Genomic DNA, 68564 nt, shown 5'->3' on the forward strand with positions numbered 1-68564 from the left:
AAAACCTCTTGCATTTCACATCATTTAGGGGGTCGAAATATTAAATACAACATTTATAAAAAACAACAAAAAAAAGAGATAGCATGCACCTAGTCAAATGGATGTGTGGCGTGATGGTAAGAAAGCATCGCGTGAGACGACACACGCTTGAAAATCATATGAACTGTGAGTTAACTAGTGGGTTTCTTCTGAGATTATTAAGAAAATATTGTTTTATTAGATCCATTTTGAAAAAAATTAGAAAAATAATTTCTAGATGCAGACCACATTAGTGATCCCCTAAAAATCGATTTCTAGGTGGTGTTTCCCAGCACTCGTAGAAATCCATAAACAGAAATGGTTGCATAGTTGTCTGTATAATCCCTAATTTCCTAAAGGAATTAAATTTAACCATATGTATGGTGTTAGTCACAGGTTGATGTTGCAATAACCAACAAGACTTACGGGAGGCAACGAGGACGTTGCTCAGCATCAACAGAACAATCAATGGGAAAATTAGGATCTTCTGCATCTTCATCATTGTTATATTTGTCCTCGTCATTGGTATTGTACTAGCAACTGAGATGAATATAGATCTAACAAAGCAATGTGAGCTGGATATCTATCATATACATCCATCGTTTGCACCTATTTATACATATAATAAGTGTGTATAATAAGTGTGTTGGTCGCAAGTATAGTTAAAAATGTTGGAATATGGTTGTAAATAAGCTCTGTAATTGCTATAATTACTAGCTTAACATCTTATTTATTTTTGGCATATACTTCAATTTCATTGGCTTCATTTTTCAATTTGTAGTAAGTCATTCTAGTTTTTTAGATACATAGTTTTTGTTATGTATCTAGACATAGTATAAGTCTACAGTTGCATAACTAAAGCAATGTACCTAAAATCCACTATTACTTATAATTTGAAATAGAGAAGTATTTATTATCATCTTTTTGGAATGATGTAAAATTACAATAGCTTTAGCAAGTAATTATGCCGTGGCAAACTGATGTCTCTGCCAAATGGAATTCCTAATAAAGGTCATCTAAACTTATTACCTTGCTTTGCATGAGATATAGAGAAGGATGGAAATATTGGTATATGCTTGTAAATACTAGCTTAACATCTCCTTTATTTTTTTGGCATGTACTTCAATTTTATTTATCAACATCTAATTTAGAAAAAAAAATACAAAAGTACAATAGCACTTTAGCAGATAATTATGTCATGGCAAACGGATCACCAAATAAGATTCCTAATAAAGGTCATCTAAACTTACCTTGTTTTGTGCAGCATGCAAAGGATGGTAGTATAATGATGATGGTCTTCCAAAAAAGCTACAAACAACTTTAGCAAGTAATTATGTCATGACAAATAGATACCGCCAAATAGAATTTCTAATAAAGGTCGTCTAAACTAACCTCGTTTTCCATGAGATGCATAGGATGGAAATGTTGGTATCAGCTTGTAAAACTGCTATATTACTACTCCCTGAGTCCTAAAATGTGGAATCCAAATTTTTTCCAAAGTCAAACCATAGTAACTTTAACCAAGTTTATAAAAAAGAATATTAACATCAAAGAGGTATACTATAAAAATATAATCCATAATCTATCTAATTAACCTATTTCAAGTCCTGCATATTTTTCTTTATTTCTATAAACTTGGTCAAACTTATTATAGTTTGACTTAGGTCAAAACTGGATTCCTTATATTTCATGAGAGAGGAGTAGCTTAACATATCCTTCATTTTTTTCATGATAGAGGAGTAGCTTAACATATCCTTCATTTTTTTGGCATCTACTTCAATTTTATTTATTAACGTCTAGTTAAGAATGTTGCAAAAAATACAGTGGCACTTTAGTAGGTAATTATGCCATGCCAAACAAATTGCCGAATAGGATTCCTAATAAAGGTCATCTAAACTTGCCATGTTTTGCATGACATGCAGGGGATGGACAACAAAAAAAATGCAGTGATAATGAAATGAAATATATTGGTTGCTGCTATGTTTTCCTAACTGCTTGAACTGCTCGTAAAATAAGTCTAAGTCTGCAAGTTTCTTCAGATCTCTCAGTTTATTTCCATGTCTAGCTCTCTTCTATTCTTGCAACAAACAAACAAATACATGAGCGTATATAATTAAACAAGCATTGATGGTGCTATTATTCAATATGGAAGACTAAAAAACATGCACATACAGAAACATCATCCATATATATTTCATGTTTAGATGAAACTTTACATTGAGCTGTCCAGCCTGACAGGTCTGGAGCAACGAAACAAGATCCTACGTCAAATCACATGACGGCAACCCCTAACTCACATCCACTGCATTCAGGTAATAAAATAAACATGGTCTCCAATAAGTATGGAGTTAAACAGCTGCGTGATCATGGTGAGGTTTCAGGTCCATCTCCACCTGGTGAATTGTCCACTGCATGCCCTCCAGTTTCTGAAGCTCAACCAGGGTTAGCAATGATAACATGGAACATATGTTAAACTAATGGTAACGACACTGAGCCAGATTACCTTTACAATTTCATGGTACTGCCTTGCAATCACGTCGAAATGTGGATCAACACCCTGATACTCACGCAACCGCGAAACCTGACACAAGAACAAACATCAGAGCAAACAGTTAGCTGAAGGGACGAACACTGGGTTTCATGATTTCTTTTCAGATGGAATATTCACTGAGATGGCAGTATGACACCCATTCTTTCTTCAAACATGTAGTTAAGGCCTTGTTTAGTTCGCAAAATTTTTTGTTTTTGGGTACTGTAGCATTTCGTTTTTATTTGACAAACATTGTCCAATCACGGAGTAACTAGGCTCAGAAGATTCATCTCGCAAATTACAGGTAAACTGTGTAGTTAGTTTTTATTTTTGTCTATATTTAATGCTCCATGTATGCGACCAAAGATTCGATGTGACGGGGAATCTTGAAAATTTTTGCGAACTAAACAAGGCCTAAAAATGAAAAATACAGCATACCATATGCCCGGTTATTGTTATGTAACAGCATAAACTCTATCAGGTTAGATTAGCTACTGCAACAGGTTAATATTAAAATCATAGGTTGTCAGAACCCAAAACATATTTGCACATTTAACCTTCCTAAGATGGCCTTTGCTTAGTCATGAATGATTAATTATAACTTGGTGATGTCAACTACTTCATACAACCTCAAGGTATCAGTTAGTTTGTTTTTTCACTAAAATGTAGCTGCTAGGCATTGGCTCTTATGATTTGTACAGTTGAACTCTTTGTGAGCTGTAGCCACAATTTTTAGAGCTTTTCCTTGGCTGTTTATAGAACCAAACATTAGAAATATTACGAGAAGCAACATCATGTATCTTACTGCTTCATTGTAGGAATTGGATGCTTCTTTTGTGGCCTCTACAAGATATTTCCTGCAAAAGCAGTTAATATGTTACAAGGTCCTTCGCTGAAAACAAAAGGCACTCAACAAACCAAATCCATCTATGAATAACAAGTGCCACATAACTCAAAAAGTACATCCACTAAAAGATCAATTTCCTGAACTATACCTGATCCTGTGCAGTGCTGGTACTGTGTCCTTTGTGTAAGTGTCACGCAATAGATGATGTTCTAGATAGCTGGAATCAAAGTAAAAAAAGGCACAGTTAACCTAATCTTTGAATCCCTTAGCATTTGGAATCCAAAATATACATACAGAGAGAGAGAGAAGGGGAAATCGGCTATTTGAGTATAGAGTAACATCTGTTATACACTAATAATATGGTGACTGATGCGGGTGTCAACCTTAGTTTAGCATTCATCGTCCGACACCTTTTGATAAGCCAGGTCTTCTTCAGATCATCCTGTTAGACAATAAGAGACATGTTTACTTTAAAGAAGTTGAACCAGAGAACAGAATATGAGAATGCTTACAAATTGGTGCTGATGCTCCAATTTCTTGTCTTTAACAAACTGTATAAGCACGGCAAGAATTTGCTCCAGGACCTTTGGAATTCTCAGAACCATAACTAATTGGTTAGAAATACGAGAAATAATTTGTGCTAAGGTAAAGTGGGTGCACCTCGAAAAATTGAGCATTAGAAAAGACATACAAACATACATTATAATGTTCAGCAAATTTTCTATCCATTGAAGCAAGGTCCTCCAGTAGATGTGCCTCTTCCTTTTCTATCTCTTCGATGATTAACTTTACCCTGTCAAATGGGAAGTAAAAATCATGAGAAATACTTATCAGGGACGCCTGTCCAACTTCATCCTATCACAAGCGCCACGTTAGTTTCCAATTCCAAACAAGATGGAAAATTGGGCACTCATGCCAAGATAAGTTAGCTATGTAAATGGACAGGATTGCAGCAAAGAAGGGATGGTAAGATGGTATCAATACTAAATATGTGATTGGTACTGTAAGATAAGAAAGTCCACCTTTCTGGAAGCCTAGCACTTGAAATTTGGCTGATGGATGACGAATCTGCAGCAAAGATGTTAAGGTAAGACAGAATAATAACCAGAACCAGAATTTGGACTGTTCTCTCTCTCTCTCTCTCTGTCTCTTTTCAATTCTTCCACTAGTTTCAATAACTAACCCCTTTCATCCATAGCAAATAGATCAGCCAAAGCATCACACTTGGCTTCTAACCGGGCTTCAATCTCCCTAGCCAAAGTTCTCTGATAATCAACCATGTCCTGTAATCGACACAAAAGCAGATGCTTTCAAAGTTCAGGTGAAAGATTTTTTATATTCTTTCACTCATTGGCAAAAAGGGTAAAACTCATCATAGTCTAATAATTTGTTACAAAATAGTTTCGCACTTCTCAAGGTACATATCAGAATTACGTTCATCTACTCAAACAAGTAACAAGGTATGAATTGACCATTTAGGCCAAAAAAAAAGGTTCTTACCACAGACATGGCTGGCTGTTCTTGTTGCACTTGATAGAGATAATCAGACGTGATCCCAAGAAAACGGTCAGGAACACCACCAACTCCAGGTTCAACTGCATCTGAACTACCACTTCCATGTGCAGCAGCAACAGTCACCGCACTAGCAGTGCTGCTATAATTGTTGTAACTTGTCGAGATTGAACTTGAGCTGGGTGTCGCGCTTGTGAGGGTGCTATCGAATGAACTCCTTGAAAAGGTGCTCAGCTTTTCGATCTCCTGCTCATGGACCTCCCCATCCTGAGAGAGCAGTGGGAGCCTCAGCCTCTGCGCTGCCTCCGCCACGGCCAACCGGTGCTCCAAAGACTCGTACACCTGGATGAGAGGTTCAGAACCGACAGAGTGTAAGCTCGGTGACTGAATCAGAGTGTCATTTTTTTCTGGACAATTTCTTGATTACGGTGCTGAGTCAATTGAACCAACAATGAGGAATCTCTCCCGCTGTCTATCAATCGGTTATTACTGCCCACCCAGATCACTTCTGAAGATGTATTTGCACCAGTCAATGAAAAAAAATCCAAAGACTCTACACCTGGATCAGAGATTCAGAACTGGCATAGTAAGCTCAGTGACTGGGTGTCATTTTCGCTGATGTTCAATTTCTTGAATCTTGATTACGGTGCTAAGTCAATGGAACCAGCAATGAGGAATTCCACACTCTATTATTCAGCTAGTACTTCCCTCACCCAACTCGCATTTGAAGATGTACTTGCACCAGTGAATGAAAAACGAGGGAGTTGTCAGAGAGAAGCAGCAGAACCTGCGGGGAGCAGTTGAGCTTCTTGCCAGCACCGGGGCCGCCAGCCGCATGGTACTCCTCCACCATGGCCACCGCCTCCGCGTACACCGCCTACGGCATAGCATAGCATAGCAGAGCAGAGCAGAGCATAGCGCCACCAGATCTGATGAGAACCCGACAAGCAAAACCTAGAATGCAGATCCGACGAGACGGGGCGGGGGGTGAGGGTGACTCACCAGCGCCTCGAGATAGAGCGCGCGCTCCGCCGCGACCTCCTCGCGCGCCTGCGCCGGCACAGGGAAGTCAGGTGAGCAGCGGTTGGGGGAGGAGTGAGGAGCGTGCGTGCGTACCTGGAGGAGGTCGGAGTGCGCGGAGTTGGAGAGGAGGGACGCGTCCGGGGCGAGGTGGTGGCGCTGGAGCTGCTCCACCAGGTGCGCCACCTCCGGCGGCGGCGGCGGGAGGGACGCTGCCGCGGCCTTCGACATCGCGGGCGGCGGGCGGCCGGCGGAGGAATGGGGTTGGTTGCACGGTCGCGTTGGTTGGTTTGAATTGGGTGGGGCTCCCCTCGTGAGGTGGTGGTAGGTTGGTGGCCGTTGGATCGGCGAATGGACGGATCAAATCGCGGCCGGCTGATTACAAGAGAAGCTTGAAAGCCGGCTGTCGTGTGAGAAGCGGTCATAGGCGTTACTGTCACTGAAATGACCCATGGCCTTGCTGGTGACAAATTTTTTTGATTTTATTGATCGTTTAGGTTTATCAGCTGAATCTGTCAGCCGCCATTCAGCAGTATTTTCCTCTCACAATAAATCAGTGAAACGAACAATTATTTCACAAATTATAGATAAACTATACAATTAGTTATTTTTTATATTTATATTTTATATTTTATACATGTGCCTAAAGATTCGATGTGACAGCGAATCTTAAAAAAAAATTGAACTAAACAAGGCCTCGTGAAAATTACACAAAAGCACGTAGTTGACGAACATCAAAAGAAACTTAAAACAAAATGGGATGAGAAGAAAGTACGGGAAAAAAAAGTATATCCCATCTACCGTGGTTTTTTCTTGCCAGATTAGCACCTTAACGTCTTGTTTAGTTCCCAAAAATTTTAAGTTTTTGGCTACTGTAGCACTTTCGTTTTTATTTGACAAACATTGTCTAATTATAAAGTAACTAGACTTAAAAGATTCATCTCACAAATTACAGGTAAACTATGCAATTAGTTTTTATTTTTGTCTATATTTAAATGCTCCATGCATGCGACCAAAGATTCGATGTAACAGAAAATCTTGAAAATTTTTGCGAACTAAACAAGGCCACCAATCTGGCACCAAATAAGATAAGAACGTAATCGGCGCATCACATAATTGCTTTTAAAGTAAATAAATAAGCAACTCTAACAGTTTGCCAAAGAGGTTTGACATCCTTATTTTTTTTTTTGGCAAAAGAAAAAACTCCAATAATTTAGCAAAGGGGATTGGTATCTTTAACAAGTTAGCAAAAATTAGTCCTCCACGCGCACATATGCGCGCAACTTGTTCGCGCGGATCTACCACTCTTCACACCAAGTTCATATTCTGCTCGACGTGTTCATCGACGCCGGCGGCTGCTAGGTTCAGATATGGACTCTTCTGATTCTCTTCCACTTGGTTTGTGCAAGGCCTCTGCCGGTAGGGATTCGATAGAGTTAACCAAAGGCTTGGACGATGTCCTGATAGGGATTCGATAGGATTCACCAAGATCATCGACGGCGGCGGCCAGCACTAGCGAATAGCGATACACATATGGACACATCTAGTTTTTGGGATTTTTTTTTTTTATGACTCGTGCAAATGTGTAATCCTGGTACAACACATCTAGCTTCTGTCTATATAGTATATGATGTACCTGGCAGATGGAGGATGGACGCCCAGCAGTTGGCGACGTCAAGCTAGAACCACCTGCCAACGACGTGCTGGAGACCGGCCTGGTGACGGTCTGGCTCGGAGGTCCTCCTGCCCGGCTGGAGATCTGCCTGCCAGATCACCAAGCACGGTGATGTCTAGCTGGGAGGAGGATCTTGCCGCCGTGAGTAGGGAGAATACGAGAGGGCGGCGGCCTTTTGGCGCGGGTATGCCAAGGAACACGCGTGCAAAGAATGCTCCCGCGAGAAAATGCTTGTGGGCCCAATTTTGATTTTGCCAAGTAAATTATGGCAAACAATTGTAGATTGATCTTTTTTTCTTTGGCATAACGTTTGGGAAGTTGCCAAATTTTAAGGTTTGGGAGACCAAAAAAAAAATCTTAAACCACTGGAGTTGCTCTTACACTTAGGATAAAATTTGGGATATGATGGCGCCCCTGAAGAGGCGAGGTTTCTTTGTAGTTGAGTTACGATAACTTTATCAATATCAGTTAGGTCTGATACCACCGCTGGCTCACTCTGAGTTTCTATTTAGCATGGCTCCTCGTCGAGCTGCTCCTCTAGAGTCGAAGCCTAATTCATATATTCTCCTTAGTAAATAAAAATGACTCTGATTTTTAGAAAAGGGGTTTCCGTTTTAGAACATTTATTAGGCCTTGTTTAGTTCGCAAAATTTTTCAAGATTCCCCGTCACATCAAATCTTGCGGCACATGCATGGAGCATTAAATATAGATGAAAACAAAAACTATTTGCACAGTTCATCTGTAAACCGCGAGATGAATCTTTTGAGTCTAGTTACTCTATAATTGGACAATGTTTGTCAAATAAAAACGAAAGTGCTACAGTGCCGTTTTTCACCATTTTTTGCGAACTGAACAAGGCCTTAGTTCTCCAACTCTTCTGTTGCAATTGCGGCTGGAGCCGCATCAAACAACAGTAGGTGTTGAACCGTTTTCAACAACTTTGCACAAATCCAAAGATCCTAATCCTACCACAGTGGACAAAAAGGCAATGGAAAAGGAACTCAATTTTGTGCGAGCAACATCACTGTCTAGATAACGATACCATCACCATCATCATCAAAGGCGAGACGTGTGTGCATGATAAACGCACTACTAATTTCCAAATCCTTAGTGGCTTCCGTTGGTTCCACGTCACCAAAGACGAATGCATCAATAATCATGGCTGTTCTATGGCCTACACTAATCCACACACACAGTGCGTGTGCGTGTGGGCGGCCGTGTGCTATCACGACATCCAATGCTGCCGGAGCTGGACGACGACGACACGGTTAAAGACACGGCAGCTTTGCTTGTTCTCATTCCATTCCTCCACTGGAGCGCGAGCGAGTGATTAGGACTTGAGTCATCGCCATCAAGCATCAAGCATCAAGCCAAGCGCGTGAGCTCGTCGATTACGCGTGAGCTCGTCTCCCTCTGATCTGCTCTGCTCTGCTCCACTCGATTTCGTTATATTCCCCCATTCCCCTCGCACAAACTCTCTCCATCTGCTCTGCTCTGCTCCGCCTCCGAGCCCAATTCTTTCTGAGCCGGAGCCGGAACCGGAGGCGGAGACCCCCTGCCAGCGATGGAAGGCACCGTGCTGTGCGCGGCCAACCACGCGCCGCTCACGCCCATCAGCTTCCTCGAGCGCACCGCGCTCGTCTACCCCGACCGCCCCGCCGTCGTCGCCGCCGGCCACGCCGCCGCGCAGCCGCCGCCTCGCACCTGGCGGGAGACCCGGGACCGCTGCCTCCGCCTCGCCGCCGCGCTCGCGGGGCTCGGCGTCGCGCGCCGCGACGTGGTGAGTTTCCGACCGTTGCCTTCCTCTCCTCTGTTCTTCTTCCGCGCTACGCCACGGCCTACGCAGCGGTAGATTCGGGCATTGTTTTTACCTCCCTCTGGGCTCTGTCCAAGCATTCACTTTTACTGCTGTTGCTGTTCTTGATTGAAAAAAGGCTCCATTTTTTTTCCCTGGATGCGACTATGCGAGTAGGTAGATAGTGTTGTTCTTGCCCGAATTCATCGATTATTCGACCACCTGGAATTTGCTTGCGAATTGTACGTGCTCGGAGCGAATATCGTTTCATCAGTAAGAAGCTGCTGCTACTTAGTAGAGGTTCAGCAATCGAATCGAATTGGCCGATGATTCTCAACCGCAGCTGCCCCGTGCAGGTTGCGGTGTTCGCGCAGAACATTCCGGCCTTCTGCGAGCTCCACTTCGGCATTCCCATGGCCGGCGCCGTCATCTGCGCGCTCAACTCGCGCCTCGACGCCGGCATGGCGTCCGTGCTGCTGCAGCACTCGGAGGCCAAGGTCGTCTTTGTCGACGCCGCGCTGCTCGGCGTCGCGCGAGAAGCGCTCCGCCTCATCTCCCAGCAGGCCGCCGCCGCCAGAGCAAGCTGCAGGGTGCCCACCGTGGTGCTAATCAACGAGGTCCTCGACGAGCCGCTGTCGGCGGCAACAGGAGACAACAAAATCCCAGGCGTCGATCGGTGCTACGAGTACGAGGCCCTCCTCAGCAGCAGCAGCAGCTGCAATCCAGAGGAGTTCTTGATCCGGTGGCCGGTCGACGAGAACGAGCCCATCGCGCTCAACTACACGTCGGGGACGACGTCGCGGCCCAAGGGCGTGGTGTACACCCACCGCGGGGCGTACCTGAACACGCTGGCGTCCGTGCTGCTCAACGACATGACGGCGCTGCCGGTCTACCTGTGGACGGTGCCCATGTTCCACTGCAACGGGTGGTGCCTGGTGTGGGGCGTGGCGGCGCAGGGCGGCACCAACGTGTGCCTCCGCAAGGTCACCTCCGCCGCCATCTTCGCCGCCGTCGCGGCGCACAGGGTCACGCACATGGGCGGCGCGCCGACCGTGCTGAACATGGTGGTCAACGCCACGGCGGAGGAGAGGCGGCCTCTGAAAGCGGGCGGGAAGCCGGTGACGGTGATGACGGGCGGCGCGCCGCCGCCACCACAGGTGCTGTTCCGGATGGAGGAGCTGGGGTTCCTGGTGATCCACTCGTACGGGCTGACGGAGACGTACGGTCCGGCCACGGTGTGCACGTGGCGGCCGGAGTGGGACGCGCTGCCGGCAGCGGAGCGCGCGGCGATCAAGTCCCGGCAGGGGCTCCACCACCTGGGTCTAGAGGTGGACGTGAAGGACCCGGCGACGATGGCGAGCGTGCCCGCCGACGGGCGCACCATGGGGGAAGTCATGTTCCGTGGCAACACGGTGATGAGCGGGTACTACAAGGACGCGGCGGCGACGGCGGAGGCCATGGCGGGCGGGTGGCTACGTTCCGGAGACCTCGCGGTGCGGCACGCCGGCGACGGGTACGTGAAGATCCTGGACCGGTCCAAGGACATCATCATCTCGGGCGGGGAGAACATCAGCACCATCGAGGTGGAGGCGGCGCTGTTCGCGCACCCGGCCGTGGCGGAGGCCGCCGTGGTCGGGCGGCCCGACGAGTACTGGGGCGAGACGCCGTGCGCGTTCGTGACGCTCAAGGAGGGCAAGGACGTGGGCGCGGAGGAGGTCATGGCGTTCTGCCGCGCCCGGCTGCCCCGGTACATGGCGCCACGGACGGTGGTGTTCGTGGCCGAGCTGCCTAAGACGGCGACGGGGAAGGTGCAGAAGTTCGCGCTCCGGGAACAGGCCAAGGCCATGGGCAGCATCTCCGGGTCCAGCTCCAAGAAGCCGGGAGGGTCAGGGGTAGCAGGGACGAGGAGCAAGCTCTGAACTCGCGTGTCCCATCACTGTCGCCATTGATGGAGACATGGAGTCAGTGCATCAACAACTCGTCGTCGTCTCATGACTTTTACCCGAACCGTGCGGCATGTGCAACGATTCTTGCTTGCACAACCTGATTCATTGTTTCAGTAATAATGTATAGTAATAATCTTCATCAATTATCTTAATAAAAAATGGAGGTGCATTTGAAAACGAATGGCACTGGCATCGTTGGCGTCATTGGTTTAGGGTCTGGTTCCTCTTGATTCTTTTTTAACGCATATCACATTAAATGTTTAGACATATATAAAAATTATCAAATATAGTATTTACAAAACTAAAACATAACTAGAGAGCAATTTGCGAGATAGATTTTTAAACATATTTAGTCCAATAGTTACCAAATAAAATAAAAATATTATAATACCTAATAAACTTTAACACATCAATCAAACACCCCTAAATTATGTTTGTGTTGTATCATTGTGTGTGTCCCATTCTGACCTTGCCCTGGTGGCCTGGTGCTTGTGTAGTTGCCTGGCATATGCATACCACGTGGTCACTCCATTTCTTCACCACTTCCTGTACAGCAAGCACTTCGATCGATCCAATCTCCTCCTCAGTTTTATAATTTCTCGAACCTCTCTTTGGCGCACTTAGAGCAAGTTTAATAATATATCCTACGGTTGTAAAGTTTTTTTTAGCCTTCTTCCAGTCCACTCATACAATAGTTAGTTGTTCATTATTAATATATGGTCCACTTATCTCTCTCACAAAGTTTCTTTGTCTAAGCTGACTGTAAGCTTACAGCCTGCTTCTCCTCTCTTCTCTCCTCCACCTTAGCATTTAGCCGGCTTACAACCCACTATAATATTTGCTCTTATTGTGCAGTCACATCGACACCCTTTCTACGCGCGGTGGCTATTTTCTAACAGGCCTGTTTGGATAATTAAGACTAGTGATTAGTCCAATTAGTTAAGTTCTATGAACTAGTGAACTAAACAACTAGTTGGTTTTGACTAATTGTTAGGCTAATCACTAGTCCACCTGTTTGGAACCTCAGGGACTAAACTTTCGTCTAGTTGTTAGTCTATGGGATCCAAACAGGCCCTTAGCGTGCATCGTTAGTTGCCTTGGATCTCTTCAGCATAGGGGCTCTTTGGTTGCCTTGGATCTCTTTAGCATAAGTACTCTTTGGGGTTTTCCTTTGAATTGGATCACACTTCACATTTGGTGCCTTGGATCTCCACCATTGGATGTGAGTGGTGATAACGCAAATGAGAGATAAATACTATTCTCTCTCTCTCTCTCTCTCTCGCATTGCATCCATCCACATGTACTTCCAATGATGATGGGATAAGAACATATGCCTATGATGCTTCTTGTAATAGTAAAAGAGAAACAACAGATATACGTTGGCAATGGCGCGGATGCAATAACCCAAGAATATACCACACGCCCTCGATTTATTCACACTTCATGTATGGGTTCATCAACTCAATCTCTCAGTGCTTATAATTAGTTTATAAGTCAAATTTAAAATTCTTTGATCCTCCAAGTTCTTAGAATGTCTTGTAGTTTAGGGCATTGTTTAGTTCCTGAAGTTTTTTTTTTCAAAAGACCTAAAAACACAAAACCTTGAGCAGCCCACTAAAATTCTAACACCAAAATTTTTTGGTTTTGGTGTTTACTTCCCAAAAAAAATTGCGAAATTTTTCAGATTCCCTATAGATAAAAAAAAGTAATTACACAGTTTATATGTAATTTACGAGATGAATCTTTTGAGCCTAATTATTCTATTATTGGACAATATTTGTCAAATACAAACAAAAGTGCTACAGTGTCCATTTTGCAAAAAAAAAAAGAACTAAACAAGGCCTTAATGTCCCTATTTAATTTTGTAAAAAGTTTATGGCCAAAATATTTTGGGCATGTTTACTTCAAAATGCAAAATAGCAAATTTTTTTTGCATTTGGCCCAAAATATTTTGGAACTAAGGCCTTGTTTAGTTCCTCAAAAATTTTGCAAAATTTTTCAGATTCCCCGTCACATCGAATCTTTAGACGTATGCATGAAGTATTAAATATAGATGAAAATAAAAACTAATTACACAGTTTGGTCGGAATTGAGGAGACGAATCTTTTAAGCCTTGTTAGTCCATAATTGAACAATATTTGTCAAATACAAACGAAATTGCTACTATTCCTATTTTGCAAATTTTTTTGGAAGTAAACAAGGCCTAAGAATGGAGGGAGTAATAGTGAAGCCGCATGGGCTATTGTAGTTCTAGTGAAATGTCTTGTACTTCCTTTTGATGGATATCTCCTGCCGTGTCTTTGACCTTTTGGGTCCTTTTTGTGTTGTGCACCTGTCATGAAACTCGTAACCCAGCACACGCTCAAACTTTGCTTTCTAGTAGCAAAACGAACGGTCTTTGCTTTTGAACACAAATCCAAAGTAGCGGCGCCCTCGTCCAGTTTTGTTGCCTAGTGGTGGCTCACCACTAACGCCTCTGTTTGGGGCTGTCAGGGTCATCAGGTGGTGCTTCCACCTGCGATGACCTATGATTTTTTTTAGACAGTACGAAGTATTTTCACGAATAAGGTCTTGTTTAGTTACATGTGAAAAATCTAAAACTTTTTCAAGAATGAGTGCATTAAATATAGATAAAAAAGTAACTAATTACACAGTTTATCTGTAATTTACAATACGAATCTTTTAAACCTAATTAGTATATGATTTGACAATAATTATCAAATACAAATAAAAGTCCTATAATATCTAAAAACTTTTCATCAAAAAACTAAACAAGGTCAAAGTATTGAACTTTACTTATCAGAAGAAGCAGAACTGATTGGATCAATTTGCTCCAAGAGATACAAAAAGCACACGTCCTAATCCTACGCGGAGCGATTGGATAGAGACGCACTTCAATAACATCTTAGGCCAGGAGATATAAAATCTGGGCGCATGGCCCAGTGCAGGTGAGTGGTGTGCACGAATGCATGGCGCCCCCATTTGGACATTGCCCATGAGTAATGGAGTGGAATGAAATGGGTTAATCTACCACCACTTTATTTATCATATGCTAATTATTTTTTGATTTTGCCGCGCTGACCGTTTATATTTAATATTTCATACATATGCCAAAAGATTGGATGCGACAAAGAATCAGTTGCAAAAAAATTGCAAAATAGACACAGTAATATTTTAGTTTGTATTTGACAAATATTGTCCAATCATAGACTAACTAGGCTCAAAATTACAGACAAACTGATGTTTCATGCATGTGACACAAGATTTGATATGACGGTGAATCTTGAAAATTTTTGCAAAAGAATCTTGATAAGTGACTTATCAAGAAATATGTCATGACATAATGAAAAAAAACTGACTTATCGGCGCTAGCGATCGAGCATCAAGACACAGGTAAAGTAAAATTTACCTTTGGCACATATGCCCTCGCAACGTGGATTATAGGATCTGCTTTAAGATTCGTACCAAACAAAAGAGGACACAAATCTCATAGCGAATCATGTGGTCCACAACAGAGGGCATGTGTGACAAAGCGTCAGGCACGTTCACACCATTGATAAGTCAATAACTTTCAGCAACCCGACCGAAGCAAGTAAACAGAGAGAAAAAGAAAAGAAAATAAACCACGTACACGAGCTATGCCGACACGAGGCATGGGCATGAGCATGATCCTTGTCCTCGTCTTCGTGGTGACGATCGGCGCGGCAAGCGACGAGGCGGCGCTGCTAGCATTCAAGGCCGGCCTGAGCTCAGGCGCGCTGGCCTCGTGGAACAGCAGCAGCAGCTCCAGCTCCGGCGGCTTCTGCAGATGGCACGGCGTGGCGTGCAGCCGCCGCAGGCCGACGCGCGTGGTGGCGCTGAGCCTGCCCTCCAGCAACCTGGCCGGCACGCTCTCGCCGGCCATCGGGAACCTCACCTTCCTGCGGGTGCTCGACCTGTCCTCCAACGGTCTCCACGGGGAGATCCCCGAGAGCGTCGGCCGTCTCCGGCGTCTCAGGGCCCTCAACATGAGCCGCAACCACATCTCCGGCGCGCTCCTGGCCAACCTCTCCTCCTGCGTCAGCTTGACGGACCTGCGCCTCCACCACAACCAGCTCGGCGGGCGCATACCGGCGGATCTCGGTACCACGCTAACTCGGCTCCAGATTCTTGTGCTGCGAAACAACAGCCTGACAGGACCAATTCCGGCCTCTCTGGCCAACCTGTCGTCGCTTCGGTACCTCCTGGTGGATATCAACCACCTGGGTGGCCCGATCCCAGCAGGCATCGGCAGCATCGCCGGCCTGCAGCAACTTGGTCTGGTAGACAACAGCCTCAGCGGCGTGCTTCCACCTTCCCTGTGGAATCTGTCGTCGCTGGTGCAACTCGAAGTGAACTACAACATGCTGCACGGCAGCATCCCTCCTGACATCGGCGACAAGTTGCCGACCATACAATTCCTTTGGCTGAACAGCAACAGGTTCAGTGGAGCAATCCCTTCCTCTCTCTCCAATCTTTCAGCACTCGTAAGTCTGGACCTCTCGGAAAACAACTTCACTGGCCTTGTGCCTCCCACCTTTGGGTGTCGGAGTGGGAAGCTGCACTCGCTTGAGATTCTCTTCTTGGGAGGAAACCAGCTTGAGGCAGACAACAGCAAGGGTTGGGAATTTATCACATCGCTAGCAAACTGCAGCCAGCTCCAAGAACTCACTCTCAGCAACAACTATTTCAGTGGGCAGCTGCCAAGGTCAATTGTAAACCTGTCATCGACAATGCAAATGCTCTATCTGCACAATAACCGGCTCTCCGGGAGCATCCCAGAGGATATGGGTAACTTGATCGGCTTGAACCTGCTCTCTCTGGGGATAAACTCCATATCTGGTGTGATACCGGAAAGCTTTGGGAAGCTAACAAACTTGGCTACGCTTGACCTGCACAACACTAGCTTGTCAGGCCTCATACCATCTTCTGCTGTTGGGAATCTTACGAATCTGGTTTTCCTAGATGCATACAACTCAAATTTTGGAGGTCCCATTCCAGCGAGCCTTGGGAAGCTACAGAAATTGTACTATCTGGATCTGTCACACAACCGTCTTAACGGCTCCATCCCAAAGGAGATCCTAGAGCTGCCTTCGCTTTCTTCGTTACTGGACTTGTCAGCCAATTTTCTCTCCGGACCCATTCCATCAGAAGTCGGTACCTTGGCTAACCTAAACACCTTGAGTCTGTCAGGGAACCAGCTCAGTGGCAACATACCTGACAGCATAGGAGACTGCGAGGTCCTGGAATTCCTTTTGCTTGACAGCAACTCGCTCCAGGGAGGCATACCTCAATCTTTGACCAAGCTGAAAGGGCTCAACACACTTAACCTAACCATGAACAGCCTATCTGGTAGGATCCCTGATGCCCTGGGTAGCATTGGCAATCTGCAACAGTTGGGTCTAGCGCACAACAATTTCTCCGGACCAGTCCCGGAAACCCTGCAGAATCTGAAACTGCTGGGGAACTTAGATGTGTCGTTCAATAATTTGCAAGGCAAGTTACCGGATGAGGGTGTTTTCAGAAACCTGACCTATGCAGCGGTTGAGGGGAATGACGGGTTGTGTGGTGGGATACCAAGCCTTCAATTGTCTCCATGCCCCACTCTTGCTGCAAATATGAACAAAAAACGGTGGCACAGGATTCTTAAAATAGCTCTGCCGATCGCAGGAGCAGTAGTCATGGCATTTGTTTTGGCTGTTGTTCTTATTCTGGTACGCCAAAACAAGCTGAAACAAAGACAAAACAGACAAGCGACATCAGTGGTTAATGATGAACAGTATCAGAGAGTTTCGTATTACACATTGTCAAGAGGAACTAACGGATTTTCAGAAGCTAACTTGCTTGGCAAAGGAAGATACGGTTCTGTTTATAGATGTACCTTAGAAGAGGAAGGTGCAACTGCAACCGTAGCTGTTAAAGTGTTCAACCTTCAGCAATCAGGATCTTCAAGGAGTTTCGAGGCTGAGTGTGAGACTCTGAGAAGAGTACGCCATCGCTGTCTCCTAAAGATTGTCACTTGTTGCTCGAGTGTTGATCCACAAGGTGAAGAGTTCAAGGCGTTAGTTTTTGAGTTCATGCCCAATGGTAGCTTAGATGATTGGATCAATCCGCAGTCGAGTAATCTCACTCCAGAAAATACCCTCAGTCTTTCACAAAGACTTTGCATAGCTGCTGATATCTTCGATGCACTTGACTACCTTCACAACCACAGCCAGCCACCAATCATCCATTGCGACCTGAAGCCAAGCAATATTCTTCTTGCAGAAGACATGACAGCTAAAATTGGCGATTTTGGCATATCAAGAATCCTACCTTTAAGTACAATAGTAAAAACTATGCAAAATTCACAAAGCTCAATTGGAATCAGAGGCTCCATAGGTTATATTGCACCAGGTAATTGAAAATATTGCGGCATTGCTGTCTTTATTTCCTCCTCTCACCTTTGCCATAATTTTGGCAAAGGCAACAGTATAACTATATATATGTTTGCAAATATTGCAGAGTATGCTGAAGGTTGTGCGGTTTCTGGACTAGGTGATATTTACAGCCTAGGAATATTGTTGCTTGAAATGTTCACGGGAAGGAGCCCTACTGATGACATGTTCAAGGATACCCTGGACCTGCACAGGTTTGCTGCAGCTGCTGTTCCTGACAAAGCCTTGGAGATAGCTGATCAAACAATCTGGCTGCATGAAGGAGCAGATGATAATGAAGACGTGATCCATGAAAGGATAACAAGTATGGTTCGGCAGTGTTTGGGGTCTGTCCTTAGGCTTGGCATATCCTGCTCAAAGCAACAGCCCAGAGAGCGTGTGTTGCTAGCAGATGCTGTGACAGAGATCCATTCAATCAGGGATGGGTATCTCAGATCTCGCTCGATGATAGCAATGAGCAGTGAAGCACTCAAATCAAAGGTTTAGCATGCATTATTTGTAGTACTCAGTAATGGCATCGGAGGTATATACCTGACCGGTGTTGTTATTAGTTACAAGTAATATTAATCAACTAAAGCATTGATGACTGCCTTTGTCAAAGATTTTTTTTTTTTGAAGGATACTTGTCAAAGATTTATGTACAAAGAATGTTCAACAATTATGCCCACCAAATATTAGTAAACTAAAGGCAATGTTTGGATCCATTGTGATTATAATAATCAGCTAAAATAATCTAATTGTGATCCAAACATATTACAGTAATTCAATAATCCAACTGAGACCTGCTTTTTGGAGATTATGGGTATTTCTCGCTTGAACAGTTGAACCAACTGTAAACCACCACAATAATCCAGGAATCCAAATACTACGATATTATAGTCCATAATTCAGATTATAATCCTATAGATAACTGAGATTACAATAGATCCCAACATGACCTAATAATAAATTAAATAATCAAGTGAAGAACAGTAAATAATAAAAGGCACTAGAAACCACCCGCACTGCCATGCACCTATCTGTGTCTGACCAGCCTATGATGTAAGTCTCATATATAAAATGATCCATATTACTCTAAAGACTACCTTTGAGTTCAGACTAACAATCTATGTGGTAGCTTCACAATGTTGTTCTTTAGAAACTTAATAGCATTGCCCATGCTGATTGAAAGAGGCGTGCACTCAATAACAAATGACAATAACTGTTGTTTTTTGAAGTATGATATCTGTAGAGCTTTATTTGGAGGTGTGCTTAAATTTTCACAACTGCTATTCACACATCTGATGGAGTGAAAACTATCTCTACTTTTCAGTTTTATTTTTTTCTTAGCTATATAATGCTAATTGGAATATGAAACTCCGACAGCTGCCATTCAAACATATGGTTATTCAGATTTTTTTATATAAAAAAATCAGCATATTTTTGAATGAATGGTGTAGTTAGATGTAGCTGAGACTTAATATGGCGGCACAAAAATATATAAAGATGAGACCATGCTTGAAGATATACATATTTCAGCATGCAAGTATTGGAGTCTAACCTCTAGTAAAGCCTAGGTGGTTAGACAAGTCATTCATACTTCACCAAATAGTTATTTTTCTAGTTCTCAGAACAACCAAAAATTAAAGATATAAATAATTAAAAAAAATGAATCCAGCTATGCATACTAGTTTTTCCTTGCCTAAATGGTAACTTATTATGAACAGCATAAAACTTAATAAACAGGTATCACCCATGCTCCAATAAGCAATGTACTCTGTTGTAATTTATTTATGGTGTGAGCTCATTGATTACTCCCAAATAGGAAGTAGTAATAACATCATTAGATCACTAAATTGGATATGTAGTCAGCTTAGCTTTCTCTCCCCAATCGAACAAAGTTGGGACATAATTGAGGAGAGCTGCATTTGTGCCTGAGAAATAGAGGGCTAAAACAAGATGATGAGCACACCATTTGTGGATTGAGGAACTGAGACACCATGAGAAGCGGTGCGTGGAGAGACGGTTTGTGCATCGATAGAAGCTCGATGTCCAGCCGCGCTGATAGTTACCATCCCAACAATTGCGCTGAAATTATTGAACTCATGTCAATCTCTGTACAACTGATAGTGATAGAGATGGGGACTACACGGAATCAGCAACCAAATACTGATGAACTAAGGGGGGAAAAAGGTGCATACCTTGTGGCTTGTGCCCGTTTCACCGAACAAGTTGAGTGCATCATCCATGAAAGCATCCACACCGGCGTTGATGTCGATGATGGCCAGCAACGGGGAGCACATGGCAGCAAGAGCTGGCACGGAGGCTGGAAATGCCGTTGCTATCGGATTTCAGGCCTTTGGCGGCCCTTTCCACGTGACGCAGGCGGGACGCGCGAGGAGCCTGCCCGCCAACACCGGGAGCAGGGGCGGCCACGACCACGGCCACGGCACGGCGCAACGCCCGCGGGAGGAGGCAGCGACTGCTCCCGAGCTCGGGGACGAGGCCGACAGGGGTGCGGCTGGAGTCGGAGAGGCGGCGGTCGTCGAGGTGGCGCAACTGGTAGGAGAGCGGGAAGGGGTGTTGGTGGTGGGTGGTACGCTTCCATCTCCGTATCGCTGGATAACTGCAGCCCGCCGTCCGCAGCATTCGTTAAGCTCCGCCACCGCCGGCAGGCGTAGGGAAGCCTTGGTGGCGAGCAGGGAAGAGGGCAGGGGTTGAGGCGGACGCCTAGTCGTCCGCTATGGGGCTGCCGAGCATTTCCGAGCGTCTGGTTTCGCGGCTAGCCGCAGGAGAAGGCGGCGCATGAGCACGAACGAGGCGGATGTTTTTTTTAAAAAAAAAGAAAATATTCGTATTATTATTAGTTTATTACCCATCTTAAATTATAAAAAACGTTTAACTTTCTTTTACTCTAAAATTTGACCCCTTATCTTATTTCAAAATTTGTATAAAATAGTATTTCTTTTATTATGGGTTAGTTTATTAATAAAAATTTATCAGTAGTGACTTAAATTTAATTTTGTTTGTACAAATTTTTTAAATAAGATGAGTGGTCAAATTTAAGATTAAAAAAATCAAACGTCTAGGTTTAATTACAATATTACTAGCATCTGGGCTTTCCATTGGCCATCATGTCCTTATCAGCATTTGAACAGCCGTTAAGCTCGGCCACGTCAGTTCCGTTCTAGCCTTTTTCGCCGGCCTATCCGGACCCATTTTGCATAATTGAATTGACATTTGTTGTTATTTGTAAACTTCTAAAACAAAATGTAAAGTCTAAAAATAGATCATCTCTAAGAGTTTTGCATAATTGAGTTGGTAATTAGCCAAAGTGGATCCGATCGCGATTTTTCTTTCGCGAGCGCTCGCGATCGTCTTCGCGCGCGACTTTTCTTCGTGCGCGTAAAGTCGCCGTTGGTTCTCGCATTTTTCTCACAAGTCGCGCCGCCAGTTTTTCCTGCTCCCCACCGCTCGTTGCAGGTGCCGCCGCGACGACTCGTATCAGACTCATTGCAGGTGCTGTTGCGGTGCCAGCCCGACTATCGCGAATAGCGATGGAGTCCCTCACGAGTTCTGCAGAGGACGACGACGATGGTGTTGCTCGCGATCGCGATATACGGCGCAAAGAAAGTCCGGATCGCGTGGGGACCGGACGCGCACGATTGACCTTTTGTCAAGCCGTGCGCGGCTTGACATATATGCCAAGTTTACTTTTTTATTTGCCAAGTTGCCCGAAATGCAAACTCCAAATGCAAAACCATCGGATACCTTTCTTTTTATTTTTGGTAAATTACAAGAATGCAAAGTCCAAATACAACTCTAAAAACATAGAAATAAAAAAATGTTGGGTTAAAGTTGAATGAAACTTACAATCCTATATAAGGATTCAAAATACATAAAAAGTTTCTATTATAGACTTTAAATAAAATAGAGAAAAAAACACATGAAATTCAAGAGAGAGAAACACAAAGAAAAGTCTTCATAAGATTATAATTCTAAAATTCCTATGATTTTACACATGCTATGAAAATCTAAAGGAAATTCATAGGGTTTAGTCATTTATGACACAAGTATGTCATATTATTAGTTTTTTTTGGTTTTGGGTACTGTAGCACTTTCGTTTTTGTTTGGCAATTATTATTCAATTATGGACTAACTAGACTCAAAACATCGAATCTTTTGAGCCTAGTTAATCCATAATTAGACAGTAATTATCAAATACAAACGAAAGTGCTACAGTATCCAAAACCCAAAATTTTCACCAACTAAACAAGGCCTTAATCATTTATCGGTCATACGAAATTCATACTAAACGACTGAAGTATGTCACTAAATTTGTGATAGAGGTAGTCCTTAGTCACAACACAAAGACGCAAGGTGTTTATGCATTATTCTAAAGATATAACATAAAACCAAGTACAACAATAGGCTTATGAGAAGTAATAGGAAAAAGAAAGTAAACATGACACCATATAATAATAAAGAACTTTTTTATAGACAAATATGAGATAACTATTGTATAATTTGGCTCTTATACCTTTACTTATAGCCAAAACACTTAGTTCTATTATTAACTTTATTCTAAGTGTCATAGTGTAACATCCTAAGACCCATAAAACACAGTAAAGTGCTATTACCCTACCCTATGATGTTACTAAAAATGAAATTTTAGCAACAACAATTACAATATTATTAAAACATAAGCAATGTGAAAATAATAAAAGATTTGCTAGCTTAAGTTTAAACATTCAACCCAAAAAACTTTTGTCAAAAGAGACAAATCATGTACGAGAAACGCTCATATGGAAAGAGGACTAGTTTGACATATGGATTTGTTATCTGAGAAAAACACTTTCTGATTAAAAAAAAAGACTTCATATGCTATGTGGGCCATTAATTTATCTTACTGTACACGTGGATGTCAGATTTTTGTGATAATGACCATTGTACCCTTATGCATTGGGGCCGGCCGACAGCCTTCTCAGCTCGGCGGTGGCGAGCGCGCTCGCCGCTCGGCGGGAAGAAGCTGTGCCGCTCCGCTTGGCGCACATCTTCGCCAAGGTGCTGGAGATCCCCTTCGCCGCCGACGCGGACGTTTCCTTCGAGGAGGAGGCGGCAGCGCTGCGGTTTGTCGCCGCCGCCGTCGACGGAGCGCCCGCGCGCTCGCCGTCAAGATCCACCCGGGGGTAACCAAGGTCGTTGTCCGGAGTCCGGTCCTCTCCTCCGGAGGCGCCAACAGCGACGACGACGACGACGGGGCCGCTGCCTTCGAGTTCAACCGCTGGCGCTTCCACCTCCTGCCCTGCACGCGCCACTCCATGGTCACTGCCACATACGCCGAGGGGCGAGGGCGAGCTCGTCGTCACCGTCCCCAAGGGCGCCAGCCCCGACGACGGCGACAGCGATGGAGCCGCTGTCCTGGGTTGCATTACCATTTGAAACATCTCCATTTCAGGGAGTTGGGCAAGATTATGCTGCCCAGTTCCGTAATGATTTGTCTAGGCTCCCTGACATGGAACGCCTGCTTGTGCGTCTTCTCTCAAGCTGGTAATTTAGTAATTAGTATATTGTATTGTATATCTGTAGGATCTGATGCAATAAACTGGATTGCTGCACCTTTTGGTTGCGTCAGAATACTGTCTTGTGTCTTGCTTTTCTACTTTGGGATCTTTGGAATCTTTTGCCTCTTTGTCTAACCTGAACGACTCAAGCAGTGAAGCTACATTTTTTCTGCAGTGATGAAAACAAGAGAAGGTCATCAGTTGTTCTCTATGAAGATGCACCAGAGTTCAGATAGACTGCTTCAACAGTTTACTGTGCTGTGGGGTGCCAGCACCCAGCAGATGTTCCATCCATGTTCTTCTGTTAGTACATTGATATGCACCGAGGGATTTCAACTAATGATTTGCTCTCCCCAGGTAGAATAACAGCTCTCTTCACTTCAGTATGTTTTCTTTTTCTCAGAAACTATGAGTTGCAGTCTACAAAAAAGGTAATCACAATGTTTTTTTCCCGCTTGTATTTAAGTGTAAATAAGTACATAAATATATAAGCGAGCTGCTACTGTTGCATATTTGGTTTGCTAATATATATCTACTCAATTTACAAATAGTGTGATCCTTACTACCAACTAATACTAACAAAAAAGAAAAGAAAGGCATTCTTCAGAATCTGATTCAGCTATTTCTTTTACAAAATCTGTAATGTTATGTAGTCAATTATTTTGTTGTTGTGCATAAACTAGGTACATTCTTGTGTTGTTTTGTATAAACTAGGTACATTATCATCATTCCTCAAAGTTCACTCCTCTGTTTTTGGTATTAATTGGAGTTGGACAGTTTGCTTGGGGCTAGTTTTGAAATCTGTGTTTCTTCTTTCTTTCATCCTTTGTGCTAAGTTACTGCATATTTCTTTTACTTTGCCTGAACACATGGCAGATTTATTGAATATGGTTCGTAGATGTTCGATTCAAACTGGGATCTATGTTAAGAACTGAAGTCCTAAGACATTCTAAATGTTACAACCAGGGTTTCTTTCGGTACTGATCTCCAGAACTGAAAGAACTAATATAGAACTTTCAAAGGCTGAGTCAGAGACAGAATCAAAATTGGAAGGCATTCAGAACCTGATTCAGCTATTTGTTGAGTATCACACTGAGTGGAGGCAGTTGGCTTCTGTTGTTGCTGGTAACACTTCATGGCTTCATGCAATATTTTCCTTCTTGCACTGTAGTCTATCACAACAGCTTTAGTTTTTAACATTGGTTGCAATGTTCCTAATGTTCTATGATATTTCCTCCTAATTGCTCTCTATTATTTGGCGCCAAAAAACAGGACAGTCAGGACTGTCGGTGGTGGCATAAAAGGAGCCAGCGTATGAAGTTTTTTTGATGGTCCACAGCATATGAAGTTTTTCAGTAGCGACCAAAGAACTAAGATCTTTTATAATGGCTTGTAGGAATTGGCTCAAATGGAAAGGGGTGTTTGTCATAAGAGAATGACCCTCGGAAATTAGAGTTCGGTTCCCTTATGCCAAGCGCCCCAGTAAATCGCCCATTTAATGGCGCGATCCAATATAACATTTGACATTAATTATAGAATATATAAATATTTTAACAAAATCATACAAAAAATAAGGATAACATTAGCAGTGGATAGCACTGTATATCAACCCAACTACTGAAGATGAATCGCAGTGGAGATAAAGTATTTTTGCAATAATTGAAGTAAAAACGTTAACACAGGATGTTCCTAGAAACAAACATTAGCATGGGGGAAAATAGTGTTTCTAGGGCAGGTCCTCTTATGCAGCCGTCTCTGAAAATAAATGGATCTCCAGGGATGATCCATAACATAGCCTGGCTTAGCATTTCTAGAGGTGGGTTGCAGTTCAAACTGATCTTGAAAAAATATATAGATGCTTGTGAAAAATCATTTGCGTAGAACTTTCTGGCCATTGTTCCAGGTAAATATGGTGTTGACTTTTCAATTAGCAAGCCGTATACGGTATACCAGACCACAGGCTAGGTCAAATCTGCCGTGTACCTTCTCTGCTTCCAAGTCATGAAACATTCTAACTACTACCATTATTCTTTTAGTCATTGTTGCTTTCAATTTTGGTATCAAGCCATGCATGCTTTGGGCAGGAGCAGGACTGCAGTATATACTAATACCAGCTTTATTTGCAGTGAAAATGTTTTCAACTAAGGCTCTATGGTGTGAAATGTGTAAGTCATCAGACACTGTAAGCTTTCTACCTTTCCTTGTGATAACGGTACGGTGTGTGTTCCCACCGATGATGACCTGCTTATTAGCTAGGAATAAGATGGGTTGGTCTATATGATGTTAACACAGTATACGTACAGTCAGGGAGGTAGGTAGGACGACTCATCACAGGTCATCATCAGTTCCTATCCAAATAAATCCCTGGTTTAATTGGTTTCACTTGACTTGGGGCACTTTTGAATTCCAAGACAACTAGTGGACTCGAAAATTCATCCAGTCGATTCAGAAAAATGATGAAAATATCTTTTCTTTTAATACAGACCTCATGTAGCAGATTACCCAATTTTGAAGCAATTGATGATAACAATGCTATATTGTAAGAGTAATTGATGGTCAAAGCATATTTGTTTCTATACACTTGCACAAATATCCTAGTATGCGATTCCTCAAAAAAAAAAAATCGTAGTATGCCAGGCAAGGGCACCTCCAAGAAAGTAAGGAGGTTTCCATTTAAATTTCACAAGAGGTAAAGGACCTTTGTGATGTTTTTTTCCTACTAATATACGTACAAAGCGTGGGACTGAAGGAGCTACGCTAGGCTCACCATTTCATCAGTGCTTGCTTCCAGTCCTGCATACCCCCTCAGCTCGGACCTCGGGGAAGATGCTCAAGGCCATGATCCTCATTTCGGTGCTGCTGCTCGCTGTTGCTTCTCTACCTCGGGCACAATCACAAAGTACACCTCTCTCTCTAAGTACACAACTAATCCTTTGTAGAGTCATTACTTGTTCGAGCATGGAATGGTTTGGTTAATGCTTCACAATAATTCCTTTGAAATTCATGTGGAATGTTGGGCATTCTAAAGGAATTTTGGAGGAAACTAAACATGATCCACAACTTCATTGTTTTGTTTCCTATGTTTTCCCTGGAACGTTTCCAAAGGCATATTTCTAAATTTTTCTTTGTTTTGAAATCCTATAGGATTTGTCATCCCTACGTTTTTTTCCTATTCCTGCGTATTGTACATCTTAGGTAGTTTGTGCTCCAAGGTTAATTGGATTTTTCTGAGTGTGGTCCATGGCACAAACCTTTGCCTGCTTGCTATGGCACTGATGACGTGACATGTTGTTCATGGCAATAACTGTACTTTAACAGCATGCCAACTGGTCTTGGTCTAGTGTAGTATTTTTTTTAAAAAAAAAATTTCAAGAGGGGGGGGGATTATTATGCTCCACACCTGATTTCATTGATGGTTAGAATATTTTCCCTTGGTGGCTTACATGAAAGAGAGAATTCCCAGAAAGAATATACATTGAGGAAAGCACATTGAGCTACTTTGTGTTTCCAATGGAGGCTTGAAACAGATCATCTGCTACTGATTTCTGCCTTCTTGGAAGCCTTGTTCACCATAATTTAGCGTCAGCTTGGCAGGAGATAAGAACCTTACATAGGTTGGGTGGTTTGTTGCGGAAGACAACAACATTTTTTTATGTTTTTCTTTGTGTGAGAGAAAGAAATAGTAGCTAGAAACAATATGACAATCATATATATCTCCCATGCATATACCTGGTTCTCTTTTTTTCTTTGATGCATTGTTTTTCATCTTGAAATATATATCTTGTTCCAGATGGCTCGCTGGCCGTAGGGCAGTCTTTGCAAGTTGGTCAAACACTTGTTTCAGCACAAGCTATCTTTGTGTTGGGTTTCTTCACGAATGGGGACAACACATATCTAGGAATATGGTACAATTACATAAAGCCTCAAACAGTCATCTGGGTGGCAAACCGTGACAACCCAATAAAAGGAGGCAATGGAAGTCTTACCTTCATCCAAAGTTCTCTTGTCCTTCTGGATACAAGAAGAGGAAGCACCCCTGTATGGTTTACTGACTCACTCAACACCAACAATCCACAAGCCTTCCTTCTTGACTCTGGTAACCTCATCATCAACGACACCACCATGTCTGGGAGTACTCCTGGTCGAGTACTATGGCGAAGTTTTGATCATCCCTGTGACACATTGTTGTCTGGCATGAGAATTGGGTACGACACGTCGGCAGCGAATAATGGCTTGTTGCAGCTTGTATCATGGAAGAGCGAATCGGACCCGTCTCCTGGGGACTACACCATCAGCATGGATCCGAAACGACTGCCTGGACTGTTCTTGTTCAATGGCACTGATTTGAAGTGCAGGACTGGTCCATGGAACGGCCAGGGCTTCAACGGCCAGCCATATCTCAAGACGACGAACGATGTGGCGTTCTACATGACTGTGCACGAAGGCAGCGCTTATTACTCGTTCATGGCTTTGAACACATCAGTCCAGTGGCGACTTGTCCTGACGCCAGATGGCATTGCCCATCGCTGGTACAACAGCAACCCCAACAACGAGTGGGCTGAGTACTGGTACTGGCCTCAGTCTCAGTGTGATTCCTATGCGTTCTGCGGTCCGAATGCCATTTGCTCCAGTGCTGTCTGCCAATGCCTGCCGGAGTTCCTCCCCAAGTCACCCATCGATTGGAACCAGAGGAACTTCGCTGGTGGCTGCGTGAGGAGCGTGTCACCGTTTTCTTGCTCGTCGGCGAATGGGTTTAGCAGGATCTCACTTGTCAAGGTCCCTGACACACAGAACGCCACCTTGGTTCAAGTCAAGAGCTTGGATGACTGCAGGGAGCTGTGCTTAAGGAACTGCTCGTGCAATGCTTACGCTTATGCCCTGCCTGGAGAGGGCGACTGTGTCATGTGGTCAGGTGATCTGCTCGATACTGTTCAGCTTACTTTAGGGACCAATGATCTGTACACTCGGATTTCCCATAATGATGATCCGTCTCACACAGGTATGTTTCGATGATCATTCCTATCAATGTAAGAGTTTATTTAGTACTTTATTATACTATAAATTTGAATCCCTATTCTTTTTATAGATAGACAAACTGCTATCATTGTCTCTGTCTCTGTTGTTGGAGGGTTCCTGCTTATTTCTGTATTGCTAGGATTTTGTTATCGTCGAAGCCAACGAAAGCATTTACCACTAGTACTTGGTACGCACGATTACTATTTATCATTCACGATTTTTATGAATGATCAGGATTATACATCATTTCATTCGTGAAAAAACTTGTGCAATCAGAATTGTTTGGAACAGAACATGAGCGTGCACCAGGTTCTAAGCTTACAGCCCACCTTGAGCAGAGTTTAGATCTGGATGCTATCAGAGTCGCCACCAACAATTTTGCTGAACGAAATAGTATCATTTCTACCCGATCTAAGACCATCTACAAGGTACTTAATCAGTTTTCCTTTTGGAGTTTTGGTTGTGAGTCTGTTATTAAATTAGTATATATGAAGAACTTGTCATCATTGGCATTGCTCAGGGAACACTACCGAATGTTGGTGATTTGACAATCAAAAGAGTAAACACGGAAGCGGGGCTTGAGGAGTTAAAAAATGAGGTGAAAATTCTTGCAAGGCTTCACCACCCGAACGTCATAAGGATGATGGGATCTTGCATAGGGAATAACGACAACTTAATATGCTATGAATATATGCCCGGTGGTAGCCTTGATGCAGTTCTTTTCGGTATGTTTTTTTTCTTGTAATATAAGTGGATGCAGACATAATTATCATAAGAATAGTGTCATTTGTATAAGATGCATGTTGGTCTTACCAGCCATGAATCTGAGGTGTGTGCAGCTGAAGATGAGAAGTACGGAGTGCTCGACTGGCCTTCACGTCTTTGTATCTTGCAAGGGATCTGTGAAGGATTGCTATATCTGCACGAGCATTGCAGAATCATTCATCGTGATATAGACCCCAGTAATATCCTACTCAGTGATGACTTGATCCCCAAAATCTCAGACTTTGGTCTTGCAACGCTGCTTGATCAAGGCCAATCTGAAGGAAAGGCAGAGAGCTTTGAGGGAACACGGTGAGTGCATTTTGCAGCCATTGCACATGCCTTTTTTTTACTGTTTAGTTCTATGCGTTTCTGGTGTCTCGTGATGAGCAGAACCGATCACTGGCAGTGTGCTTACTGATTAATGCATGAATGGTATGATACTCAGGTCATACAGCGCTCCTGAGTTGTTCCACCGCAAATCGTACTCGGCGAAGTCCGATGTGTACAGCTTCGGTGTAGTACTTCTGGAGATTGTAACAGGCTGCAAAGCGGCATCGTTTCGTAGAGAAGATGCTGATGACCTCCCTACATATGTAAGCTGCACACTCAGCAATGTATATATGACGAAAACGTCTGGTTTCATTTATAAATATTTGTGGTTATTTTTCTTCTCACTGTCAACCTTTAAGTTATTTCTTAACTTTCGATGAAGGTTCGGCAACACTGGACTCAGGGAACTGCCGAGCAGTTGAAGGATCCAAGAATGGGTGATGCTCCCAGAGGAGAGGTGTCCAGATGCATTCATATAGGCCTCCGTTGCGTTCAAGATGATCCAGACGTGAGGCCTACCATGCCATACATCAGGAACACACTAGCAGCAATTCGCTCTTAGTGTTGCGATGGGATGATCACTTGTGCGATACACACCAATGTATATATATATATTATTATCTATTGTTATCACTGGTTCACTTTGGCTATTAATTATACATTCATGCATGAAATATATATGAAGGCTGAGGACAGATTTATTAACCCCTTTATCTAAAAATAACCACCGATTCACTGATGCATGCATTCATGGCTACTACTGGATTGCATCCAGCTGACCTGGCCGGTTGAGCCGGTCGTGATGAGTATTCCTGAGATTACAGAAACTGTGTAAGAGCATCCCAACCGTTTTGCATATGGGCTTTGCATTCTTGTATTTGCAAAAAAAAGTCAAAAAACATATATCTAATGGTTTGACAAATGGGCTTTGCAATTTTGTTAACTTGGCAAAAAGAGAGGAAGAATTGGCATATATGCAAAGCCCGTTCTCGGTTGGCATCTGGGAAGTTCGCGTGAAGTCCGTGGCTTGGGGTCGCGGTCGCGCGTTTCTGCGATGTCCGCCGCCAGAACTTCGCACGAACTGCACGTCTTCATCTCAACACCGGCTTGATGTGGTCTCCTGGAACCCATCGACTCCATGCCGGCAGGGACTCAACACCGGCTAGGACTGCAGCTGAGGGCAGACCAGATTATTGTTTTGCCGGTGATTACTCCAGCCGCCAAGGACTCCAGCAGCCACGCACAAACACCACTAGAGCGCGACCTGGTGCCTCGTGCAAAAAAAATCCCGCCAACTTTCACCCAACGCGCCACTAGGAGAATAGATCGGCAAAAAAAAATAGTTTCATTTTTTTTTGTCAAGTAAATAATGCTAAACCATTGGAGATTGTCTCTTTTCACCTTTACCAAATTTATTTAGGACTTGACAAACTCCCTCATTTGTCAAACCAACTATGCAAAACGGTTGGGGATGCTCTAAGCTGTCTGACAAGCGAGACGACGACCAAAGGGCAAAGGTGAATGCATCGCTGCATCCGCCGCCCTGTCTCCAAGTCCAGGCCAGAATCCAAGCGGCCACAACTCGCCGCCCGCCCGTAATAACGAAATTAACGATATTATACGACAATTCACCGAGAAGTTGCTGGCCACTGCTCATTCCAACTGACATGCCACCCCATTCGGCTCGCAGAAATTTAGCTGTTCATATTGATTTGTTGTGAGAAACAAAAAAAAATATTATTCTTTTGCTGAAAAATAGTATTGATAAGTTCTAAGCGAACAGGACGACAATGCCGAGTTTCAAAATCCAGGCATTAGGTAAAGACGAACATACCTCGATGCTAGCTAAGGCCTTGTTTAGTTCACAAAAATTTTTCAAGATTGTCCGTCACATCGAATTTTTGGTCGCATATATGGAGCACTAAATATAAACGAAAATAAAAACTAATTGCACAGTTTACCTGTAATTTGTGAGATGAATCTTTTGAGGCTAGTTACTTTGTGTTTGGACAATGTTTGTTAAATAAAAACGAAAGTGCTACAAGAACCAAAAAACCATTTTTTTTGCAAACTAAACAAGGCCTAAATGAAATATCATTCCAAATAATATAACACCTTTCATTCGAAATAAATGGGTCCCGCCAGGTTGTATACCTAGATATGGAACGTTGTACACAGCTAGTCTCCGGCATTATATGGTGAGGTTTTACGTTAAAATCACTGTTTTTATATTTTATTTATTCATTCTAGGGGTGCATTTGTATCGTACCTCTAAAGACATTTCGCCTGTACAAATACATCATTTTTTTTTACAGGAGCCTTTTACTCCGTAGTGGTGGAGCGTGTGTACGACCGAGTGCGCGTGACAAGGACGCGGCGGGGGATCCCAAACAAAAAAGGGTTGGGCTGCCTGCCTCTCTGCCTGTGGATCGTGAAACTCCCCCGAAATCCAAATCCGATCAACTTTCCCACTATCCGATGGAGATTTCATGTCTTTTTGTTTGCTAACAAAGCACAAATCCATCGATCCACTCTTCTGTCTTCTCAATCAACGCAAGACGGAGAGGAGGGAGGCGGGCCAGCCAGCCAGCGAGCGAGCGGCTCGCCGACGACGACCCTCTCCCCGTCCACGGAAGCACGGCGAGGATGGGCGCCGCATCCCCTCCTCTCCTCCTCCGCCTCCTGACCCTAGCCCTGGCTCTCGCCGGGGCCGCCGCGGGCAGGATCTCGGGCCCCCGCACCCCGATCTCGCGCGACATCTACCACTCCAGGTGAGCTGCTGAGCACCTCCTCCCGTTCCTCCGGTCCACCGCCCGCAAATCGTGTCCCGCTCGCTTCCCCCGACGAATCCCGCCGCCCCGGCCTGGTGCCTGCTCTGTCCACATGCCTCCTCTACTAGGCGGGCGCGCAGCCACTGCCCGCGTCAGGTTGATCCGGTTCATGTCGCGGACTGCTCTCCGCTCATGCGTGATTGGTCTCACTGGGATTTACGCTGTCGCCTGTGCGTAATTTGGCTTTGCTTGCTGCGCGTTTCTACCCGGCTGAATGTAACCGACGCTGTTTCCTCTAAGTACCAGTTGATACATTATAGGCGATGCTTGTGTAGAAATGGCATGATTCGACCTCAGTTGATACATTGCAGGCTATGCTTGTGTAAAAATGTCATGGTTCGACTTCGATCTCTTTTGTAGTGGGATTCGACCTTCCTCAAGGGCGGGATTGGCGTCGTGGTAGAGTCTACCCACCTGTGGCCGTTTTTTTTTGTTCAAAATTTATGCAAAAAAATAAGGCTGTCCACAATTCACTTCCATAGACGCTCCCACCTTGTGTGGGAATTGGGATTCGACCTTGTTGCTGCTACGAGCTATGTAATTTGCTAGCTTGCCACTCGCTGGCAATTTCACTTTTCGGATTTTTGGGATGCATAGTTTGGTGGTTGGGACTTGGGAACCCTCCACCCTTCACTTTTGTTTGATAAATCTAGTTGAGATCCAAACCTGAGAGCTGCTTGCTCTCTAGTGATCTGTACAGTTTCTCCTTTAATGAAAACATGGCTCTAACTTGTCAGTGCTTAGTTTCCTTTTTCCTTCCTATATGATGACATAATATTTTTTTCCTCTTTTCTTGCTAGTGACTCTCTTCTGCGCGAAATCAAGTCTTTGGTTGCTCGGCACTCCGACAAATTGAGTGTGAGTGGTTTCCCTGTTCTTGTGCGACAGTCTTTGGTCAGTTTGCTTTGTCTCCAGCAGTCCCCTTTATCAAACTCTGAATAATGTGTTGCAGATGGACACTATCAGAACCAGCAACAAAGGCTATTCTGCGGAGCTGTTTGTAGTTACATTTAATCACGTGAAGGAGAGCATGGATAATGGCTCCAAAGTTCATATCCTTCTGGTCAGTTTCGAGCTAAAGTTTCTTCACTCTTGCCCCCCCCCCCCCCCCCCCCCAAAAAAAAAAAGGTTCACTCCAAAAGTTGCTCAGGATCAAATATGAGTGTTCCATTCCAATATTCACCACCATTTCAGTTCACCTCTGTGAGAGGAAGCACATCGTAAAAGAAAAAAAAGCTAATAAACACATGTCTTTTCATTAGTATTTGTGTGTTGATTAGTAAATTAAATTATTGATACCTTGCGGTTTTGACAGAAAGGTTCATTGTCTTCCAGAGCTTTGGGCAGCATGGCAGAGAACTTATTACCTCTGAAGTTGCATTACATCTTCTCTATATTTTAACGGAGAAGCCTAAGATCGCTGGTGTGGATCTTTCATCCTTTGAGAAACTGTTGGAGAACCTTGTGATCAAAGTGAGTCTTTAATTCCTTATTTGCATTCAGCTCTTAAATAATTGTTAATTTATACATGTACCCTTTGTTCTATTATGCCCTGCACCGGACTAGTGTAGCATTGGGCATGATCTTTATAAATGTATTGGATGGAGTATTAGGATGACAATTTTATTGTTCTAGTTTAAACAGTATGGATTTGGCCTTGAAAGTAGAAACATTATCATTACATGTCGATGACATGCTTAGTATTGTCAACTTTGCCTGTCTCCTTTGGTTTGTCCCCCCTCCCACTATTTTGTTTATTATTGTTTTGTATCAGTACATAATCACATCTTGGTGTCAGGAGTTCTAGTGTTTTTCACATGTGGCTTTCTTTTTTAGGTTGTGCCAATGGAAAATTTGAATGGTCGCAAACGTGTCGAAGAAGGGGACATTTGTGATAGGAGAAATGGTGATTGGTCCATTTCTCACAAATTCATCACTACAAGCAGTTTTTATGCCAACATCCTTTTTATATATATTTCCCTGTGGCAGGAAGAGGAGTTGATCTTAACAGAAATTGGAGTGTTGATTGGGGAAAGAAAGAAAAGGTGAGTATCTCAGTTTTCACAGGAAAATTCGAATACCTCTCATCACTTGCATGTTGATTATTTAAAGAAAAGGTGAGTATCTCAGTTTTCACAGGAAAACTGAATCTTGGCTAGCAGTAGCTCGTTGTGTGTGTGTGTGTGAATTTCCATGTTTCACAGTTAGTTCTGTCTGTAATTATTGACAAGCTTGTGCAGTTCCACTTCATAGCAAGCACATAAGTACTTTGCGCTTGAAATCTGGCCCAGGAATACTCCTTTTGGGTACAGAGTTATATCTATGGAGAGTTGGATATAATTGTGGTTTTTTCATGCATTACCATGTATATTCCATGGCCGCTTCGGGTTGGGTCTTGTGCAGGTCTTTACAAATGACTATGTTTTGTGGGATCACTGGATGAACTTTGTAGTTCAAATCAAATATACTATAGCAGGAAAATCTAGGCTTATTGCCATCTACAATCACTGTTTTTTGAGTCAAAAATTAGATTTTGCCCATGCATTATCGTCTATATTCCTTGGTCATTGTAGTGCACTTGGGTTTAATCCTGCCAACGTTTTGTCATTCGCGGATTTTGAGCAAGTGGGATTTTATATGTGACATGTTCATTATTTGTTCATTATTTTATTTTATCTTGTATGTTTCTTGTTGGGTCCAATCAGAGTCATATAAATATGCATGCTACTAGTCTATTGACTTTTTGTGTGTGGATTTTCATGTATTACAGGACTATGATCCATATGAGGAGAATCCTGGTATTGCTCCTTTTAGCGAACCTGAAGCCCAGATCATGAGGGAACTATCCAGGTCGTTTAAACCTCATATTTGGGTGAACGTGCATTCTGGAATGGAGGTAATTCAACCCTTATATTCTGTTGACATCCTGTATGTGATGCATAATAACAAGTTTGATCATTGCTATGATGCAACTAAGACACCAAAAGATGACTAACTGACCCTTCTGGAAAGAAGCTACTTTCAAGCATGTTTTCCATCTTGGCACTTGTAAATCTTGATTACCAATTTTTTCATTCCTAGACTTTCTCGGGCTACATCATACAAAACATTCTTTATCATTATGTGGCCACTGGCCACATGCTAGTGTGTCATGAGGAATGCCCAAGATATAATGAGAAGAATATGATATGCATGAGTATTATAGATACCCTTTTCCCTTCACAAATGTAGGAAACAAGATGCATATATGGTTTATCTATTGGGTTGTGATTCATGGTATGTTCACCTAGCACGGAATACTATGATGCCTGGTTTGTTCATATTTTATGTGAAATACAGCTACTACCATGATTATTTTTTGGAGTTCTGGAAGATGAGTAAAAGGCACATTTCAATAACTATCATAAATTAAAAATAATAATAACAAAGAAAAACCAATATAGAAAGAGACTTATTCCTTGTTGCACAAAACCCTTCTGATGTACCCCTAATGCTGCTGAAGTGCTAATTTATGTCTGTCTCGTCTTTTTTCTGTTCAACCTTAGGCCTTATTTATGCCATATGATCACAAGAATACCACACCAAATGGAGCCTCTGCGCATTTGATGCGGTCAGTTCTGGAGAATTTGAACCGTCGCCATTTCCAAGATAGCTGCCTAGTTGGGTCAGGTGGTGGATCTGTTGGGTATGTACATCTAGCATGTTCTCATTTCCTCATATAACCCCCTGAAGTTCTGTGAGTTCGACAGTAGCATTAAGATAACTCTCCAGCAAATCAAGTATGTTCATATTTTTTATCCTTCTCTTACCAGATATCTTGCACATGGTACAACAACTGACTACTTGTATGACATTGCAAAGGTGCCAATGCCGTTCACCTTTGAGGTCAGTTAATCTATTGTCTATAACTCTATTTGGAGCTGCACAAAGCTGTATATAGACATAATAGCACTGAGCTGGCGTTGCTATTATTCAGATATATGGAGATGAGAAAGCATCTACTGACGACTGCTTCAGAATGTTCAATCCTGTTGACAAGAAAACATTTGACGTATGTAAATCTTGCATATTCCTGTACCTCAGGATTATTGGTGGCATTGTTTCTGTCTGATCTCTAGTGTTTTTCCCCCCTGACCAGAGAGTCATTAACAAGTGGTGCATGGCATTCCTCATTCTTTTTGAGGAAGGCCTGCGAAACCTACGGGATGTCCAGATAGTATCACAAGGCACACTGGAAAACTGGGTCCCCATTGGAGGAGACATTGTCGAGATAAATGTGGAAAGGAAGAGTAGCCGTGACAGGAGGAAACTGGAAGGCCTCGACCTTGGAATGCAGGAGCTAAGGACGTACTTCCGGCTATTTTTGCTGTCAACATTCTTGTTGATGTTCATGTTCTGCACACGGATATCAAAGAACAGAAACAGAGACTCCGGTAACTTGTTTGATCCTTGAATGAATACCAAAGAAAGCATATGTTGGGGTCGCCCTCTGATCTGAATTTCGGGTGCAAGAGTGATTTCCGATTGTTGACTCAGACGAACAAAGGCATGAAACATTCAGAGCTGGAACACGGCTCTGCTTCTGCACCCTGCTATTCAGACTTGGAAATCCGTATATTTGGACATGACGATTTGTGACAAGGCTTGTAGGATCAGAATGATGTCAGGCAGTGTCTGTTTAGATTACAGTAGATGCCATGTGGCTAATTGTTAACAAAAATTGTAACTGTAAGCTGTAAAATTGTCCATATATCAGTTTTTGTGATGCATAGGTTTTACTATGTTTTGATGGTTATTAGTGCACCCAGCACTGGCTATGAAGGCTACATTTGGTGGGATGAATTGGTGTAACATCACACTGCTCGAGTGATTTATGATGCGGTGGATGTGAAATTTTGATGGCCTGAATTTCCTCAAGATTCTCAAATTGCACGGCTTTTTGGAAGAAAATCCTGAGACCTCGGTCCCTCTATATTCCATGTTCAGTGTGTATTTTAGTTATCCAAAAGATCAGTTCAACGAACTGTATGTATGTCGGTGTATAAATAGAAATAGCATCACGTATGACGACTACAGACATGAGTATTGACCAATTAATTCAGTATACACGTCTTGGTCCAGCCGGCCGCCGCATGCTGGAACCAGGAACTGTACACAGGTAGGTTTGGTAGTTGCTTCCACGTACCCGTCCCATCCATCCATCCATGCATCCTCCTAGAAAACATGTCGGTTTCCAAATTTCCATAAAACGAGAAGCTACTTATATATACAGCTAATTAACAGATTGATGATTGATCAAAACTCGCATATATATTTTTGAGTAAAAAAAAAGAGAAGAGCTACTGACATCCGTAGTCGTCGCAAGCATCGGCCGCAGGCAGAGCGGCATGAATCTCGAGGCAAAACAATGTACTAAGTATAACCATATACTTAATGTATATTTGCATACTTGACATACATGCTACCCTAGATCATATAGTATAATCATATACTTTGTCAATATACACTTTGTCGGTGCATATACACCCTAAATCTAAAGTTATACACATGAGAGTAACTACTCCCTGCGACTAGGAAAGAATTTCCCACATATAATTAGCTAGTATCATTAAATAGATCATTAAATATATACTTCATAATACAAACTTATTTGAAGATATAAATATTATACATATTTTCTACAAATCCAGTTAAAATCGAGAAAGTTTGACGTATATATATCCTATAACGACTTCTATTTTTGGTATAGAGGGAGTATGGGTTCTCAGTTGACCAAGTATAATCTCTCACTAGCCATGAAGCTGAACTGACGACCAATAATCAAGGAATATGAAAGTTCTAGTGTAGGCTTGGGGCCCGAGTATCTTAGGGGGGGGGGGGGGGCGTATTTAGAACTGGCTGAGTGAGAACCCTACCAATAGGCCATAGGGACATATATATAGCATTCATCTCAGGAACATTGCTAGTCTTGGGAAATTCATGAATAATCCCTTCAATTCAACACACGGAGTGGATTTAACACGTAGCCTTGTGGCCTGGCCTTAAAGAGAGGGTTGTTATGTCAACCATAAGGTCTTGTTTAGTTGCACATAAAATTCAAAAACTTTTCAAGATTTTTTGTTATATCGAATCTTACAGCACATGCGTAAAGTATTAAATATAAATAAAAAATAATTAATTATACAATTTATTTGTAATTTGTGAAACGAATCTTTTGAGCCTAGTTAGTCCATTATTAGACAATAATTACTAAATACAAACAAAAATACTACAGTTTCTAAATCTAAAATTTTTTAAATCTAAACAAGGTATGTCGAGATCCGTGGTGGCAATTGGATAAAATAATGAGGTAGGTGATGAAAGATGTTGTACTTCCTCCGTCTAAACAAAAACACAATTATAAGAAGCGTGCCGATCAAAGTAACTTAAGCTTAACCAAATTTATAGAAAATAATATTAATACTCATATCTCTAAATAAATTATTGTAGAAAAATATATTCTATATCGAATCTAATAATACTTATTTTGTTTTATAGTAGGTGTTGATACTTTTTTTTATATAATTCTAGTTAAAGTTTAAATTGTTTGACTCTTCATGATGTGAGAATTACATTCTTTTATGGACGGAGGGAGTATCAAAGATTTATGCAGCAAGACAGAGGAGGGAAAAAGAAATCAAAATCAAGACGGTCATCGTGGCTGTTTTTTTTTTTTTAAAAAAAGACGGTCATCGTGACCACCCGGAGACATGCGGGCTTAGCTGCTGTTTGGTTTAATTTGTAGTGAGAGCAAAATATATACACTGTAGCTGAGAATGGGGATCGAAAACAGCCAGCTAGAGCTGGCTGCTGAACAGCCATCGGCTAGCCCGTGTCGTCTCGTCTCAGTCCATGTGTTGCAATTTTGCTCCGAAAACAACATGCATGATGTCACTTTGTTTGTTTGATTACACGCATATATATGTTGAAGCTTTAATTAAATACACGCATGTCATGTTGTTGTTCAAGTTTAAGAAGGAACAAGAGAGCATGTGCTGGTGGTGACTGGTGACCCTCCTGGCCTCCTGCCTTAGAATAGAAACTTTTTTTTTCCGTGTCCGACGATCGATCCAGTCCAGGGTTTACATATATTAGATTTTATAAGTACTTATTATTAGATTAGATCAAAAAAGCAGTCATCATCCCTGAGGTGATGAAGGGAAGAAGAGACGATAGATGCTCACCAAACTGGGGTCCATGGGCTGGCTGGACCCTACACGTAGTTACAATGAGACAGAGGTGGCCCATTCCCTATTCTCCATTGCCAAAGACCCCCCCCCCCCCCCCCCCCCCCAAAAAAAGTTTTCACAAGGTGGGCAGCCAAAGGGAGGAGGAACAGGCTGCACGCACGCCAAGTCGTCCCTTCACCAACGCATCGCATCGCATCGCAATTTGCATCAAAAAAAAAAAAAGAAAAGAAAATCGTCGTCGTGCCATCCATGAACATGAACCATCGATCGTCCAAAGCGAAGGACGATTGCAACCAAGTCCGTCTCCACCAAACCAAACCAAACCAAACCAAGCGCGGCAACTTGCTTGGCAACCGCCTGCCTGACCCTGACGTGCCTGCCTGCGTGCGCGCCCGCGGCCGCAACGCCACCTGCCGGCCACCACCACTGCACCGCCGTACCCCTCCCGTCGGCCGTGTGTGTGCTGTCGCCTCGCCGCGCGCGCCGCTTCCCTTCCTTCCATCTCCATCTCCTTGATAACCCCGTCGATCGCGCATCGTCCCTCCCCGCGCCGTCCTGCGGCGGCGCTTCCGCTTCCTTCCTTCCGCTTCCGTATATATATATATATATATACATATATGTATATATGGCCAAGTAGCGAGCGAGCAACGTAGCCTCCTCCTCCTCCTCCTCCTCCTCCTCTTCTCCTGCCAAGCGTATACTAGGCAGCAGCCCGGCCGGTACAGGCAGGCGTGACGACGACGAAGATGAAGCCCGACGACGGCGGCGGCGGCATGGTCACGACGACGACGGCGATGATCCCGCCGGACGACCTCCGGTCGCGGCGGCGCCTGGCAGCCGTGCTGGCGCCGCTACTGCTCTTCCTCGCCGCCGCGCTGTCCTTCCCCTCCACGCTCCGCCTCGCCGCCATCCCGCTACCAACACTACCGCGGGAGCGGCCGCTGATGACGACGACGACGACGCCCCACCAGCCCGGCCGTCGGACCACCACCACCCCGACCTCAACAACCGCGCCGCCGCCACCGCCACGGCGGGTCGCCGTCTGCCTCGTGGGCGGCGCGCGGCGGTTCGAGCTCACGGGACCCTCCATCGCGCGCCACGTCCTGACCAGCGGCGCGTTCTTCGCGGTCGTCCCCGCAAAGGCTGCCGCCGTCGACGTGTTCCTCCACGCCCCGCTGGACGCCGACGCCTACAAGCTGTCCCTCCTGGCGCGCGCCGTCGCGGGCGGCAGCACCAGCACCAGCAACAACGTCAGCCTCGCCGCCGTGCGCGTGTTCCGGCCGGAGCACCTCGACGAGACGACGCCGCCGGCGCGCGCGCACGTGCTCACCGCGCACAACTCGCCCAACGGCATCCAGGTCGGTCTCTCTCTCTCTCTCTCTCTCGATCTCCCTCGGATTATTGCATTGGTTCCTTGTTCCTTGCGTTGCTTGCATGCCATCGATCATCCTCCTCTACTCTGTCGCGTCACCGTCGTCGAGTAGATTAGATTAGTTTCAGTTTTACTTTTAAGCTTAGGTTCCCCTGTTCGACTACCATAGCATCTTCTTCTAAACTACCCTGAAACTTTTGCTTCGCCAAAAAGAAAAAGATCGTTACGCTTTTCGTGGTTTCTTTTTATAATAATAACTGTCTTTTTATTTTTTGTTATTGTTATTTTAGATTTGGGTCCCCCTTATAGCTTATTAATCGATCACTTGGTGCTCTTGATCGTTTATTACTGCTGCAATACTCCTTCGAATCCTTTTTAGAAAATTTATATCATTTTAGTTTTTTTTAAAAAAAAAATATACAAGTGAAAATTTCGAAAACTAGGTGTAATTCGTGTAATAGATTCCGATTACTTGATAAACACCCCAAATGCATGCGGTTTCCCAACCACATCATGATCAATCAGTGCAACTTGCTGCTGTGTAGATAAACCGCTGGTCCAATGCACGCATGCAGGCTTCTATAAACTGTTCGATTTATTACTTTTCTTAGTTCTAAATAAATTGACTTAGCAAAAAAAAAGACGGAATTATATATATATAAAAATAAGAGGGCTACTTGTAATACTCATGAGAATCGTGCATGCATGGGCCCACGAAGAGCAGCTAGGTACAGTAGTTAGGTAGCGGGCGTGACCGATCATCCCTCGAAAGGAAATTGCATATTTGTAAAATAACAATAATAAAAAGTGAATAACTATAACTAGGCTACCGATGAAAATGTATTACATATGCATATAATCAACGCCGTACGTTTTGTGATAGACAAATAATGCATAGAGATTAGACTGTGACAGCAGCCAACGCATGGGTTCATCCAGTCAATTACGTGTGCAATTAACATTAATATAATCCAGGCACAAGGCAGTCACGTCTCTTAGCCCACGGAAAGCCCTCTCATGGTTTGAGCAGCGTGGTGTGCGTGTCTATCCATGCGTGGCGTGAGGCGTCCGTGGTTCAAGGTCACCTGAAAATGAAACCACCAGCAGCATCATATCGCCGGCCGGCCGGCCGTCGTCGTCGGGTAGAAGAGGTAGAAGAAGAAGAAGAAGACGGCGGCGCCGGCCGCCGGCCGCCGGCCGCCGGCCGCCGGCCGACGAAGACTTGTCGCGTGTGGCGTACTTAGTCTAATTGCTTGTTCGATGCTGCCACTACTACCGCGACAGATCTAGCTAGAGCCAGCAGAGACGACTAATTAATTATTAATCATCATCATCATCAAAAGCTAAGCTGGCCAGCGACATGCCTGCCTGACAACTGACATGCATGACCCTCCTGCCGTGATCGATCCATCCATCCATCGATATGGTGGGCTGGGTCGTCGATCCAAAATTCCAAACCCGACTAAAATGTCGTCACCAATAATCCTTCTTGCCCTGTTGTTCGTGTCCTTTCCTACCTTCTCATTCCAATAAACTATAGATTTGATGATAGAAGATGAGCTATTTTAAGTTTTTAGAAAACTTTATAGAAATGTTACCAGCACGTACGAGCATGTGGCTTCAAGAAAATATAATCACTACCACAATCCTGAATTGCCTTAGTATCAAAAACCGCCAAGTAATAAATAGGTAAAACCGTCAAGATAAGTCCAGTTTTCTGTAGTAAATATAATATAATATAAAATTAAATTTTACTAACGATATTTTTTTATACTATGATAATATTATTATCTATTTTTATGTACATTTGGTTATTCTATACTTGTATCTTTTTAATTACAAGTGAGGAAATACCACCTGCAACTGCAAGTTACAATTACAACACGCTAGTACGGTACGCCATGGTACTATACACGTACGCTAATGCTAATGCTAATGCTACGTGTCATTCCCACAAGCAAGCAAGGCGACCCGGCCCTGCCCTTTGGTCAACGGTGTACAAATTGTACACCCAACCAATTGTTCTTCTTTTGACAAGAACCCAACCAATTGTTTACCTTTGTCCCCATCCATCCAATTGATGAATTCCTGACTACGAGTAGTAGCTAGGGTGTATTATAAATAATCAGATTATTTGTCTTATAAGCCGTCTTTTTTCTACCAATATTTTTTTCTTATAAAAAATTATTAGTGAATACAAACTGTTTGTGATCGATCATACCATCGAGTCAAACTGTACATGTTTGTAGTCAACGGAATCAACGATACATGTGTATGCAGGCTAGCTAACACAAATTCACACGGTTTTTGCACGCGTACGATTCTCTTTCTGCTTACATGCATGCATGCGGCGAAAAAGCCAATTTGATGTTTCTTTTTTTTCTAAAGAAAAATACTGCATCCCCAGACACAGACACAGGCAGGTAGACATATTTGGGATATATATTAATTTTTTCCCATCACATAATGAATCTCAGACGACTTAATAATCTACTTAAACAAATAGATTTAGATCGATATTGCAGTACTCCTATACATAGTAATAGTACTAGGAAGAATCACACACACGTGAAATGAAAGCAGACAAAGACAAAGAAGAATAGTAGTAGCTGCTTTTTCAAAGTCCATATCATCTCATCATCACTTTTTTGTGTGTGTTGAAGAAAAAGACATGAAAAAGCACCTGGCCACCCAATTCTGCATGCACCCTTCCAAGAAAGTCGATGAGTACTACCTGGTACCGGCACCATGATACAACAGAACAGAAAAGCTTGAAAATAAGGCTCCCTTAGCTTGAAGTTATATATCGGCTGAATTTGTTAGCCATTCACAATGTTGTTTTCATCAGCAAACAGTAATTTTAACCATGGTGACAAGCGAACAAACTCAACATGTTGTTGTTTAGCTGCTTATTATAAGGTAGTACGTACGCTATATTATTAGCTAGTAAGTATATGCTACAGTTTGCTTTTATCCTGATTCCTGAATTCCTGACCCAGATCGATCTTGTCATTCAACTGATCGATTACTGTCTAACTGAAGCATGCTTTGCTTTGCAACAAAAAAAAAAATGCAATTGTTATTGTACAGGGCCTGCTGCAGTACTTCCGGCTGGTGGAGGGATGCCTGGACCTCATCCGCGACCGCGAGTCCCGAGGCAACTTCACCTACGCCGCCGTGCTCCGCACCCGCCTCGACGGCTTCTGGACAGCGCCGCTCCGTCTCGACGCCGACGACAACCTCCTCCTCCACTCCGCCACCGACTACTACGTCGTCCCGGAGGGCTCCCGCTACGGCGGCCTGAACGACCGGCTAGGCTACGGCGGCCGTCACGCCACGGCGTCCGCGCTGTCCCGGTTGTCCATGCTCCCGCAGCTCGCCGCCGCGGGCTACGCGGGGCTCAACTCGGAGGCGGCGTTCGCGGCGCAGCTGGCGGTGTCGGGCGTGTCCGCGCGCGAGCGCCGCCTGCCGTTCTGCGTCCTCAGCGACCGCCAGTACACGTTCCCGCCGGTCACCGGGTACGGCGTCCCCGTCGCGTCCGTGGCCAGCGCCGGCCCGCTCAGCGGCGCCAAGTGTCGGCCATGCCGCCCCGCATGCGTCGGCGAGTGCGCCGAGCGGAACGTCGCCCGCCTGCAGAGCGGGTGGAGCTGGACTGAGTACCGCAACGGAACCGTCGAGCTCTGCGACGCGTCGGAGCCGTGGGAGGATGGGTGGGAGGCGATGTTCGACGCCGTCGCCGGAGATGACGCCGCCCGGATTAGGCGGAGCGTGGCGAGGATGGGCGCCAAGGAGTGCGTGGATCAGATGGAGAAGTTCAAGGCCCTCGCGGAGAGGTGGGACGCGCCTAGCCCCGCTGAGATCTGCCGGATCGGGTTCCGAGCCCGGGCAGCGGCGGCGGCGGCGGCGACGGCGAATACCTCCGCCGGCGGCGAGCACTGACAGTGACTACTTGCACGTACTACCATGACCAACCTTGAGTCCATGGGACCGTGATAGTCGTTGGTTTTCTTACCAATTTGCCCTCCCTCTTCTTAGAAAATACACACAGCTTTATACAAGATTATTAATTAGGAATACGAAGGAAGTCACCGAAAAAAAAAATAGGAACACGAAGGGGAAGGTCAATATAAGAAAAGGGAACAATTGATTGGGATGATAGTGGTACATATATACTACAATACATAGAGATATACTCCTATCTTAATTCTTGTGTAGAAATTTTTTTACAGCAGCTAGCTGATAGCTCAATCTATAGTTTTTTTTATATATATAATAAAGGCATGTTCAGAGACTAGCTAGATATACAGAGAATGCAATGGAATATATATATCATTCATTTTTCTGGGTTGTGTAGCACAGTGATCATACATGCAGCCTGTTCACTTGGGCTTATCAGATTCAGTCATTCACAACAGCCAAACGAACAAGTTCTTTTTTTTATTTGTTGGGTTGCAAATTGCCATGTTTGCAAGATTTGCAAGTCTTTTTTTGATGGTTTGCAAATTGCAATGCTTGCAAGAGATCGATTGGTTACAGGGTGGATGGTTAGTGCTGGTCGGTGCCTATAATATAAAATCATAGAGGATGAGGCATCACATCGGTCATTGGTGGACCTTAGCAAGGCAAGGCTACCGATGGACAGAGGGAAGAAAAGAAAAGGGCGGCAGTTGAGGTTTTTTTTGTTACGCCGTCGCACCAACATTGATCCATCTGAGATCATCTCGATCTGACGTCGCCGTCGCCATCTGTCTTTCTCGCGCATGTTTTACGCCTCCTCGCTCCTCTTCAATTTCTGGGATGTTGTTATACACATGCTCATCTCAATCTATCTGTATAAGAAATGCACATCACATGGTTAGTAAAGTAGTAAGAGTAAGTCCAACATAATTACTTCTGAATGAGGAAACCTCTCCGTACTTGGAGTTTGAGGGCTCCTAGTCGTTTTTGAGTCCTCAAATTTAATCATAAGCTTGTTCCTACTCCCTTGGTTCCAAATTATAAAATGTTTTAGCTTTTAGATTGATAAGTTTTTGTTGTGCATCTAGATAGATATATATTATGTTTATATCCATAGTAAAAGCTATGAAACTAGAATACCAAGCCATCTATACTTTGGGTCCGAGGGAGTCTTAGCCCTCAAATTTGTGAGGTCACGTAAGAAATAGAGGTGCGAAGGAGGGCGCACCAACTTTTTTAATGTCTCAATAGAGACTATGCTGGAATGTATTTTGTACCCTGCCAGCTTTCAAAAGGAGGTTAAGGATCTGAATAGAAATGGAGAGGGGCCGCTGAAATTGCTAATAAGCACGGTAGTTTCTTCCATGGGACAATAAGGCCAGTCTCAGTGGGGGTTTCATCAGGATGTCATGCACATTTATTAGAGCGACATGTCAGCAAAACTGTACTTTTTGCATGAAACGAAGAGGAGAGAAAAGGAAGTAGTTTCACCATGGTGAAACTCCGCTGGCGTTGTTTCCCACGCGGTGAAACAGGATGAAATCTCCACTGAGGACTAAATCGTTTCACCATTTTGCATGTGATCCAATCATTTTGCAGTAACTAAATGCTTTGCCCAGACTAGGAAATATCAAGGTAAAACTCATGCATTGCGGATGTTGTTTCATTGTTCGTTTCATTGATGCTCTATCAGTAAATTTGTCTTGAAAACCGTGTATTGAAATGGGCCATTGAGACTGGCCTAATGGGCATGGGATGGGCCATGATGGCACCATAGACTGTCTGACTGGCTGCTTTCTTCAGCTGGAGCAGTGTAGTAGTACGTGCCTGCTGTGATGCTGTCACCTGTCTCCTTTGTCCTATTGGAGATGGAGACGGAGATGGATGGATCCCAGGCCAGCTCCCACGGCGGCCGGCATGGCTGCTCATCTGCCAACACCCCAACAGAAACGAGGACTGCTAGTACTCCTAATAGGTCCCAGCAGCAGCAGCAGCAGCAGCAATGCTTTCCCCTCGTGAAGCAATCGCTTCGTCGTCCTCCGCTCCTGTCCTCAGCCGCAGCCGTCTCCGTCCATCAGTCCATGCATGTTCGATGCTCCTAAGACGTGTTTAGTTGGGGTTATTAAAATTTAACAGGTTCCTAATCTTGCTGCTTCTTTTTTGAAAAAACAATTCCTAATCCTAGCTGCCTCCTAACTGCTGTTGCTGCTACGTGCCACCGGCAGCAGGATGGTGCTCGCGATGGCGGATGCTTCAGGCCATTTCTGATATTTACCGGGTCCTGCATTTACCTCGATCTACGATCTCTATGTGTTGAAGTAAATTAGGATATTTCTTAAAAAAGAAAATAGAAAAAGAAAGAAATTAGGATAAAACTTGATTTAATTTCTAACCGAAACCAATCCAGCCTATGCCTATGTGGATTAAAGTGGATCCGACCGCATCCAAACAAGATCATATTCGAGTATACATATATCACCGGCTTATCCATGCCCCAAAACACAAAGCCAATCGTATAACATTGCTGCAAAGCCTGGGAGCACGCCTCTGGACTCCGGTGGTGAAGAAATGACCACCAAACAATAATAGCCCAACACACAACGTCACCAACAAAATGCGAAAAAGGATGGGTAAAGTGCAATGTGGAATTTGCTCATCACGTCAGACTCATCACACTGTTCGTCTTTTCCTTACCATGCCATTTGTCATCTCATTGTTGGTGCCATAACACAGGAGCATAGATTATTATTAACACATGAGCGCCTCATTACGCGTCAAATTCCAATGCACCCCACACACACTCCATATGTCCATGCTTACAATACGTGATAGAGCAAGAGCGTATCCAATTGGCGATACTAGGGAATGCCGTGAAGGGACGGTTTCTAGACGTGTCTCGGTTCTGAGTCACGCCGGTCTAAGCTAGGATGCACTGAGAATTCCACTCTCTGGAGCCACAGTTAGCTTTGGTGGTGGTGTCGCTATTTCCTCCTCTGCCTGCTCCTGCACAGATTTCTCCGCATGAGTTTGCTTGCAAAATACTCTTAAAAACTGTGAAAACACGCCAAAGGCAGGAGAACTAAGAATCACTTGTCCCGGTTTGTTAAAAAAAAAACTTACTGTTTACGTAGAAGCACAATATGCTTCTAGCTCTCTCTTCGCAAAGGTCGGAAGAACAAACGCTGCCCTATGCATCTGTTCAACAATGAAAATTAGCCAGGGCAAAGGAATTTTCATGGAAGCAATCTCACATAAGGGTTGCAGTTGAATGGGCTCCGATGGGTAAGCAAAAATAGGGACAGCAGGTATACGAACATTCCCATATTACAAATGATGAAATGAAACACGACTCGATTATTACCGAATCATACAAAGGCTATTAGTGTAACCCCAGCCCTGAACTAGGTATGGGTGAGTCGTATGTTCCATTCAGACTTCATCATAGCATAGAGGTGTAATTAACGAAAAATAGAATTTCTGGATCATGTCATTAAGATAAACTTCTACATAGTAGTACTAGGACAAAAGGCAGCACAGATTGAATCAAAATATTGACACAAGAAATCATATGTGATTGATTAAAGGAAAACTAACCTCTGAGTTATAAAATCTGATCTCCCTTCCTGCTTTAGTAGCTCCTTCCACTTTTTCAATTGGATTTATAGGAGTCAGAAAGTTGACCGGTGGTCCTTCTTTGGCACATAGCAGAAACCCAATCACCCCACTGCAAATTCAAGTAAACATTCAGTAAGAAAGGTAAGTTCCAAACAGAAAAGCTGAACACAACAAAAGGCTTATATGCCTAGAACTGCAGAACCTACAGCAATTATTTGTCACAGCTCATACTAAGCAGTAAGCACATAATGTTAAAACAAATAGAGCTTCTACACTTAGCCCCACTTTTTAAACAAAGGGAAACCAAGGAATTTCGAAGGATTATAATCCTATGGACAGATTCTTTATATGTCCTCTCAGAACAAAGAAATAAGCCCCTGAAACTCTTGCACAAACTTTGGAGAAAATTTGACATGAGCCTTTTTTTTAATGATGTCAAACTAGGAATGCAAGGTGGTATCCAATGGCTAGTTATGGGTCACCCCCCTTAGTTCATTTTTCCTGCTTTGAAACACATATTAGTTCCTTTTATTTGCTCAATCAAAGGACACGGCAAAGACTAAACTTTTTACAGTGTTCACAAGTATAATGCATTGAACTACTCTTCTCCTAAAACCATATATCGTGTCTTACAAATAAAATAACATTTATCTTTAAGTTCCAATTTTTTTTCCAGGAAGTTTAATTTCCTAACTTTTAGCAGCATGTTTCCTTTCGTGTTATACTTATCTTTCGTCTAATGCATAATGTTAAGTACAATGTCAAGTGATTATTTCCCATCTTGGTAAGTCTACTAAAGCGTGCACAAAAAAATGCCTTCAAGGAAAAAAATGAAAACTATTTGTAGCTCCAATAATGAGGTAAACATATTGACAACTAGGGTGGCTTGACCAAGTAAAACATGTAGATAATGTTGGGAATATGCTCACTAAAGGTTTGTCAGGCTATGGACTGGTTCCTTGCATGAGTTGAGCTAAAGCCCGAAATATCCTATGTGCCAAATGAACCAGCACTGCCACCAGTTTACTGTCAACAATAGTGACACTCATGAGGATCGCAGTACGAACTTCTTGGTACAAATAAAAAAATTAGTTGAATGCAGAACAAGTTATAATGTGATCATGCCCAACCCACGTCCACCAAGGACCTGTCATAAAGGAATAAAAACTAAATGCTCACAGAAACTATAAGTTCAAAACCTCAAATATGCATCCATTCAACTCAGCACAGAACGAGACAATGTGAAGCTTGCACTCCTGAGCCAATCCTTGTTTTTACCAAGAAAAATGTAGCAAAGAAAGATAACTTAAGTACGCCTCTGTTCCATTCCAAATTATAAGTCGTTCTGGCTTTTCTAGGTATATAGCTTTTGCTAAGCACCTATATGTACATTATGTCCAAAAACTATGTATCTAGAAAAGCCAGAACCACTTATAATTTAGAATGGAGCGATTAAATGATTTTAACAATTGGACCCTTGTTGTTCCATGTCATTTAAGAATAAGAACAATATTGAACCAAACAAAAACTATCCATATGCATAGTGCAGACTTTATGCATGCATAACAAACAAAACTATTTTTTTCACACAAATAGGTGGCTGTTAGGTTTAGGATATGTACCTGCAATGAAATAGAAATTGTTGATGGACTGCTTAGAGAGACCACAACTACGAAAAGTCCAAAGTTGAACTATAGCTGTATTTTAAGTATGCACCTTTCCATCAATAATTAAAAAACTTAGACCAATGACAGCCCCACAAAAGATGGACTGCACCAGGTTATTAATTTGCAATATACTAATAGTAGGTTGTGAAGTGCAACAGTATGTCTAAATTAAATGTATATACAGTTGAGGGGGGAAATGATAAAGGTAAGGAGACCAGAGAATAGAGAATGTGAAGAACCTTGGGTATGTTGGGACACTAGTCCATGCATAGCGGACAGAACCCTTGAAAGTCTCACGGCAAATTGAAAGCATGTCCTGAATCAAATGTGTATGCAACCACATACTCTCAGCTTGATTACAAAGAACACCACCAGGCCTCAAAGCTCTAGCGATGGTCTCAAAAAAAGGCTTCTCCACAAGTTCCTGAGCAGGCCCTGCAAATGTCAAATGTAACATAAGAACAATAAGATGTGACTGAAAATTTGATAGATCAAAGTTATTTCTGCAAGAAAATATCTGCAAATTTTTCATCATAACCTAGTAGAAATAAATAAGCATGGAGTTCAGGAACAATATAAGAGGAAGCAAAGAAAAAGATCACAGAACATATGTGCAACACCAAGACATAGCTAAAACTTTCAATGGTGCTGTTATCAAGAAATACTATCCACTGCAGCATAAACTCACCTATTGGGTCTGATGAATCAACAATGATAGCATCATATGTCCCTTCAGGAGCATTTCTCAAGAACTCCACGGCTGAAATAGAAGAAAAACAATTCTTATGGAATTAGAGCTCAAAAACTGAAAGGATTACAAATACCTAAACAATAGGAAACTTCAGCAACCAGCAGATATCAAAAAATAATGTATTCATCATGGCCTCATGGGATTATCAACATACCGTCACCAACATGAAGTTGAACACGAGGATCTTCAAATCCAACAGACAAATGTGGGAAGAAATCTTTGCAAATCTAAAGAGTTAAGATGTATATCAGCAAAGAATAATTAAGCGACTACATTTGAAAAGGTTAATGCATCAAAGGAGAACCTTACATCAATAACCAGCTGATCAATTTCACATATGTCAATGGACTCCACTGAACTATGTCTGGAAATCTCTCGAAGTACACCTCCATCACCACCACCAATAACCAAAACCTGCAAGGTAGTTCCTAAGAACATAAGTCACTTGCATGCTACAGTTTCCATGCAAGCGCATGTAAAAAGAATAATTCATGCAAACCAATTTCTGTTAAGCAACACAGCATTGTCTATAATTTTCACAATATTGAGGAAAAGCAAGGATCAGGAGATATACCTTTTTAGGGGATGGAATTGAACAAAGAGGGAGGTGAGTAATCATTTCCTGGTATGCACATTCATCCTTATCGGTCAATTGAACAATACCATCAAGCACAAGGACTTTCCCATAGGTTGACGACTGCATACAAAAATTACCAGGTTACACAACAGAAGCCAAAAGGCAGTTTATTTTTCTGGTATCAATAAGTGAAGAGAACCTCAAAGACTAGGACTTCCTGGTATGGTGATTTCCCCTGGTACAATATCTTCTCCACTTTCAAGGAATGGGCCTCTCCTGTATATGAGAACAAAATCACTAGATACATGAGAAAGTACAATTGTTTCACTCTAGGAAAATGCCAGAGAAACAGAGAGCAACTGGAAGTTTGGTTCAATGCGAAAATAGCATATTATAGGATGCTAAACAGCGGTATTTGCACAGGGAAAAAATAACACACTTGGGGAGAAAGAGTCCACGCTGGGGAGTATAGCAACAGACTGATTATCCAACATTGGAACATAAATTAAACATGTTACAGGGTCAGGAAATGGAACCAAAAGAGCATAGGCTTTCTCGTGGAGACACAGAACCATCCACACTAAAATTGACAATAAAAAAGGCATAATTAGCACTCAGCTGCATATGTACTCTGTTGTGTTATGTCTTATTCTTATCAGCTGATGCAAGGTCATTCTGCCATGAGAAAGAATTACGCAGACATAGGACCACATCATCACTAGCACAGTCAACAGACTACAGAGTGTGTCTTACACACAACAAAATAAATAAGAACCAAAAAAAAATCCTAACTCTGATTAGCATGCACTATGTTAGATCAACGTCCAGTACCAAATTTTGCAAGGATATTACTATGAGGGTGTGCTTGTAATAACATAGATACCATCTTATTAGAAATATCGAAACCATTGTCTGTACAGAAGCTGGACAAGATGCATATCTACTTTCAAAAAATGCTAGAATTTTATTTCTAGAGTAAGTCAGGCTAAATCATTTTCTTACATAAATAAAGTCTGCTTAAATTGATTGAAAACTCAGTTGTAGTTGCAATAATTTAAGCATCGTGTCCATTCAGGAATGAAGTTGCCCAGCCATTAACTACATATCTTTCAGAAAAACATGCTGACTTTGGAAATGTAGACAATTGTTAATTAAGAGACATAACATAAGGTAAACAATATTGGAAGCAGGTGGACCAAGTACCTGGCCACATTGGATTATTGTAATACTGAACCTTGCTGGCTTTACCTGCACAGGCAGCAATCAGGGTGGAATAAAATAACTAGTTAACAGATGACAGTAAGTAATAATAAAGTAGTACAGTACATGTCACGAAGCAAGACAACCAATGGCGTACCGCAGTGTGATCGTGGCTCGGTGAACCATCCCGAAACCACGGTGGCATGGCACTTGGCCTCAGACTCAGGTGCCGCGGCTCTCGCCTTGACACAGCAAGGGGGAAGTGGCGGCGGCGTCTTGGTGGAGCCATCACCCCCACTCCCCTTTGTCTGCGCCGCCCCATTCGAACCATTTCCTGCGCCTCCAGCCTCCATGGACCCTGTTCCTCTTTGGAGTTCCCAGCCTCTGCACCAAAGCAACAGGCGCACACACAGGGTCAATAGGTGCCTGAAGAGTTTGCGGGGGTACAGGGAACGCGAGCCGCGAACGTGGTGGGAACAACAGGCGGTTGGGGAGGCTGACGCTGAAGCTGAACTGAGGAGGTTACACGGGGTAGGGAAACGTGGCAGCAATGATTTCCGGCATCAGAACCGAAGGTCGGTGGGCGCGTATGCACTTGTACTCGGATCAGATCCGAATGGTCGGCTTTGCACGGCGAGAAGGGGAGAGTATGGAAGGGGAGGGGCGCGCTCATGTCGTACCTGATGGGTGCTCGTCGCCGGCGGATTGAAGGAGCCGACGAAGAGCGGGGGAATGGGCCTACGAAGACCTGGCGGCTGGTGGAGCGAACGAAGAAGACCTGGGCACCTGAGGTAGGGCGGCGGCGGCGGCGGCGGCCCGGTTGCCGCGCGAGAAAGGGGGGAGAGAGCGCGCGCGCGCAGGGGCGGATGGGAGAAGTAAAGGCGGCGAGACGAGATGGAGGAAAAGTACAGGTGTGTTTGGTGGAGTGAAGGGCAACTCCGCTCTACCTCGGAACAAGTTTGTTAATCCTAACCAAAAAATTTTAAGATTTCTAGTCACGTTAAATCTTTAAACTTATATATAAAGCATTAAATACAAATAAAAATAAAAATTAATTACATAATTTGTTTATAATTTGCAAGATAGATTTTTTCTTTTAAACCTAGTTAATCTATGATTAGATAATATTTGTCACATACAAACAAAACAAAAATGTTACAGTAGCCAAAACTAAAAAATTTCACAAACTAAACAAAGCCTAATTAACAAAAAAAAAGTCAAAAGATAAAACTAGTATGCCCCCGTTGGTCCATATCAACGACCTCCAACTCCATCTTCGTAACTCATTGGTTTGGAGGGATTGTTGTCAACCTTAAGCCACTGAATTTGTCCCACCACCAATATGGGTCAAGGGATCGATGGCATCATATGTCACAACGTCCATGTCCGTTTCTTCTACATCAACTATGTGAAGAAGAATCACTCACAAGCACCATACAAAGAGGGGCAGACATAGGGATGGCAATGGAGACCACCCGCTGTGATCAGTACCTCGTCCATGTCCTAAATCACCCAACTTTTCCCCGCCACCGGTACTCATTCCTCGTCTCAGGGATTATTTTCTCTAGTCTCTACCCTCAACTGAGTTTTCGGGCCCCAACGGACACCCGAGGGCATGGAGATTGGATCCTCCTAATCATAATGAGGATTGGGAAAAGAGCACGGAGATTGGTTCAGGCGAAGAAGGTAGAGGGAAGTATCGGCATAATCATAAAAAGGCTAGCATCGGCACGAGGAAGAAGCACAAGGAGACACAGTAGGTAGTATTGGGGCTTCAGACAGACCCATGGAGGGAGCCGTAGCATTAAGCAGAGTGTTGCAGGGTCGGCGAAAATCGACGAGACCATGGTAGCAGGACCATGACTTCACGTCTTTGCATCCACAAGAAAGCCATGAAGAAGGGAAGGTTGAAGCCGTGAGAGTGACAGAGAAAGAGAAGGCAACAAATGTTGAGGCTTTGACGGATATCAGAGATAGAGAGGTGGAGAATGCTCCAGCCCTCGCTTCATCCAACGAGGCAGCCTTTTGGCCCATTAAGTTCCCACTAGGGATGAAATTTACCACATTTTAATTCCTAATGGATGAATTCGCCATTAGGGATCGCAATCAAGGCCTCGTTGCCATCCCTAGGAAAGTATTGTCAAGTGTCCCTAGACATCGATCATCCTACATTGCCTACTATGACTACGTCATGAAGTGGATATATTGTCACGCTACCAAAAGTGTAATCGTGGAGGCTCCAATAGAGGTTGCTGCCAAAGACCAATCGAAGATAAACATCCATGTTCGATCTTTGTATAGACAAGATTCATGTGCATGTTTTTTTATATGACACTTGGTAATAATCGTTTCATATCATAGTTTTGGCATTTCATAGAGGATTCATAATTGTACACGACAATACCATAGCAGACAAGCAAAGCTTGGCGTAGATATTTTGTTATTTCTAGCTCTAAATGACTTCCTGAGCTTCAATTTCACAGACAATACATTACTCCATCATACCCACTATCAAATTGATAGAGTTCTCCTAGTGTTTTTAATTAGTAATAAAACACTATTACTAGTCACAACACTAGAGAATTCTCACTACGAGACATTTACTAGGAAAAATTTATATTAAATTTTGAATATCAAAACATTAGGAGAAGCCTACATCACTAAGAGAAATTGAAATTTTTGGTTGTGACCGTTAGTAAAAAGAACATCATCAGCACTCCATAGGATTAGGAACCAACTTATTGCATGGAAGGCATTGTCGCATGCATACTCTCCTTGCAGTTTGTCGTTATGACTTCATCTTGCGAAGCCATTTCAGAGGGTCCTCAAGCTTAGAAGACTCTTGGTCTGAATCGCATAATAAAACACCTCAAGCCAATACCATGCACTTGTACACCTTGACGTCCTTGCAGTAGCATGTATACTGGTTTGGCCTATGCAAACAGACCAAACTCAGCAAGACAAAACATGCCATAGCTATCCATCGCACCTGTTGAATAGAATTCGCCTTGGGAGCAATTTACTGGAAGGAAATCAAATATCAGTGCTCACCCTGTAGCAGTAGGTTCAGGCTGTCAGGGACTGCTGGCTCTCCAGTTCTGAAAACAATCTGCAAGAACTATTTTTACAAATATATAACTCCATGATAGGCAAGCAATGGAGAAGAAAAGAATGTAGATTAATGTTGAAGCATGTATCCTTGAAACATGGAGTTACAGGAATAGGAAATACAATATGTAACTAGTGCTCAAAAGATATCGTCTGTTCGGCGAAGTCATTGTATATTGTTGTGCAGATTTAACGAACTCCATTTGAAGCGTGTATCTTGTAGTCCCATTCCAGCAGCTCGCTTACCTAGTACCATTTACTTGCCAAAATGCATCAAGAATAAGTCCATTTCTCTTCTACTCCATATAAATTTTATGACCCACCCTAAAAAGGAAAAACTCTAATTTTTAACCAAGCTTGGTGGAGGGTAAATCACTAGACCTAGAAGAGCAGCAGCCTCACCAGCTGGATGAGCTCCATGGCCGGGACGCCGCCTCCTCATTTCCTTCCCTGTCCCCACCTAGGTGATAGAGGCGAGGTTCCATGCCAACCACATCAACTGCCACACTGAGTCTCCACAACAAGCTGTTGCGGGCGAGGTCACTAGCAAGGAGCTCGTCGCACCAGATCTCCACCACCACCCCACACCCACCCACTCAAATGCAGAGGAATAGGGTTTGATTAAGGGCCTGTTTGGCAGAGCTTCTCTCTGGCTCTGGCTCTGGCTCCTCCAGTCAAACGTTTTTCTGGAGAAGCCGTTTTTGAGTAAAAAACAGAGGAGCTGGAGCTGTTTTGGTGAAGCCACAATTTGTACCTTCGCCAAAACGGCTCCGTCTCCTCTAAAGGAGCTCCTTATGAGGAGCTCTGCCAAACATGTCCTAAGATTGCATGAGTTTGCAACAGTTACCCATAATCTTGATTTTGTAGGGTGCTAGCCTATCATGTTGGTTTTCCTTAGGTAAGCTTGTGAACAAAAAAAAGGATAGCTTTTCGTTTGTTATTGACCATTTAGTTAGCAGTTGGCATCTCTCCTCTCAGATCAACTAAAATAACAGAGGAAAAATCAGATCGTAAGAGAACTGTTGCACCAATCTACAAGTGCCAACTTGAAAGAGAAACATCACTAGAGGTTTCAAATTGCTAACCCTAAAACAACACAAGAAAATGTTTTTAGCTACACAACAAAGAAAGACTATTTGGCTGAAAAAAGATGTAAGCAAAATGTCTCTAATCCTTACCGAGTTACCCCCTAGTTACTAGCTCTTTTTATGTAATGTCATGTCATAACTAAATTTGGCAAAAATGGTAAGATCTAAGGTCCAATATAATGGCTAAACTTAGCATGCTTTCTAAAAGTAAGAGTATCATGTTTCAACTATTTAAACATAGGATAACAGGCACCTTTCTACACAATATCACACTTGAGGCGAAAAGATAAACACATCAACAACTAGCTTATGAGAGGGGGAGAAAAACTCATATCATCATAAATAAATAAATATAAATCCAGTAGCACAACTTCCCAGCGGGGAAAAAAGTATTTATTGATTTCTTTATGTAGCTCACAAGACAATGCATGACAAGAACCAGTGACAATGAAGCAGAGGATTCAGGAGGCACAACATATCGCAACAAACCAAAGAGCTTCTACATCCAGAATGCAATAGGAGCAAAGTGATCCCTATACCTAGACACTATAAAGGAGCGTGTGGACTGGTGGTGATCTGTGGTTTGAAGCTCTCCCTTGTGATTGTACTTGAGGCCAAATATGGTCAAATGGAGAACACAACCATCATGGTCTCCCAAGGCTGGACCCTCCCCCACTTCCTCACGTTTCACACATTGGACAAGGCAGAATCTGTTTGTGCCCATAGAGGTGAGAGAGGCCCTCATGTGCCTCTGCCGGTCCTTGTGGAATAACTTCTCCTTTGTCATCTGCCAATCCGGAGCAGTGTTGAGGCAGTCAGGGGAGACAACTTTGCAGGAACAAATGTAGCCATCCCAGCGAAGGCCAACCCACGAGTTGGTCTCGCCGTCAAAGTGAGCTTGGCCAACGAATGGCAACGCCCACTCGCCATGCCACCTCCACGCAGAATCCTTGGTGTTGAATGAGTAGGTGCCCAAGCAGCCATTATTCGCCGTGGTCATGAAGATGGTGCATCCGTCCGGGTGCAGCACATAAGAGTTAACGCGGCTGCGGAATGCTGACGGCGGGGGTGGCAGAGTCTTCCAAGACCAGCCCTCCGTGGGATGCTCCCATGACATGGCTTCGAACGAGTGCTGGCCCTCGAAGAAGCGATATGTCAACGCGTAGATCACCTCACCAATGGCCACAGTGACACCGAAGCCACATAGCATTTTTGGAGGGGCATGAGCGCCGATGGCCAAGACGGCCGTGTCGGAGTCGTAGACGAGGCCGCAGCGCTGGGTCATGAAGGCGAAGATCTTGGTGCCTAGGGCGGCGAAGGACATGCCATTGCGGGGCACGTGGCCAGCCGGTGACTCTAACCGCAGGGCCGGAGGTTCCGGGAGGTGCCCGGCGACCCCGCTCTGCAGGCCGTCGTTGGTGGTAGTGTCAAAGCTGTCGGCGTCGATCTTGTGGATGCTGAACCCCTTGTCCCAGTCATCCAAGAGGAGATAGAGGTGCTCCCGACCACGCCTCGGCTTCTTGTCACCGCCGCCGGCGACGCGCGGGTTTTGGCCATCCTGTTCCCGGCGCTTATTAGACATCCCGACTGCGGCGCGACCTAACAAACAAGTGCAATTGTGATCTCACACTCCTCTGTGTTCACGAATCCAACCAATCTGTGGATGCAGCCTTGAATTTATACAGCCAACTACGGGAGGGTCTTGTGCCCTGCATCTCAAGTGTTCGAATCGGAATCAGGGGAGTTAATAGTAGGCGTCTCGGATTCGCACAGCAGGAAGGGAAGGGAAGCGGTGGTAGTACCTGGTGGAGGGTGCTCGTCGCCGCCGGAGAGACCGACCGACGAAGGCCTCGGCATCTGGCCTAGGGCGGCGGTAGCCCACCCTGGTTGTGGTTGGACTGCGCGACGGGGTCAGGCGGTACCCTGCGCTCCACACCGATCCGATCTAGGCGAACCCCGCGGCCTTTGTGCAGCGAAAGGGGATATTTTTATTTTTCGGAATTTCTATATCCATCATCCGAGTTCATCCGCTCGTTCGTTTGGGCTTTTTTTATTTCTCAAAATATTTTGTAAAATTTTTCACGTTCTCTGTCCCATAGAACATTAAATATAGATAAAAAATAATTAATTATACAGTGTATCTGTAATTTGTGAGGCAAATTTTTTAAATTTAGTTAGTCTATAATTAAATAATATTTGTCAAATACAAACAAAAATGCTACGGTCCATATTTTGCAAAATTGTTTAAAGTAAACAAGGCCGGATAGGGAATCATTGTCTGAAATGAATCCCGATATTGCCTTGCAAATTTATATAAGCATGGATCAAAATGGAATAATTTCGGGTAAAATTTGGCAGAACCGAACATAGCCTTAGTTTTTTTTTTGAGAGGATCATCCACCCTTAGTTTGTTGCCGTTTGTGTCTCGTGGGCTCAATTTGTTTTTTTGGCCCATTTGTAAGTAACGTGGAAACCGGTGACGGAGAGGAAGTACGGCGTGCGGGGAATCGCTCCCTCACCACAGTTGTGGACTGTTGCGTCGTTTCTCGCCTTAGGCCCTCCACAGCAGCTTCCATCCATTGGTTGTGTATGGGATGTCGTCGATGGGTGGAGTGGGCTGCTCCGTCCAGGTGCACGTATCTGAAAACTAATGTTGATTTCCCTCCGATGTAATTCAGTTTTCATAATATTCTATTTAGGTTCATGTGATGACGCCTCCGTGCCCTTCTGCATTTTGCTTCCAGGCATATGTTGGATGTATCATTTTAAATTGCATATCAGTTAGTTGTCTTGTAAATTCATTGTGTATTGTTCTCATAATCTGTAGTTGTGTTATAATTATTTCTTCAGTGAAAAATTCATTGTGTATTGTTCTCATTACCTGTAGTTGTGTGATAATTATTTCTTTAATGTGATTCAGTTATCCCATTGTATTTAGGTTCGTCTGATGGCACACCCATTTGTTTTAAAATTAATTTGTATTGTTCCATTTTGTCTATGCCGGAACAAATTGGTTGTTGCCTTTTTATTCCAGTGTGTTCAGTGGACTTCTGTGACAATCAGATTATGACAATCAGAACTTGTTTCTTGTCACTGCCTACCTGCAGTAACGAAATGACTGTCATCACAGAAGTTGGGTCACTAACCAGCTTTTGTGACCACCAGAGGACATCGTCATTGATACAGTGACAATAACTCTCACGTCATTGATATAATGACAGGACAAAATCGTCATAACATATTAAACAAAATATTACTATATATATTGTGACATGGCAGATGACGTGGCAGTTCAGATTCAGCCCATATAGTGTGGCCTTTTTTATTTTTTTCATTTGAAACCAGTCTAATTAGCACAAATGTCTTTTGGGCCCAGCTACAAATTGATATATATTTTTTTATTGTGGCCCGACATTACAATCTAGGCCCATATTGTATACCAGCCTAATTTAAAAAAATATAATCTCAGATTATAGACCTCATTAGCAATTGCATAATTATAATAATCAGCCCATACAATAGAATATGTTGCAGCCATTGATAATAATCTAGAATACATGTTCCATACACAAAAGACATCCAGCCACATTCTAGGCTTCCAACAACCTACAACTACAGATTTAACACTCCACACATAGAGCCAAACTATAGCCGAATACTCCAAGCACAGCCAAACTCCACAAAATTTGCCACCAGCCAACACTATTCCAACAACCAAAATCACATACACAAAAGTACCAGGACCAAAATCCACCACGACACGCAATCAAGCAGCGCTGCTCCAATACCAAAAGGGATCCTAGCCTCAAATTTCAGGATCAGCCACCAAATTCCTGTTCAACCATATACATAAACAATGCACAAAATTTAGCCACCAAAAAATAGTTTAATAGTCTTGATTTGGATGCAAAGACACAAGAGACAAGTTAAAGTTGTGTACCTTAGGATACGGGAAGCTTAGGGCGGACTGATCTGACCCAGTCCAAATGTTATCATTTGTCGAATGAGGCTCTCAGTATCTGCTGCCATCTTCCTCATGCTCTCAATCTCCTCAGCTTGTTTGTCCACTTTTGCCTCAGATTCTTGTGTCTGCGCCTTCAATCTTTCAAGCTCCTGCTAAAGTCCTATAGACTCTAGCTTCTTTGCATCCAATTCAGCTTGTAGTTCTTTCACCACATCGGTTGTCTTGGCAGCAGACTGCTGAATTCCAACATTGCGAAGGAATGTATTTGACTTTGGCAACACTTTGAAAACAACTTCTATTGAAGTCTTAGCTTGCTTCCCATCTTCTACCGATGGTGAAGGAAGGGCTTCCTGGACATGCATATCATCCTAGCAATCAAAGCACGGTTTCAGTTTTTTATCATTATATAAATAAAGATTCATTGCACAAGGTACTTAATAAAAGAAGGAAAGAAGAGGTAACAATTTAGTACTTACTATAGCTTTCTTCACAGGTTCACTAAAACCTTTAGTTTTGCTGCAATGCAACTCCTTGAATAGATCAACAACAATGAGCTCAATGTCTTTGTATTTTTCTTGCTTCTACAGTGTTGGGAGAAACATGACGGCATTAGTGCACACATAACACAAAAACATGTCGTCCAGCACAAGCATTCTAGTTGACATTGATAGTGGATGCTATTAATAAACTTAATTCATGTCAACTCAAATAAGCATAAGCATGACAGGAGTAGAGTAATCAAATTAAACTAATACAATTTTCTAGATAAAACATGAGCGTATTTTTACATGTTTGAAGTGTGAAATAATCTGCTACTCTCCCTCCATGTTTTGCTGCAGCAGGGGTTAGAGCTTTGGTCACCACTTGCTATCCTTGTTTAGGTAGAGGTATATCACTACAAGAATGGCATACTGACACACCTCTACCATGCAAAACAAGGGCAGCAGTAGCTAATCCCCCGCTGCTACAACAAAATATGAAGCTAGAGCAGCAGATTATGTCGCATGAAGTAGAGAGCCTACTATCAACTATAAGTCATATAGCATTAAGCAGAGCCACTATCAACATGCAGATATCTCCATTGGATCTAAACACCTCCATCAGGAAACTCAAGAACAACATCCAACTAGATGACATCAAAAAAATTTCTTACCACGACATAGGCTTGTGCAATGTAACACCGAGATCCAGTACACTGCTGAAACTGAACTTTTTCACAATTCAGTTGGTTTTTGGCACATTTGTCTTGCACATGACACAATTACATAGCATAAGTAACAAAACCACTACAAATCAATTATTTCCATGCAACCTCATTTTTCATTTGTTTTCACAGGACACTAGTACATCAAAAATTCAAATAGAGCTAATCCAAATTGATCTATAATCTAGACTATGGAATAATTAGTTTGTCACCTGAGACTATCAGATTTTATGATTACATGAATTATCTTATCACACAATCTGAAAACTGCTATATAAATCTAGAATTATCAGCGACATGTTCTAGTTCCTACTAACAGATTCAAAGATCTCAAGTCTACCTCATATCAAGTATGTATATACCTGGCCAAACATGAATTTGTGCTCAAATCCCAAATAATAAGCTGACATAAAATGAAATACATTACCTTGTGCTTTAGGCTTGACCACATGCTACCAATTTTCTCCATTGCTCATCGGTCATACACTTCAAGGGCGATGTAGTCCTCACTTGATTAGCCGGTACCCCATCAAAGTACTTTTTTAGCCGATACCTCATCTGTCGTGTTGCACCCTTTAGCATGTCTTCACATGCAGCTGTTACAGGATTGCTATCGATGTCAATGGCAAAATTTCCCTGTTCATCGAATAGGATAACATCAAGCTTTGACACAAGTAGAAAGTAATTACGATAGTTATATGTGTTGTTTAGTATGGCTAAAGTATTATTGCTGATGATTTAAATTTGGCTAATAACATACATAGGCATATGACTAACACACACTGCAGAAACATGTAAGCAGGAAGATATATTCAAGCACATCAAGTTCACATGGTAACCAAAAGGGGCTTAGCCAAAACAAGCATTTGAATAGTATGAGTAGCATGAATTGTGTGAAAAGCATTCATATATATGATATATTGTTATAGTGACCGGCTCATACCAAGACATCAGGTAGACTTTTCTATTTTAGTGCCAATGCAAGCTAATTATTAAGTATATAATGATGGCAGCACATACAGAATAAGCTGAGTGTGCCTAGTTGCACCTTGGGCACCTAGTTTTACTTATATATTGCTGGCAGCACATATAGAATTCTTCAACAAAGGACCTGCTGGGTAACAAACTACTATTATCATTTGATTCGGTAAATAATTCAGTCCAGACCATTGAGTAGTAAAATTAGCGGTAATAATCACCGGGAATCCGGTCTCTGGTCAAGAAACTTTTTTATTACTACTATTATTATTTGATTCAGTAAATAGTTTAGTGTAGACACATAAGTAGTAAGCTTGTTTGTGGTACTTACCGAAGTATCCATCTCTAGATGAGGATACCCTTTTATTGCTACTGAATAGATTGCTCTAACAAATAATTAGTATTACCAGTGACATGCGCAATAAATTTGGTTGTGATACTTACCGAGCCGTCCTATTTGTAGAGATGAGATAATTATTACTACTATTAGTATCATTTATTTCTATAAATTATTACAAGGGGACACATGCGCAATAAACTGATGTGGTACTCGCGAAGTTTGTTGATGCGATCATCAGATGTAGTACACAACCACAAACATCTGTATAATGTTGCTCACGTTCAAAAAACATTAAACATCTCAATAATGTTGCTCCGTCCATCGCTTCTTACAAAAATCAATCAAATTCATCTAAAAAAAAAATCCATCAAATCCAACAGATCCGAGCACGCAGGAGTAGGACACTGGAAAGCAGAAAAAATGTACGCCGGATTCAGGGAAGAGTCATGGAACACGCAGGAGAGCCATTACTCTGTACGCCGGAGCTGAGAGGACCATGGTGAAAGCCACGGCGAAGGAGTCCGTAATGACCGCGGACCACCCCATCCATGCACGCTAACAGGTCACGCCACCCCTCAAGGATCCAATATGTCCAGGCCACCATACAAGCATGCTGGGGACGACACTGTCACTGTGCGTCGGGCAAGCCAAGGAACTACCGCCGGGGATGGGCTGTGTGCGCCAACACCACGAGGACCAGGATGCTAAGCGGATTCAGGCCGAGCAGCCACACTGCTGTTGTTACTGAGCGCAGCTGCCACATCGTCATGAGATGTGCTAATCTGCGTCAAAAGTGCGCATAAACAAATTAAAGTTAGAATGCAGCATAGTAGAAAAACTCATGCAATTCATATCAGACTGGGGTCGAGGCACTGCAGATGAGGGAGGATGCATGTTGTCGTCGCCGGTGTGAGTGAGGGGGCACGCCGAGGCCACTATGCGTTGCCGGAAGAGCAGGGCCTTCCGGCCCAGCATTTATGACAAACGAGCAAGCGTATGTCTCCGAGTTTCTTAGGCCGAAACCTACATAGCTCGCCTTGTCCACCAATTCCAATTCCAATTCCAATTCCAATTTCCAAATTTCCAACGCTGCGGCGCCGACTCCCCGCTCACCTCCTCTTCGCCGCCGCGCAAACCCAACCAACCCCTCTCCCTCTCCCTCTCCCTCCCGCCCTCGTCGCCGCCGTTGCGCGCCTCCCCGGGAAGGGGTTAAAAGGGACGCGCAGGATGGGGAAGGCGCGGCACGCCGCCAAGCTTCCCCTTGCCCTCATCCCCAAGCCAAAAACCCCCAGACCCCACGCCGCCGCCGCCGCCGCCCGCGCATCCACCCGCCAAAACCCGCAAGAAGCCCCACAGAACCTCCAAAAGATCTACAGCCCTGCCCCCTGCCGATGCCGCCGCCCCTGCCGTGCAGGAGGAGCGGAAGCCCATACGGACGCCGGCCGACCTCGCGGCTGCCATCCGCGCGGCGGCGGACGCCAACGTGAACGCAGCGGCCGCCCTGTCCCTCTCCGCGCCCACGGACGTGCCGCTGCCGACGCACTCCCTCGCGCTCCTCCTCCGCCGCCTCGCCACCACCCCCGCTCCGTGTTCGCCGCGCGGGGCCTCCTCGACAAGCTCTACTCCGCCGGCGAGGACGGGGCGCTCGCGGACGTTGTGTGCCACCGTGGCGGGCTGCGCGAGATCTCCAGCGTCCTCCCGGTGCTCAGGGACCACGGCGTCCCTGCCGAACGCGCACCTCTACAACGCCCTCATGAAGGCGCACGTCGCTGCGGACGACCCCGGGGCCGTGCTCAGGGTCATTTTGAATGAGTAAAACAAATTCAAATATACTATGTGTCCCATGTTTCAGCTAGCTTAAATTAATATACTATCTGTGCAGACCTTCAGCCTTATTACTTGGAGAAATGCAGAGTGCAATTGTATGTCCAGAATCCGAGATATAGAACGAATGCTCCGTACATTCCAAACGACCAACAAGTCAACAAGTAACAAACGAGTTAACAGACCAAGTAATATGACATAATATGGTACATATGTCTTAAAACTAGCTTTGGTTTGAATTGAATATGGGACTATGCAATAAGAAGAAGAAGCTCTAAACAGACCAAGTAATATCATCACAGGCTTTTAGCAGACTAGAAATATGGTATCTAGGGCAGCAGGATTGTTAACAGTTTGATTAGCACCAAAACCCTAAGCCATAGTAATGTCTAACTGAAAGATAGGAAGAAGACCGGCTCTGAAGATACTGCGCTGAAAGCGAGCCACCAGTCCAGGAAAATCATCCTCAAGTATCAGTACCATAAAGTTCTTGAGGTACCTTGCTGGATGTGCAGAGCAGTTCCTCCCAACGGTGAGGACACCAGTAAGATCATGCGCGAACTCAAAGGCTTTACCTGTGCGAGAATCTGCATATCTGCGAGCTGCGTCCATGTACCAGTTCACACAGTAGCTGTCTGTATCCCAGTCAGCCAACTCCGGATGCAGGGAGATGATCATGTCGAACACGAGGGGATCGAGGACCCGCACCTGATCGAGCACGTTTCTTGCCTCCAGCACAAAATCGAATGCCTGGCGCGGCTCCATCAGGGAAGTGTGGTACCGGATCAGGTATTCGACGCCGTTCACACCCTCCCCAATGAGGTCGAGCCAGACCCTGAGGTGGGGCGGCACCAGCTCCCGGAGCGTCATGAACTGCTCGATGGAGCTCACGAGTGCTGTGTAGTCCAGCCCGCCGTCAAGGCGCGAGTAGGGGAACAAGTGGACGATGCCGGTCATCTTGACCTGAAGCCTTGCGCCCACTGTGAAGCTTGCGATGTTGAACTGTCCCCTCAAGCTGTAGCCGCACGCGTGGACGCCGAGGATGCACTCGAACCACCGCCGGAGAACCACCAGCAGATGAGGCCTGCCTCTGGATATCGTCTCGGTCGGCCGTGGGTTCTCCACGGTGCCCCAGCTGCCCGGGATGGTGACGAGCTCGGTGAGGACAGTGGAGAGGGCGTATTCGACTGCCGAAAGCGCCCGCTGGTCAAACGGCGATTGGAGAAACTCCAATATGCGAGGTACAATCTGAAAAAGAACAGGCAGGCAGGTCAAACGGGGATTACATTCAGTTTCCAAATCAACCGTCGTCAGTGCAATTTCACCAAGACAAGACCCAAGAACCGATTAATAACGCAATTCCTCGGATGAGACACTAAGAATCGAAGCAAGAACGCGCAAACGACGCAATAGAAGCAAGAACGCCACACCAATGCCATCATGAGCCGTGAAGGCGGCTCCGTCCTCCAAGCCGAGTCAATCGTCGTCAGAATGCAAACAAAAAAAAAACAACCGACAATCAACCAGCGTGGGGAGCCAAGAATTCATCAAGAACGCGATTCCATGGAGAACCACACCCAGATTCGAAGCAAGAACAGGCAAACGCCGTACCTCCCCGGCTCCCCGCCAGGCGGTTCGGAGCTGGAGCGCATTTCCGAAAGAAAATCGTCGTCAGAAAACGAGCGAACACCAAATCAAGAACCAAGCAATGCTGCGGGGGAGTCAAGCAAGCAAGAACCCGATTCCATGGAGAACGCACCCAGATTCGAAGCAATAACACGCAAACGCCGTACCTCCCCTCCATCATCGGCCATGGAAAGGCGGCTCGGAGCTGGAGCGCATTTCCGAAAGAAAGTCGTCGTCAGAAAACGAGCGAACACCCAATCAAGAACAAACCAATGCTGCGGGGAATCAAGCAAGAAAGAACGCAATTCCATGGAGAACGCACCCAGATTGTAAGCAAGAACAAGCAAACGGCGTACCTCCCCACCATGATCGCCCGTGAAAGGCGGCTAGGAGCTGAAGGGCATTTCCCAAAGAATCGTCGTCAGAAAACGAACGAATACCAATCAAGAACCAACCAATGAGGGAGCCAACCAAGAAAGAAACGCAAGTTCACGGAATACACACCATCAACCAAACTAAGAACAGCAAGAACGTGTATATGGCGTACCTCCACACCATCGTCTGCCGTGACGACGGCGCCTCCAACCTGAAACGCCGCCATTACTCGTCTCTGGTCTGAGGCGGCCTCCAAGAGAACCACCCCCAAGGCGGGGCAGTAGCGTGGAGCCTTCCTTTCCGGAGTGGGAGAAGGCTGCCACCGCCGCGGCCGATGTGTCCCGGGAGCAAGGCGACGGCGCGGCGGTGTTCGGTCGGTGGCGGAAACGACAGGGATTTGGATTTGGGAGGGGAGGAGGGCCTGTTACGGTTAACACCTACAACTAATATACAACTCTCCATCCGGTTCCTCCGACCGACTCCAACAGAGTGGGCCGGGCCTTCCGCTTCCGGGCTGCTCTTCCACAACTTAAGGCCCATGGCGTGGGCTGATGCGCTCCTGATTCCTCAAGAAGGAATTCTTTATTATTTTTCTATTATTATTATTATTATTATTATTATTATTATTATTATTATTATTATTATTATTATTATTATTATTATTATTATTATTATTATTATTATTATTATTATTATTATTATTATTATTATTATTATTATTATTATTATTATTATTATTATTATTATTATTATTATTATTATTATTATTATTATTATTATTCCTCTGAAAGCTAAACTGCGTTTACCAAGAAACTTTACAATGGCAACAATTCTTAGTAGAACTAGCCTTATGCGTTCTTTCTCCTTTGTGATTTGATGTTGCAACTCCTTATCAATTGTTTCATGCTTGCTTAATCTAACTCTCAATTCATTCCAAGAATTCATGTTGGTCATATGATCCATGCTAACTTCATGCTCTTTTAGTCTTTCACCAACATGGCTCCAATCTCTAAACCCATCATGCCCCAATGAACTCTTGCGGTTACTAGAACCAAACAACTTACAACAAAAGCAAAACACTTTGTCAACACTTTTTGAATAGACCAACCATTTTCTGTCACGTACCTCCCCATTGCTCATTTTTCTAGAATAATGAGTGTATGCAAAACGTCTTGTTCTAGCATCCATAGGAAACACAATATTTTCTTCTCTAATAGGCCCCTTCTCCACCAATATGTCCCTTGCTTTGTTATCAAGATTATCCCAATTTATTGGATCATATATATCAAGAGTAAAAACTGGTTCTTCATCAATGTGAGTAGATTCTGTCGTAGAAGAATTAAATATGGGCTCATGGTCACTCACATTATTATCCTCCGTGTCGATGCTAACATTATCTTCTATA

At 43.7% G+C, this 68564-nt stretch overlaps 9 protein-coding genes and 1 long non-coding RNA gene across 29 annotated transcripts; 5 read left to right on the forward strand and 5 right to left on the reverse strand.

Annotated features, from left to right (window-relative positions):
- On the reverse strand, positions 2129-6229 carry LOC8085217 (AUGMIN subunit 4). The gene is made up of 13 exons (XM_002453149.2): positions 6024-6229; positions 5910-5957; positions 5695-5784; positions 4896-5249; positions 4579-4678; positions 4418-4463; positions 4095-4188; positions 3908-3979; positions 3779-3837; positions 3544-3612; positions 3354-3405; positions 2522-2599; positions 2129-2444 (listed from the first exon to the last, which is right to left on the reverse strand). The coding sequence occupies exons 1-13, from the start codon at positions 6156-6158 to the stop codon at positions 2367-2369; spliced, it is 1275 nt and encodes a 424-aa protein (XP_002453194.1). The 5' UTR covers positions 6159-6229; the 3' UTR covers positions 2129-2366.
- On the forward strand, positions 8819-11525 carry LOC8068239 (probable acyl-activating enzyme 1, peroxisomal). The gene is made up of 2 exons (XM_002451356.2): positions 8819-9383; positions 9755-11525. The coding sequence occupies exons 1-2, from the start codon at positions 9168-9170 to the stop codon at positions 11315-11317; spliced, it is 1779 nt and encodes a 592-aa protein (XP_002451401.1). The 5' UTR covers positions 8819-9167; the 3' UTR covers positions 11318-11525.
- LOC8085218 (receptor kinase-like protein Xa21) lies at positions 14051-18503 on the forward strand. The gene is made up of 2 exons (XM_002451357.2): positions 14051-17758; positions 17867-18503. Exons 1-2 carry the CDS (start codon positions 14983-14985, stop codon positions 18283-18285), a joined length of 3195 nt encoding a protein of 1064 aa, XP_002451402.1. The 5' UTR covers positions 14051-14982; the 3' UTR covers positions 18286-18503.
- LOC8085220 (receptor-like serine/threonine-protein kinase SD1-8) lies at positions 22758-30173 on the forward strand. Of its 16 annotated transcripts, none has more exons than XR_002452501.1 (12): positions 22758-23328; positions 23518-23699; positions 24309-24467; positions 25469-25524; positions 26121-26241; positions 27133-28341; positions 28429-28545; positions 28635-28786; positions 28879-29083; positions 29175-29432; positions 29569-29716; positions 29836-30173. XR_002452501.1 is itself a non-coding variant. In XM_021459942.1 (12 exons), exons 2-12 carry the CDS (start codon positions 23660-23662, stop codon positions 30013-30015), a joined length of 2607 nt encoding a protein of 868 aa, XP_021315617.1. In that variant the 5' UTR covers positions 22759-23328; positions 23518-23659; the 3' UTR covers positions 30016-30173. The 16 variants fall into 16 exon arrangements, 15 of the variants coding, with proteins under 15 accessions (XP_021315617.1, XP_021315619.1, XP_021315620.1 ...); XM_021459942.1 differs by having other exon boundaries at positions 22759-23328; positions 28650-28786; positions 29198-29432; XM_021459944.1 differs by having other exon boundaries at positions 22759-23328; positions 28498-28545; positions 29198-29432.
- LOC8085221 (metallocarboxypeptidase A-like protein TRV_02598) lies at positions 31806-37201 on the forward strand. 2 transcript variants are annotated; one of them, XM_021460217.1, is made up of 11 exons: positions 31806-32224; positions 33085-33142; positions 33237-33347; positions 33620-33757; positions 34121-34190; positions 34274-34329; positions 35055-35180; positions 35830-35969; positions 36097-36169; positions 36261-36335; positions 36423-37201. In XM_021460217.1, the coding sequence occupies exons 1-11, from the start codon at positions 32100-32102 to the stop codon at positions 36735-36737; spliced, it is 1287 nt and encodes a 428-aa protein (XP_021315892.1). In that variant the 5' UTR covers positions 31806-32099; the 3' UTR covers positions 36738-37201. The 2 variants fall into 2 exon arrangements, with proteins under 2 accessions (XP_021315892.1, XP_021315893.1); XM_021460218.1 differs by having other exon boundaries at positions 31809-32224; positions 33604-33757.
- Positions 39648-45305, forward strand: LOC110434522. Its single transcript, XM_021458678.1, has 2 exons — positions 39648-40871; positions 43976-45305. The coding sequence occupies exons 1-2, from the start codon at positions 40260-40262 to the stop codon at positions 44822-44824; spliced, it is 1461 nt and encodes a 486-aa protein (XP_021314353.1). The 5' UTR covers positions 39648-40259; the 3' UTR covers positions 44825-45305.
- Positions 47340-53578, reverse strand: LOC8085223 (spermine synthase). Of its 3 annotated transcripts, none has more exons than XM_021460319.1 (12): positions 53333-53574; positions 52810-53036; positions 52656-52700; positions 51652-51728; positions 51450-51572; positions 51185-51289; positions 51030-51102; positions 50813-50884; positions 50364-50559; positions 48437-48566; positions 47963-48037; positions 47340-47839 (listed from the first exon to the last, which is right to left on the reverse strand). In XM_021460319.1, the coding sequence occupies exons 2-11, from the start codon at positions 53003-53005 to the stop codon at positions 47966-47968; spliced, it is 1089 nt and encodes a 362-aa protein (XP_021315994.1). In that variant the 5' UTR covers positions 53006-53036; positions 53333-53574; the 3' UTR covers positions 47340-47839; positions 47963-47965. The 3 variants fall into 3 exon arrangements, with proteins under 3 accessions (XP_021315994.1, XP_002453195.1, XP_021315995.1); XM_002453150.2 differs by having other exon boundaries at positions 47340-47845; positions 53333-53573; XM_021460320.1 differs by lacking the exons at positions 47340-47839; positions 47963-48037 and adding an exon at positions 49387-49483 and having other exon boundaries at positions 53333-53578.
- On the reverse strand, positions 57177-58827 carry LOC8068240. 2 transcript variants are annotated; one of them, XM_021460603.1, is made up of 2 exons: positions 58651-58827; positions 57177-58447 (listed from the first exon to the last, which is right to left on the reverse strand). In XM_021460603.1, exons 1-2 carry the CDS (start codon positions 58703-58705, stop codon positions 57348-57350), a joined length of 1155 nt encoding a protein of 384 aa, XP_021316278.1. In that variant the 5' UTR covers positions 58706-58827; the 3' UTR covers positions 57177-57347. The 2 variants fall into 2 exon arrangements, with proteins under 2 accessions (XP_021316278.1, XP_002453196.1); XM_002453151.2 differs by having other exon boundaries at positions 57177-58557; positions 58651-58826.
- Positions 60322-60837, reverse strand: LOC110435130. Its single transcript, XR_002452808.1, has 2 exons — positions 60789-60837; positions 60322-60681 (listed from the first exon to the last, which is right to left on the reverse strand). It is a non-coding gene; the product is annotated as an uncharacterized LOC110435130 (long non-coding RNA).
- Positions 60965-62569, reverse strand: LOC8068241. The gene is made up of 4 exons (XM_021458871.1): positions 62444-62569; positions 61966-62058; positions 61289-61393; positions 60965-61180 (listed from the first exon to the last, which is right to left on the reverse strand). The coding sequence occupies exons 1-4, from the start codon at positions 62483-62485 to the stop codon at positions 60965-60967; spliced, it is 456 nt and encodes a 151-aa protein (XP_021314546.1). The 5' UTR covers positions 62486-62569.

This window comes from Sorghum bicolor, chromosome 4, assembly GCF_000003195.3.
Source record: "Sorghum bicolor cultivar BTx623 chromosome 4, Sorghum_bicolor_NCBIv3, whole genome shotgun sequence".
Classification (NCBI taxonomy): domain Eukaryota; kingdom Viridiplantae; phylum Streptophyta; class Magnoliopsida; order Poales; family Poaceae; genus Sorghum; species Sorghum bicolor.

Bases quoted from the DNA above. Each gene is read 5' to 3' on its own strand.
- LOC8085217 (XM_002453149.2), bottom strand. From the start codon at position 6,158: ATGTCGAAGGCCGCGGCAGCGTCCCTCCCGCCGCCGCCGCCGGAGGTG. The intron at 5,958-6,023 runs GTACGCACGCAC...GTGCCGGCGCAG, and splicing joins CGCACTCCGACCTCCTCCAG to GCGCGCGAGGAGGTCGCGGC. The intron at 5,785-5,909 runs GTGAGTCACCCT...GCTATGCCGTAG, and splicing joins CGCTCTATCTCGAGGCGCTG to GCGGTGTACGCGGAGGCGGT.
- LOC8068239 (XM_002451356.2), top strand. From the start codon at position 9,168: ATGGAAGGCACCGTGCTGTGCGCGGCCAACCACGCGCCGCTCACGCCC. The intron at 9,384-9,754 runs GTGAGTTTCCGA...TGCCCCGTGCAG, and splicing joins GCGTCGCGCGCCGCGACGTG to GTTGCGGTGTTCGCGCAGAA.
- LOC8068240 (XM_021460603.1), bottom strand. From the start codon at position 58,705: ATGCCGAGGCCTTCGTCGGTCGGTCTCTCCGGCGGCGACGAGCACCCT. The intron at 58,448-58,650 runs GTACTACCACCG...CTTGTTTGTTAG, and splicing joins CGACGAGCACCCTCCACCAG to GTCGCGCCGCAGTCGGGATG.
- LOC110434522 (XM_021458678.1), top strand. From the start codon at position 40,260: ATGAAGCCCGACGACGGCGGCGGCGGCATGGTCACGACGACGACGGCG. The intron at 40,872-43,975 runs GTCGGTCTCTCT...GTTATTGTACAG, and splicing joins ACTCGCCCAACGGCATCCAG to GGCCTGCTGCAGTACTTCCG.
- LOC8085223 (XM_021460319.1), bottom strand. From the start codon at position 53,005: ATGGAGGCTGGAGGCGCAGGAAATGGTTCGAATGGGGCGGCGCAGACA. The intron at 51,290-51,449 runs GTATATCTCCTG...ACTACCTTGCAG, and splicing joins CAATTCCATCCCCTAAAAAG to GTTTTGGTTATTGGTGGTGG. The intron at 48,567-50,363 runs GTTCTTCACATT...TTGAATTTGCAG, and splicing joins AGTGTCCCAACATACCCAAG to TGGGGTGATTGGGTTTCTGC.
- LOC8085218 (XM_002451357.2), top strand. From the start codon at position 14,983: ATGCCGACACGAGGCATGGGCATGAGCATGATCCTTGTCCTCGTCTTC. The intron at 17,759-17,866 runs GTAATTGAAAAT...CAAATATTGCAG, and splicing joins CATAGGTTATATTGCACCAG to AGTATGCTGAAGGTTGTGCG.
- LOC8085220 (XM_021459940.1), top strand. From the start codon at position 23,660: ATGCACCGAGGGATTTCAACTAATGATTTGCTCTCCCCAG. The intron at 24,468-25,468 runs GTAACACTTCAT...CTTTATTTGCAG, and splicing joins GTTGGCTTCTGTTGTTGCTG to TGAAAATGTTTTCAACTAAG. The intron at 26,242-27,132 runs GTACACCTCTCT...ATCTTGTTCCAG, and splicing joins ACCTCGGGCACAATCACAAA to ATGGCTCGCTGGCCGTAGGG.
- LOC8068241 (XM_021458871.1), bottom strand. From the start codon at position 62,485: ATGGAGAAAATTGGTAGCATGTGGTCAAGCCTAAAGCACAAG. The intron at 61,394-61,965 runs GTAAGAAATTTT...CCAACACTGTAG, and splicing joins TTGCACAAGCCTATGTCGTG to AAGCAAGAAAAATACAAAGA. The intron at 61,181-61,288 runs GTAAGTACTAAA...TTTGATTGCTAG, and splicing joins AACCTGTGAAGAAAGCTATA to GATGATATGCATGTCCAGGA.
- LOC8085221 (XM_021460217.1), top strand. From the start codon at position 32,100: ATGGGCGCCGCATCCCCTCCTCTCCTCCTCCGCCTCCTGACCCTAGCC. The intron at 34,191-34,273 runs GTGATTGGTCCA...TCCCTGTGGCAG, and splicing joins CATTTGTGATAGGAGAAATG to GAAGAGGAGTTGATCTTAAC. The intron at 35,970-36,096 runs GTATGTACATCT...TTCTCTTACCAG, and splicing joins TCAGGTGGTGGATCTGTTGG to ATATCTTGCACATGGTACAA.